This window comes from Tiliqua scincoides, chromosome 2 (genome assembly GCF_035046505.1).
Source record: "Tiliqua scincoides isolate rTilSci1 chromosome 2, rTilSci1.hap2, whole genome shotgun sequence".
Classification (NCBI taxonomy): Eukaryota; Metazoa; Chordata; class Lepidosauria; order Squamata; family Scincidae; genus Tiliqua; species Tiliqua scincoides.
Window position 1 is genome coordinate 82,180,511 of NC_089822.1, and position 72,089 is coordinate 82,252,599.

General features: G+C 44.5%; 1 protein-coding gene and 1 pseudogene across 1 annotated transcript; both read left to right on the top strand.

Moving 5' to 3' along the window:
• The first annotated feature begins 8,887 nt into the window (after positions 1-8,887).
• LOC136643099 (5S ribosomal RNA) lies at positions 8,888-9,005 on the top strand (annotated as a pseudogene).
• Positions 9,006-11,740: 2,735 nt separating this feature from the next.
• Positions 11,741-44,296, top strand: DMRTA1 (DMRT like family A1). Its single transcript, XM_066612598.1, has 5 exons — positions 11,741-12,094; positions 12,205-12,418; positions 12,562-12,716; positions 39,890-40,349; positions 43,437-44,296. Exons 1-5 carry the CDS (start codon positions 11,741-11,743, stop codon positions 44,294-44,296), a joined length of 2,043 nt encoding a protein of 680 aa, XP_066468695.1.
• Positions 44,297-72,089: the final 27,793 nt, after the last annotated feature.

Genomic DNA, 72,089 nt, shown 5'->3' on the forward strand with positions numbered 1-72,089 from the left:
GTCCATGAGATCAGTATATGCCCAAGTATATACAGTATTTTTTCCTTCCCTGTGTTTGTACAAGGGAGGTTTTGGCAGAGCCTTTCTTTCAGGTGCTTCAGCTGATGGCTGCTGCCATCTCTCCCCTGCCTTGGAGTTTGCCCTGGACTGAACAGATGAGATACATAAGCAGGAGAGAGCTCTGCCCAAGCTTCTCACTGCTGACATTCTTGGCAAGGGGCTTCAAGCGCTTGGAACATAGTGACTGAGGGTCATCATCGTGTGGAGGGGAGGGGGTCTTGGTCAGAGGCTATGTCGGGGGGGTCAGCCATGAAGCTTCAGAGGGTTCCCAGTTGGGCTTCCTGTCTCTACTGGACATATGCACAAAGTTGTTTCCTGAGTAGTATGTGAATACCACTGAAGAAGCAGATGGTTAAGGTAGTGGTTACAGGTTAAGGCAGTGGTTCTCAAAGTTATTAGCACCAGGACCCACTTTTTAGAATGACAATCTGTTGGGACCCACCGGAAGTGATGTCATTAACCTGGAAGTGATGTCATGACTGGAAGTGACATCATAAAGCAGGAAAAGTTTTAACAGCCCCCATATGACAAAATCAATCAATCAAATCAAGTACATACATAAATTAAAAGTTTACAATAAGTTTAAAAATTTATTTAAAATAAAGAACCCTCCTGACCCTACCAAGCAGTTGCTGATGTGTTTAAAAAAAATCTCCAGACATCTCAAACATTGCAGTCCTATCCACACTGACCCAGAAGTAAGCCCCAATGACTATCATTGTTACAAATATATAAGGCATGCGCTGCTTAACAACCTTCTGCTTAACATCAGACCGCTTATAGGTTGGTGGCCAAAGCACAACAAAGAGGCTCTTAATGAGGCAGTCAGGATTCCCATAGTCTTCAGCAGAGTATCTCCTTATCCAACAAAAAGGTTCTTAATGCAAAAAAGAGGCCATCTATCTCCATTAGATAGATGCAGCCACTGAGTGTCTGTGCAGGGAGTGTCTGTTTACACAGCAAAGGTACTAGAGCTGAATGTTCATTTAATGACCTAATCACACAACAATGGGGATCAGAGAACGTATCCCTGTCGTTAAGTGGCACACCCCTGTATATAGTAGCCTGTTAAAAGTACAGATCTGTAGCATTCCCCAAATGCAGTCACATACTATGGTAGCATCAAGTCTAATATATTATAAATAAAACCTGAAATGAATGGGGACCCACCTGAAATTGGATTGTGACCCACCTAGTGGGTCCCAACCCACAGTTTAAGACACACTGGGTTAAGATATACAAGGGTGAGACCAAAAAGTAACAACACCGTGATTCATGATTACCAGAATCAACCACGTATGAACAATCTCAAACAGGTGTTGCCAGTCTCACTGCTAAAGGCAAATGTCCCTCCCTTTATACACTGTCTACCATCAATTAGTTTTTTGATCAACAAGCTAGAGATCTCACTTTGCACATAATTATCATTCTTAAACACTCTTTAAATGAGAATAATGGCTTAAGCATCACCACCATCTGTCCAAAGTTAAGCAACTGAAGATCTAATTGCTGAAGGAGACATATTCCCCCTTCCCTATAGAAAAAGAAGTGCATTTGCCTGGACGTACAGACCAATCACAGCAGAATGATCAAGGAGGATTATTTTAAAAAGATTTGCTGTATACTTATTAGCCTAAGTGGCTGAAAGCACACAGAGTGGTGGTGGCAGCAAATGTTGTAACACCTGCGATGCCCGTGGATTCTGTTAGACTAACCGTTTGCCAAATATTTGACAGGTCTAGACAACAATTGCTTTTAAGGGATATGATGAAAAATGTTTGTTCTGGTAATTAAGGTGTTTTAAATTAATTGATACTCTCATATTGTGCACCCAAATCTGCTGGAAGGGACAGATTTCCAAGTCATGTAACAGGATATCAAAGCTATTTGTATTGTGTGGCCTCTTTAGCAAATCTCTGCTAACAGTCAGTGACTTGAGACACGGATATGCTGATCCTGTATTCACAAACATGAAACACAAAGCAGGTTCACTATTTGTTAGGCATGGTTATTAATGTATACCTGTAAGTATTCTCCATTCCTTGGAATAGGTAGTATAGAAAGTGGTAGAGAGAAGGGCATCTGCAAGAGGGATCTGAAGGCCTTAGGAGTGGACCTCAACAAGTGGGAAACCCTGGCCTCTGAGCGTCCTGCTTGGAGGCAGGCTGTGCAGCATGGCCTTTCCCAGTTTGAAGAGACACTTGGCCAACAGTCCGAGGCTAAGAGGCAAAGAAGGAAGGCCCATAACCAGGGAGACAGACCAGGGACAGACTGCACTTGCTCCCAGTGAGGAAGGGATTGTCACTCCTGAATCAGCCTTTTCAGCCACACTAGACGCTGTTCTAGAACCACCTTTCATAGCGCGATACCAGAGTCTTTCGAGACTGAAGGTTGCCAACAACAGAGAGAATGGAATATTAATAAAGCCCCAGACAATCTCCACAATTGGTGTTTACTTCTCTGTTTTGATAGACTTACGGCCCAATTGTTTTGAGGATTGGCCAGCATGTGGAAGGGTGAACCACAGCGGAACAGAGTTCTGCTGCTATAATATGGCTTCTGGTAGCACTCACAGTGTGCTATCACCAGCCATTTTGTGCACTCTGGTAACAGTGTGGGAGGCCCACCACCGGACAGAGAAAGGTGAGGCCAATGGTGGCAGGAAGGTAAACAGGGTGGGGAGTGAGAGGAATGGGTCAGTTCCTAGGTGGGAAGAGGGTGGTCTGGGGACAGGATCAGTGGCACTCATATCCCAGCCCCTTTCAACTCCTTTTTTGCCACCGCTACATGCCTTGGACTTATGCCTGTGAAATGCGCAAACATAGATCCGAGGAGTCCCATGGAAGCAGTGGAGGCTTTCTCTGGTGTAAGTGAACCAAAGTATCCTGGAGGCTTTTCCTGAAGTGAACAAAAGTTCACTCACCCTGAGACCTTTCCAACTTCCCCCACCCGATAGATGCAGCACACATGCCACTGACGCAGCTACATCTGCGGGAGGGATTTAGGTAGGATTGGGCTGCCTCCATGAGAGTAACGTCCTGGATTCAAAACAATTAGAGTGGCCTTGGGTGTTATGTCAGGTCAAGGGGCAGGAAACCCAAGTGACTCACGCTTCCTGTTCTCAAAAGGACTTTGGAAAGTTAAATTTTTGCGTCTCCCACTGTCATCACATAGGCAAACTCCTAATATAGGGACATTGCATTGAGTAGGAAGCACCAGTCACCCATGCTTCCTCTTTCCTCCTGCATTATATAACATCATCTGGAAAGAGGAAGGGGGGCATTCTTGACTAGGGAAGCCTGTCCTATTTTAGACGCAGGGTTGGACAACAGTTAGAAGTCCGTTGAAAGGCATTCCGACCCCAGTCCAGCTCTGTCTCTTTCAGAGAACGGTTGGTTGTTTTGAGCTCCAGAGAGCTCAGCTTTTGTAGGAAGTCCTTCAGTTTGTTTTACGTTTTTCTAGTCTTTTTTCTGTTTTCCTTTGTCTGTCTTCCTCCCCCATCGCTTCTCTCCCTCCTTAGTCATGGTGTGGACCCCTCAGGGTGGAAGGGGGTGCTCGACCACTTCACTAGCACAGCATTGCTGTAGATGGGAAGTCTCTTTGCTGTGCTAGGTTATGGGAAGGCCTGCAAGTCCTTGGGGCAAAGACAAAGAGGACTGCAGGGAGAGCGAGGGCCTGGAGGCTTGCCGCCGTGAGCAAAGACAAGGCGGCAGCGACAAGTTGCTGATGAGTGGATGCCTTCGGGCTGCTGCCACCAGGTACCTTCCAGCAAACCCCATGCGGTTGAGGCTCAGGATAGATTGAATTGTGCCATCAACTGCTCTCTCTCTCATACGGGAGAGCATAGTGTTCATAGTGCCCTCTCTCATGAAGTAGCATTCAAACCCATTCTCTCATAGTTTTGTCTCTCAGCTATTGGTATGAAAATACTAAAAGAAACAAGCCTTGCATCCTGAGAGCCAGGATGGTATGTTGGTTCTGGCGTCAGGCTTAGACCTGGAAGATCCAAGCTCAGAACCCTGCTCAGCCATGAATCTTCCTAGGTGACCTTGGGCCAATCACTATCTCTTTGCCTCACCTACCTCACAGTGTTGTTATGAGGACAAAAGGAGGAAAGAAACCGTGTACTTCACCCTGAGGTCCTTGGAGGAAGGGCAGTATAGAAATGTGAAAAATAAAGAACTGATACACAAATTCTGCTGATAATACACAACTAATATACACAACTAATAAGTAACTAATACACAAATTCAATCCCAGGTTGAAACAGTCACATTTGCAGAAGCTTTTGCTCATGTTTAAATTGTAGTTTTGTGACTTCCGTACTTTCAGATAGAGTTCTATGACTGTAAATGTGTAGATTTAAAAAAAAAAAATTGTGAATACCATGAATCCTCCATTTAACAGACTAATGCGGGGGGGAAGGGAGCAGGAGCGTCCACAAAGGCGTGCAATTCCATGTCAACATTCACATGAAAAGTTCCCAGATTGGAACTGCAGAATTTAAACTTCTCAACCAGAAGTATTCAGGTTTGCATTTGATGCACTGAAGAGCTTGCTGTATGGATTTTTTTTTTTTAATTATCAATCATTCTGCTGTGCTTGTGAATCTCTTCCCGTGTAGAGATGTTACATACAGAGAAAACATTGCAGATCCAAGGTTTTATACATAATTTTTTTTTTTTTAAATCTAGAAAACGTGCACAATCTATGCTTAGCGAGATGCTGAGCCTTGTCCTGCATTCCCATATATCTTGTCTTTCCAAGCCTCGCCACCTGTGCCACAAAAGAAGAGTTCTTTGGAAGTGTGTTTTTCATTTCCTAATCCTGAAAGTCTTTATTCTCAGCACGAGATTATTGCAACAACTTAACAAAGCAGCTTTCCTCCTCTCTATTTTTCCTTCCTTCTTTCTTCTTTTTTAACCTATGTCCTTTTAAGTCTATTCAAGCCTTAGGGAAACATTTAGCACTTAAAGCAAAAGGTTTACAAGTTCAGTCGAGTAGAAAATCTAACACTGAATGTGTGCCCAAATGATATTGCTGCACAACTGGGACTGGTGAACAGCACAAAGACGAAGGAAGAATATGAGCGTTCAGGAACCAAAGGTTGTGTTTGAATTCAGTTTCCCAACACAAGCCTTGAAGTTTTCTCCCAAGATTCCTAGGTTTCAAATGCTTATATTGTATGAGTGTTACTTGGACAATAATGTAAATAGCAGCCCTTAATTATGCTTTTGGCTTCTGGGCTGTTTAAAGGTGTACTATTAATCCTGAAATTGTACAAAGAATGTATTCGGCTGACCATAATTGCACGGTTTCAAGAAAGCATTTGCCATCAATGCTAATTTGGGACCTGATATTGTGAGGTGCCAGATGCTTCCTGAGAAGGGATAATTTCTTTTCATTCAATGGCAGACAAAGGAATTTAGCTTCTCACAGGAGTGCACAATACCTTTCAGAATTGGACTCCCTGTATAATTTGAAATGGGGGTGCAGTATATGGTTATGACTGCTGTCCATTGGTTGTTTTAGACCAGTGGTTCCCAACCTTTAGGAGCCCAGGGACCACTGAAACAAAAATTGGAAACGTCATGGACCATATGCAACCCTCTACCCCCAAAAATACAATTAAGTTTGTAATAAGATTAATTAATCAATGACTTAACCCCACCCTTGCACACAAAAAATAAATATGTAATAACGAGAGAAGAGTAATTAATGATTAATGTGATTGATCTGCTTCCCAAGTACTGAGAAGCATGCTACAATGCAACCAGCATGCAGGGAAGGAGAATGTTATTAAGTTAGTGCTCCTCAGTCTTTGGCATATAGACCAGGCAGTCCTCCTTTCTCTGGGTCCAGATCCTCCTCGCGGCATCACTTTCCATGAACACAAGAAGGACAGCTGCTGCTGTTATGATGTGACATCAGTGTAAAAGGCACTTTTCAGAACAACAGAAGCAAAAAAAGCAGGTCCCTGTGATAAGTGGAAATGAAGCCTTCAAGCTCTCAATCCTGCTGAAGCAGTATATTTAATGACTTGTAACCCTAAGCGACTTCCTTGAAGTCCTGAGTGTGGGAGAAACAACTTCTGTAAGCCAAAAGAAAGGTTTCACACCTCCAAGGTGCTCACCACCCCAGCTACAATTCAATGGCCATCTTTCCAGTTACTAAACCCTCAACTGGGTGACAGGACAAAACGGCGGCGGCTCTGCACCCCTGCTACCGCAGACTGGGTAGCACCGACCCAGGTCAATCAGCAGAAGAGGTGTGTCGTGGGCAGGGAGGAAGTGGATCCCGGCAGCAGCCTCTTGCACCAGAATCCTATCCGCTCTTTACTTGCCTTTCCCATCTCCTTTCTATCCTCAGACTTATGCCAACCACCTAGCTGGCACAGGTTCGAGGAGACCATAGATAGAGGGAGAAAATGGCAATAACTAAGTACAAACATATAACACTGCTTTCTGCTCTTCTTGGTTTTGTCAAAAGAAAAAACCCAAAATCTGTATAAAAAAAAAAAAAGTTTTATTTGGTTTTTATTTATTATTTTATGAGGAGTGGTTGCATGGGTAATGACTATGGCTGCATCTGCTGACACTATACCACCTATATCACCTACCTAGTATACTTTTAAAGAAATTATGTTTTATAATTATACAGGTTGAGTCTCGGCATGTGCAAGGGTTCTGTTCCCAGAATGCCCACGGATGCCAAGAATCAAGTTAAAGGAAATCCATTTAAAAAACAATGTCCCTTTGCTTAGCAGTTTAAAAATAGCTTTGCTTACCACTGTAATGCAGAAGAGCAGCAGGCAGGCAATCAATCAATCAATCAATCTCTCTCTCTCTCTCTCTCTCTCTCTCCAGGCGCTTAGAAAGGGTTCAATCCAAGGCAGCGAGCCCTCCTTCACCCAGGAACTCTGGGAAAGAATGCAAAAAGAATGCTCCAGGGGAAGGAAGTGGTCACTTGCCTCAGAGTGAAACTAAGCTGTTCTAAGCACCTGGAGAGAGATTGTCTGTTTGCTGCCCTCTCCTGCATTACAATGGTAAGCAAGGCTATTGTTGAAAGGATGTTTTTCCTTTAATTGAAAGGGCAGTTCTCATCACATTTAGATAAAACCACAAATCTAGGTGAAAAAACTGTGGATAATTAAGTTATACCTATAATGAAAATTTTGAATAAAAACACATTGCATCACTTGCTGCACTTCTACCTTTGGAAAGCACTGAAATCCGCAAAAAAAAAATCCGTTTTCTCCTACCTCTACCCATAGGTAATCAGGACGCCTAGCAGGGTGTAATAAAGAATATCTTTACAGACCTCTTGCTGGCTATTCAATTGACCTCCCCCACCATAGCATGCAGTATGCACCCTGTGGGCGTGGCTGCATGGTATAGCATGGCAGGAGATATGATTGAGATTTATTATTACTTGAAACAAATAGTGAGTCTTCTAATGGTCAGATGTCTTCATTGTAAGTGTTTGAGCATACGAACCAGGAAACCCGTGTGTCTCTAAAAAGTTGCACTTTTGTGTCCAGATAAGAATGACTGTAACCTAATTGTTTTTTTTTTTTTAATGTCTGGGAAATTGTCTGTTTTTGTTTTATGGCCCAAATCTGTGGTTATGACAGTGGAACTTGTGTTCTGCTGTCATAAGAGCAGCAGTACTGCCACAAATGATGTGCCATTGCCAGGAGCTTTGGAGCCACTGACATGAGGTTCCGTAGTTCCATGCATCCACCTCCACAGGTGGTTACTTACTTACCAACCTAAGTAAGTTGGTGGAGGAGCACTTCATGGGCAGGGAGGTGGAGGGAGGGGGTGGACCTCACTGATTTGCATTGGCATCATGTTTCCAATTTTTCAGCCTGCCCCACCCCTTCTTCTCCTCTGACTTATGCCTACTACATAGCTGAAGTAGGTCCAAAGAGACCATAGGCTATCAGAAAGCCTACCTAGGGGTTTTTTACATACCTCTCATTGGTCTTCAGGTTACCCCCCCCCCATAGCATGCAGTGTGCACTCCATTGGGTTGGGCTGTTAGGCAACAGTCAACATTGCCCACCTCTTTCTCACACGGCTCTTTGCACTTGCAGGAAACTCACAGATTTTCCTCACTTCTCCTTCTAGATTGCAATCATGGCCTAGGGGCTGACTTGCTAATGCAAGATTTTTCCTTTTTTTTTCAGAGCCCAATTTCATTCGTTCATATAGTGCTGTATTTCAGCAGTGAAGGGTGAGCTCTCCTGAGTTCGTGCCAAAGGTGCCTGTATGAGTCTGTCATGGTGGAGAATTAGGAAAATGTGATCTTTGTAGGTAAGGAGGATCCATTGGCTCTTAATTGACAGATGCCCCATGTAGGAATCTGCTCCACTGGATGTCACAAAGGAGAGTTGGTGACCAGGCTGCATGACCTGGGCATGCCTGCTGGTACACTTGATAGCCCCATATCCTCCCCTTCTGGTCAGCCCAGATCTGATTCTCTTGAGGATGAGTGTGTAGCCCCATCCTCGTGAGATGGTGCTATAAATTAGCTGGAAGCCCCTTGGCTATCCTTTGAGGGAGGCACGCGTGTTTTGGAGGGCACTTCCCCCTGTGTTTGGGCTCTCCTGTGTACAGAACATGCCCGAGAGAAAAACAGCATAAGTATTCCTGTATAAATAGTGAAGTGGCATTGAGAGCACAGATGGGAGAACACCGGGGGACAGGTCTTTGGGTGACTTTGGAAATTGAATGTAGAGGGATGAAAAATGTCTTTCCTTGAGTGAGAGGTTGGAGTACAAAACAGAGAAGGAGGAAAATAGCTTTGTTGCAGGCTTATAACAGCATTCAGCGTGTTACCCTGCACATGCCTGATCTCATCTGATCTTGGAAGCTAAGCAGGGTCAGGCCTGGTTAGTACTTGGATGGGAGACCGCTTGGGAATACCCGGTGCTGTAGGCTTATACCATAGTCTTTCGAGACTGAAGGTTGCCAACCATACTGCTTTGATGGCTTTTCTTATAAGATCCTGGGAATTGTAGTTTGTGGAAGGCTCTAAGAAGTTTATGCAATGATGGTGACTGATCCTTCAGGTCCAATGTTGGCTGATGAAACCCAGGCCAGCAGCATGACAGCAGCAAGTGGCCTGATGGCATGCCTCAGTTCCCAGAGGCCTAGAGAAAGGCCACACTTTTAGGGCGCAATCCTAACCCACTTTCCAGCACCGACATAAGGGCAATGCAGCTCCTAGGTAAGGAAACAAACATTCCCTTCTCTTGAGGAGGCCTCCATGAGTGCCCCTCAACTGCAGGATGCAGCACACGTCCCACTGGCACAGTTATGCTAGTGCTGAAAAGTTGGTTAGAATTTGGGCCTCTATTGTCAGAGCAATCACCACCCCCCTCCAAAATCAGGTCAAAAATGTGAAAGAAACAAATTTCATGGGTGCTCCACCTTGCTTACACAACATATTTGATCCTGTGAACAAAAGCCACACCTGGGAATTTCCTGACTTGGAATAAACAAAGTTGTTAGCAACATAAAAGAATGTTCTCAAACCAGAGATAGCCTCAACAACTCCATGGCCAAATTCAATCAAGGAGTACACTTGCTTGATGAGTACGACTGCTGATGAAGCAGTCGGGGCTTGGGATAAGTCATCAAGGCCCATTAAGCTACAAAAGAAGGTTATATGAAAGATCATTAATGGCCCAGTTCTAACCCCCTCCTCCCAGTGGAACTAGCATTCTTGTGGTGGAGTGTGCTTTAGTCTATCAATAAAGGCCTTGTGATAGCATATGGAGCTGTGCGCTTCTACAGTGCAGGCAGTGTTGCTAGAGCAGCCCTGTCACCAGTGGTGGGACTCAAGAATGCCCGCCAATGAAGTTAGATCAGCAGAGAAGGTGGAACAGGGCATGGGGAAGGTGGAATGGGATGAAGAGAGGGTGGAATGATGGGAAGGCTGAGGATGTGACAGTGGGAGCAGGTGGCACCTGGCAACTTGCACTGGATGCTACCGCTTCCAATAGTAGCCAGCATGCCCCCTTTCCTCAGACTTTCTGAGGAGACCTATTGCCTCCCAATCTGTCCCCCCCCCATGCAGAAAGCAGTGCAAGTTTTTCCTTTGTTAGTTAAATGTTAATTGTAGGCATTCAGCTGTATGGTAGAATTGATCTCCTCCCCACCCTTTACAGGTAGCCCCAAAAACCTAATAATAGGGTACACCTCTTCTCAAGAGCAGGAATTGATTCACTTTCCTAACTTCTCCTTTGTGAAATATCCTCTTGGAGACCCAGGACTCTGGTGCTGGTGCTGACTCAAGCAGGATTTGGGGGAATTTGCAAGCAGTGCACTGCAGACTGGCTGCTGGACGGGTTCTGCTGGTGGTGGATCAAGTTTAGATGTGCGGCAGGATGGGGAAGATCTTGGTGGGTCTGACATACCTACTGATGCTTTCATTCTGGGTCTGACATGCCCCTCTGGTGCTTTAGATATATGTATGCCAGCTATAGAGCTGGTGTAGATCTGAGGAGTCCTATGGTGGGCCAGGCAGTGGCCAGGGAGGTAAGTAAAATTTTTATACCTACCTATACTATCTATCCCCTTTTCTTCTTACAGTGACAGTTTATGGGCCTGTGGATCACAAAAAGACTACAAGACCCCTAGACATGCATGTTTGAGGCATGTGTAAATTTGCTATGCATCTCCAGAGCATGGGTGTTAACAGGTGGAGAATGCCCCACCAGTCATGCATTATTGGATACATGTAGTCCAGAATTGAATAAGCACACATGTAACATGTAACACTCCAAAGAACTGCTACTAATCACATATCTTCATTCGTTTTTGTCCTCACATACCATGCGTCTCCAGATCACGTGTGTTCATAGTATCTTAAAGGAGAAAAAAAAGACATAAAAGCTGTCACTAGACTCTTCTTTCTTTTGTTCTTTTCTCCTTTGATCATCTGCCGGCCTTGTTGCCATTGTGATTGTTCATTTCACCCACTCCCAAGGGCCAGTGTGCCAATCCCAGGACTGGTAACCACTTGCTTACCTTTTCCTTTTCACCCTTCTTCCCCTCCTTTTCTCTCCCTTGTTTTCAGCCTCCAAGCCTATATGCTCCAAGCCAGTATGCTCTTTTTTTCTCCCTGGTAAGGATTTCCTCATACCTGCCTTGACCTCTGTAGAGAGCAACCACTAAGGTTTAGGGCTGAGCCATATGAACAGCTCACAGACAATGAATAGCTTTTTGATTTTGATTCTCCTTCTCTCTTTTTGTAACATTATCATCACAGTAAAAGATTGTTTGCGGCACCTTCATCCACCCCTCCCTCTTCCTTCTGAACCATTGAGCTGTGTCACTGGCCACAGCACACGGTCCCCTCTACGTGCATGTTAATGTGTGTCTGAAAATCAGCACCCGGTAACAGTCTGTAGCAGTGCCCAGAAGATATAATGGTGGGCTTGCAGTTAAGGGTTATTGTGGCTTTTCTGGGTCCTAGTTCTGGTCACACAAAAAGGGCTTATGATTTCACCAATTAGCTGTAGCTTCTTCCTTTGGTCTTTCGCTACATTTCTTTTCTTATTTCAACAGCATTGGTTTGGGACCAGATTGGAAGAAATAGGGAGCAGACTCAACAGCAAGGAGCCTGCTGTAGTGACAGCAGCAACCTTATACTCCAGCACAGAACCCACATGGGGGAGAAGCCCTATAAGTGCCAGGAGTGTGGAAAGAGCTTTAGTGGCAGCAGAGACCTTATACTCCATCACAAAACCCACACGGGTTATGTTAATCTTAAGTGCCATGAGATAACCCACACATGGGAGAAACCCTATAAGTGCCAGGAGTGTGGAAAGTGCTTCACTCAGTATGTTAATCTTAAGTGCCATGAGAGAACCCACACAGGGGAGAAACCCTATAAGTGCCAGAAGTGTGGAAAGAACTTCCGTCGGAATGGTAGACTTAAGATCCATGAGAGAACCCACACAGGGGAGAAACCCTATAAGTGCCAGGAGTGTGGAAAGAGCTTCAGTGTTAGCAACAGCCTTGTATGCTTTCACAGAATCCATAAAGGGGAGAAGCTCTATAAATGCTAGGTGTGTGGAGTTTCAGTTGGAGTGGGGAGCTTGAGGTCCATAAGAGAAACCATATAGGATAGAAACCCTATAAGTGCCACGAGTGTGGAAAGAGCTTTAGGGGCAGCAGAAAACTTATACTCCATCACAGAACCCACACGGGGGAGAAGCTCTATAAGTGCCAAGAGTGTGGAAAGTGCTTCACTCAGAATGGTAATCTTAACTACCATGAGAGAACCCACACAGGGGAGAAACCCTATATGTGCCAGGAGTGTGGAATGAACTTCAATTGGAATAGTAATCTTAAGATCCATGAGAGAACCCACATGGGAGAAACCCTATAAGTGCCAGAAGTGTGGAAAGAACTTCAGTTGCAGTTCTTTCTGAACTTAAGATCCATGAGAGAACACACACAGGGTAGAAGCCCTGTAAGTGCCAAGAGTGTGGAAAGAGCTTCAGTGACAGCAGCAACCTTATGTGCCATTACATCACTTACACAGAGGAGAAACCCTACAAATGCCAGAAGTGTGGAATAAGCTTCAGTGCAAGTGATCAGTTTAGGATCCATGAGAGAGCCCACACAGAGGAAAAACCTGTAAGTGACAGGAGTGTAGAAAGTGATTCGGTCAGAGTGATAATTTTATGAGCCTTCATAGAACTCACTCAGAAGAGATACATTATATACCTTGGGAGTGTTGAAAGTGTTTTTGTGCTCAGGCAACAAAAGTTGAATCCCTTGTTTGCCTCAAATAATACGTTTGAAAAATTCCTGATATTTAACTGTTTGTTTGAAACGTAGACAAAGTGAACATAAGAACATAAGAACAGCCCCACTGGATCAGGCCATAGGCCCATCTAGTCCAGCTTCCTGTATCTCACAGCAGCCCACCAAATGCCCCAGGGAGCACACCAGATAACAAGAAACCTCATCCTGGTGCCCTCCCTTGCATCAAGTGCCTTGCTTGTTGTTTTTCTAAAAAATAAAACTTGTTAAAATTGCCCTGTTATCATTTCTTAGAGTCCTGCTCTTACTTTCCCTGATTGGAAGGTCTCCTGCAGGCCAAAGGGGTTCCACTTGGGAGCCTAACATGACTCTTGGCTCCTCACTGAGATCTTTGATGGGGGGGGGAGGGTCTTCTTTGTCCAGTTTTCTAACTGAATGAGAAAGACTTAGGCTCTCTGCTTATTCCTCCTAGGTTGAAGCCTCTTGGCTCTTGTATCTCAATCAGTGTCCAAGTTGTGTTCCAGCATTCATCATTATGATACAGTGAGCCCTCAATTTAACAGACCTCAATGTCACAGACTTCAGAAGTCTATTTCACAGACATCAGAAGTGGACATGTTCTGCTGGAAGGAATCATAACTTGTGAACTAATGCATTAGCCTCATTCAGTGAAGGCCCCAACACATCAGAACAGGTTGGGAAGGAAGAGCCAAAGTAGGAGCAATTTCTTTGAACTTGTGTATTCGAAGTGGAATTTTAAGGAACATTTTGTTCCCATTTGAAATTACCTACATCAGGATAGTTGCTTTTGATCTCTTCAGCCACATTGTGTGAACCACGTGCAAGTCACATGATATGGATCATTTCTGGATAAAGAAGTTTAAGGGCCCAATCCTATTCAGTGTGCACTGGCTCACTGTGTAATGCATGTTGGCAGCCCTCCATGGAGTGCCAGATCTAGCCCAGTGCTGGGCTAGCGCTGCTGGAGCACCAGAGCTCCACCGCTTGGCTACTACTCAGACTGCCGGGCAGTGGAGAGGTAGATAGGTGCATGGGGGGAGGGTGGGGAGAGGGTAGGAGAAGGCGTACTGGGGAAGGGAGCGGGACGGCATGGAGGCGGGACCAGTGGAGCTTTGCCCCACCAGATTCTGAGCCTCTGGGTTGGGCGTCCCGCCCTACATGGAGGCTCTTTATTCTACGGCAACCTTTGGGGACTAAAGTTCCCTTCTTCTGAGGAGAAGTGGTGGCTGCCTGGAGTGTACTGGATGAAGTGGCAGCCATTTTTGGTCAGCTCAGGATTGGGCTACCTGTCCCTTGGTTGCCTTAGGATGCAATCCTAACCCCTTATGTCAGTGCTTTCCAGCACTAAGGGCAATGCAGCTCTGAGGTAAGGGAAAAAACATTCCCTTACTTTGAGGAGGACTCCGTGAGTGACACCCAGCTGCAGGATGCAGCACATGTCCCATTGGTACTGCTATGCCAGTGCTGAAAAGCACTGACATAAGGGGTTAGGATTGCGCCCTTAGTCATGTATGGAGTGGTGTCTTACAAAGAGGAGGATGTTTCCCCCTTTTTACACCATCCGACCAGATTAGTTTCATAGAATCACCAAAGTGACACAATAGTGGAATTGTTTATTTTTTGTGGAGTTTCATAGGTCAGAATAAATACTTCTCTCTAGGCTTGTTGCATTCCAGAGTGCTAATAATATTACCTATAGCTTCCTTTTCTATCACTTTTTCATCTACTGAAACTCATATCATATTGTTGTCAACAATAGATATTATTATTATTATTTATTAACTATTTTTATACCACTTTTCAACTAAAAGTTCACAAAGTGGTTTACAGAGAAAAATCCAATAACGAATGGCTCCCTGTCCCAAAAGGGCTCACAATGTAAAAAGATGAAAAAGAACACCAGCAGACAGTCACTAGAAAAGACACTGCTGAGGTGAGGTGGACTAGTTACTCTCCCCCTGCTAAAAAGAGAAGCACCCACTTGAAAAAGTGCCTCTTACCCAGTTAGCAGGGGTAGCATTATCTTTCCTAACACATCTTTGTAGCAAGCAGAGATGCAGTTTTTCCTTAGAGTTGATTCATTTGGAATCGGGTGAGTAGTGTACTTCTCCAAGAAACATCTGAGGCTACCACTATTTAATTTCTTTAAGGGAATATTTGAAGTAACCATTATTATACAGAGATCCTTACACAATTCTGACTAGATATCTGATGAACCTGCAGGTGAAGAAGAAGCTCTCTCAAAAAGGAGACATTGCCTGTTTTCAGTGAAGGCAAATCTTGCTAAACTCTTATGTTTACCTGTATCACAGTGTTGCTGAATATTAAAGCACTTTTGGGCTGACACCTTAAGGTCGCACAATTTATAAAGTAAAATGTTACACTACTGAAAATCTGCTGTTCAGGCTGCCTGCCTGCTCATCCTGCTATATGCTTGCATGCTTATTTGTTGGTCTTGTTCAGTTGTTAAGCCATGTCCGACTCTTTGTGACCCCATGGACCACAGCACGCCAGGCCCCCTTGTCTACCGCTAACTTCTGGAGTTCATCCAAGTTCATGTTCATTGCCTCCGTGACACTATCTAACCATCTCATCCTCTGCAGTCCCCTTCTCCTTTTTCCTTCAGTTTTCCCCAGCATCAGGGTCTTTTCTGAAGAGTCCTCCCTTGACCAAAGTATTTAAGCTTCAGTTTCAGCATCTGTCCTTCCAATGAACAGTCAAGGTTGATTTCCTTTAAGATTGACTGATTTGATCTCTCTGTAGTCCAGAGGACTCTCAAAAGTCTTCTGCAACACCATAATTCAAAAGCACCTATTCTTTGATGCTCAGTCCTCCTTATGGGCCAGCTCTCACAGCCGTATATTACTACTGGGTAAACCATAGCTTTGACTATACAAACTTTGTTGACAAAGTGATGTCTCGGCTTTTCATTAAGTCGTCAAGGCTTACCATAGCTTTCCTCTCAAGAAGCAAAGGTCCTATAAAAGGGAAAAAAAAAAACATTTTTGCTTGGTGCCAGTGGTAAGAATGTAAGGGCCCAATCCTGTCCAACTTTCCAGTGCCCATGCAGCCACACTGCAGCCTTGAGGTAAAGGAACAAACATTCCCTTACCTTGAGGAGGCCTCTGACTGCTCCATTGGCATGGCTGCATCATCACCTTACTGGATAGGATTGGGCCCAAAATGAAGTTAATAGGTAGAAGTGTTTTTTTGTTGGTTTTTTTTTTTTTGTTAAAAACATTAGAAACACAAAATGCTGCCATTTTGTGTTTAAAATATCTAAATAAAAGCACGTAACACCACATTTTGGTGTTTAAGATATTTTCCAGAAATTAAAATAGATTACTTTTTCAGTCAGAAATAATACTGTTACTGCATCTGCTGACACTCTGTTACCTACCTAGTACACTTTTAAAGTGTTTAAAATTAATAAAAAATGAGAACTTGGAATAAAAAACACATAACACCGCTTTCTGCCTTTCAAATCACAAGATCTGCAAAAAAATAAAACAATTTTCAACACCCCTATTAGTAGTCATGGGGGGGGGTGTTTTCTGTTTCTGCAGTTTTCATATCGGTGGGGGGGGGGCCTGGAACATATCCCTCACAGATACAGGGGGATGCCTGTATATCCAGAGGAAGAAGACAAGATTATATAACACCAGTTGGTGGGTGCAAGATGGTGGTGCTACCTGGTCTGCCAGACCACTCTTGATTACTTTAAGGCAAGGCTTTTCAAACTGGGGCATCGCGACGCCCCAGCCTATGAGCCCTGGCCTCTGCCCCCTTAAGGGGCGGAGGCAGCCTGGAGGCAGGGAGGAGGCAGCGGCGCAATCCCCAGGATCGCACCACCCAGGGGGGCTGCAGGGGCTTGGGTGCACTTACCCTAGCCTCCTGCAGCCTCCCCAAGCTGCGGGGAGCCCGGCACGACCTGCAGCAGGGCTCCCCGCAGCAATGAAAGTAAATGCGGAGCGATCACGCTCCACTTCCGCTTTAGTGCAACCAAGCCCCTGCAGCCCCCCTGGGCGGCGTGATCCAGGGGATCGCGCCACTGCCTTCCCCCTGCCCACACTGCTTCCCCCCCACCCACCCACGCAAGTACTTAGTGGCTCTCAAACTCTCCCAGAGAGTTTGAGAACCACTGCTTTAAGGGTTTGGGAAAGTGAACACACATAGAATACATATCCCCAAATAATTAACCCCAATCCCAGAAACACAGCTGGTGAAGATCCCCCAGCTTGCCATGCCCTGATCATTCCCTCAGAACATTCCCTCAGAGTCCAATAAGTAGTGTGGGCCATTCTATGTGACTTTGTGACTCCTGGAGTGAGGCAGAGATGCCCTTTGTCTTTACTTCATTTTCAGCTGTCCAAAGCATCACACAGCACTGTGCAGCAAGGCTTGACAGGCTGCTTTCAGGAAGGTAGCTACCATTGTGATGTGACCCTTCTTTCATCCTCGCATCCACCAAATAATGACACCAGATAACAGCTTGGATTTCATTGGGCCCCTTTATTCATTTTAATGAATTGCAGCAGGGCATCTGCAAGGAAAATTGTGTGGGTATTTGAGGGAAACAGTCCTAGCTGTCTACCTCCCCCGGGGCCTTATTGGGCGTACCATCTGATTTGAGGCCAAACTTAGTGCCAAGTCTAAGCAAGCATGTCATAGCTAACCCATGAAAGGTTGAGGCAGCTGGGCTGGTCAGACCCAAAGGACAAGCCTTATGAATCCTGCACCATGTCCAGCCAGGGAGGGTTGCCAGCCAGCCTTGTCAAGCCAGTCACACAAGACAAGAACCAGGAGGCATCCACTAAAATTGATGGGCAGGGGAAGTAGAACAGACAAAAGGAAATATTTCTTAACCTAGTATGTAATTAATATACAATCATTATGTGGAACTTCTTGCCACAGGGCATTGTGATGGCACCTGGTCTAGATGCCTTTAAAAGGGGATTGGACAGATTTATGGAGGAAAAGTCCATCACAGGTTACAAGTCATGATGACTGTATGCAACAATTGGGTTTCAGAGACAGCCTATCTCCTGTTACCTTACACATGCTTGATCTCATCTGATCTTGGAAGCTAAGCAGGGTCAGACCTGGTTAGTACTTGGATGGGAGACCGCCTGGGAATACCGGGTGCTGTAGGCTTATACCATAGTCTTTCGAGACTGAAGGTTGCCAACCAACCTATCTCCAAATGCCAAATGCAAGGCAGGAGCAACAGGGTATAGTTACCTTGTTGTCTTTGTGTTCCCAGAGGCATCTGGTGGGCCACTGAAATACAGGAGGCTGGACTAGATCCAGTAGGGTTCTTCTTATGTTCTTATCCTTAGAATAAGCATGTTAAGACAGTTAGCTGAGAGTTGGTGATAGGCCCAAGGCCACCAAGTGAGCTTCAGGGTTGAGTGGGAATTTGAATTCAGGTCTCCCTTTCTTGTTGGACAACACTGGTTTATCTTGCTTGGTTGTCTCACCTGGCTCAAGTGTAAGCAGAAGCCATCCTTCAGACCTCTGCTAGGCACCTTGACAGCTCCCATTTTCCTTATGCCTGACTTGAATGTGCAAGTCTGCTCAAAGGGAACAGGGTAGGCTGGAAAAGCAATCTATCCACCTATAGTCCTTCTTGTTCAGTTTAGAATAGCAATAAGCAAGGTTTGGAGCATTTCCTGAGGATTAACAATAACTGGCAGGGGGTTAATCCCCAGAAAATGTCCTACACTGAGGTCATTATTACTTAACAGTTTGTATTTTATTTTTTAAAACAAGCTCTCATAGACAAGGAATCTTTCAAGACTTGTCCAGGCTAATCCTATGGAGCTTTATTCCAAAGGAAATGCTACTGAGTTCAGTGAAACTTATCCCTAAACATAACAGCACAAGCGTATGCATGTTTACTCAGAAGTAAGTCAAACTATCTTCAGCTGGGCTTGTCCCCAGTTAAGTGTGTATAGAACTGCAGCCTAAACCTTTGACAATTGACTGCTTGCACATTGGACAGTCCTTCCCAGAGCCTTACTTTCTGTGCATTTGATTAGCACATTGTTCTGTTCTGTTGCAAAACCAAATCACAATGTTTCTGAAATTGTCACCTTATCTCATGCTTCTTTTAAAGGTTGCTATGGTCCACGGGTGTATCTCCTGCACTGAGCGTGGAACTGAAGTGTCATATTTAAGAATGGCTGAAGAATGCAACATGAAATGCATTTGCCTGACACATTTCACTATAATCTCTGGACACGGAGGAAAGTAAATGAAAAGAAAGATTAGAAGGGATCTCAAAGACATGTTGATTTTATATAATACTACAGTGAAAACACTAAGGTCAGAAAGCCTTAACTTTTTTTTTTTGAAAAGTGAGGTTCAACAGGAAAAGTAACACATTATGGTCTTTGTGCATCAGGCTGATCTGCTAGAACTGAAATGAAATATACCCCTTTGAGCCCATGAAACAGTTTGGGTGATTTGTTTGCTTCAATGTGAACTCAGATCTGAATTTGCAGGGTGGAGTGTCTGCAACTGGCTCTGAAAGGCAGCTTTAGTTCCTTTCAGTGCCATAGTTCAGTAGTTCCCAAACTGTGGGTTGGGGCCCACCAGTGGGTTGCAACCCAATTTTGGGTGGGTCACGAAACTGATAAGCTGACAAGGACAATGTATTGAGCTTTATGGAAACTGAAATGTAGCCGCACATGCATGTTTACTCATGATCAGGTGAATATGCCTTGGTCCACTTTGAAGGACAGGCCAAAAAGAATACAACTCCACCAGAATGGTACCTATCCAATGAACATGGAGCTCAACAAATGCTACAGAAGGTGGTCCTCCCACCTTAGTAAAAAGGATAAAAACTGAGTGGCTGGTAAAGTGAAACAGTGTCATTTTAAAAGTGGATCCTGGTGCTAAAATGTTTGCCATAGCTGATTTGCTCAAGATAACACCTGAATGAGAAACAGGAGAAGCCCTACATAAAACATAGAAGGATTAATGCCACTGTGATGAATTCATGAAAATACCTGTCTATACATCACATATACTGTGGAGGAGCCATAGCTTGGTGGCAGAGCACATGCGTTGCACTAGAGTGAGGGGAAGGTCAGTCCTCTGGCATCTCCAGCTCTGGAGGATCAGGTAGTGATTGATGAGAAACACCCATGCTGGAGGACCACTGCCAGGCACTGCTCAGTTAAATAGACCATGGTTGGCATCAGAATAAGGCAGACTGTACATTTACCTGTCCAGGTATCTTTCATTTTACACTGGTTTGATTTACACATTTTTGCAAATTAATACCAAACCTTAATTTACACATGCTAATTTTTGAAATAACTTCCCCACAGTCCTGCATGTTTGGCCGCTTTGTGTGTCTTTCCTTTTGATTTTTAATTTATCTGTTTTTGAAATATGCTCTGGTTTTTTGAGAACATAACCCCTATGGTGCCTGTATTTTATTGTTACAAATCTATGAAATGCCTGGATTTTGAGATGGTGGCTGGGATTCTGCTGCTAGAACAGGCACCACTATAGGTCCTTGTGATGCAAATCTGTCACTTGCACAGCTGTTGTCATGTGCCAGATACCCCAACCTCTCCTAAATAACCAAAGAGTATGCTGATATTGTGTCTGCAGTTTCCTGTCTGGAAAATGCTGCAGTTTATAATTAATGTTTGCTCAGACGTTTCCCAAATAATCAGTACCATACTTAAAAATTAAAATTACAATCTTGTTCTTCTGTGAACATGATCTACCAGTGACCAGCTTTCTAGAACAAGAAATGAGGAAGAGAAATGGAATTTAACATCTTTTCACTTATCTAATGCTTATCTTGTACAAAGTGACTGACAAGGCGATCTTAGTCACACCTATCTGGAAATAAGAGCCATCGACATCAGCGAGACTTATTCTTACATAGGCTTTTATAAGGCACGTAGGAATTTACTTCAAAGCCAAGAGGGCCAATGCATGGCAAGGTACAGCTTATGTGGAAGACTCATCACAGCATACACACTGTCCTGCTGCCTCATTGCACATCATTGGTGTTCCTGGGGGGAGACAAGGGGGGCAAATGCCCCAGAGCGCCACACCTCTGGGGGTAGTGCCATTTTCCTTGCCCTCCTGCTGCCTTCCCCACCCCTGTCCAGGGGCCTTTGGAGAGCCGGGGAGGTCGTGTGTAGTCTCCCTGGCCCTCTGAAAGCTCCTGGATGGCGGGGGGCAGCACTTGGAGGGGGGCAGCGCCCTGTGGTTCTGGCTCTGGGCAGCATAGGGGCTAGAATTGTCAGTGTTGTATATCAATAAAGGAAGGCTAAAATTTAATTCTAAGTGAAAAACCCAGATCTATAATTTGTAACTAAGGTAATAAGCATCCAGTGGCTCTCAAATGTTTTAGCATCAGGACCCACTTTTTAACAATGTTCTCTATCAGGACACACCTAGGTGATCTAGAACTTTTATCTATTATTAAATTTTTATTTATTAATACTTTATCAAGAGTACTTTATTTTACTTTTATTTATTAATTTAAAAGTATTTATTTATTTGCCAAAAAAAGATTACCCTTAAGGCTTGAGGGGCTTAGTTATGTGACCCAGACTTCACCTGCCCCCACTATCTGTCATTGATGGACTTAGAAGAAAAAAAAACACACACACCAGGAAAAAGACGCTCAAACATTTATCTCCCTGTATTTACACAAGCTTGAAAACTGCAGGATAGTTAGTAGCTATATGATTTTTGAATAGCCTAAGGCAGTGGTATTCAAACTGGGGCATCGCGACGCGCCAGCCTGTGGGTCCTGGCCTCTGTCCCCTTAAGGGGCAGGGGCAGGCAGGAGACAGGGGAAGGCGGCAGCATGATCTGCAGGATTGCGCTGCTCAGGGGGGCTGCAGGGGCTTGGGTGCACTTGCCCAAGCCTCCTGCAGCCTCCTGGGGGGTGCAGGGAGCCCTGCGCAACCTTCGGCAGCGCTCCTCAGGTCAGGGAAAGGGAGAGTGGGGCAAACTGCTCTGCCTCTGCAAAAGTGGAAGTGGAGTGCGATTGCCCCACTCTCCCTTTCCCTGACCTGGGGAGCCCTGCAGGTGCTCTTGCGGGGCTCCCCGCACACAGGGACAGCTGCTGCAGGGACTGAAGGGTGCATCCCAGTCCCTGCAGCCCCCTGAGCGACATGATCCTGGGGATCGTGTTGCTGCCTTCCCCCTGCCCCTGCTGCCTCCCCCCGCCCCGCAAAGACTTACTGCGGGTTTCAAACTCCCGGAGAGTTTGGAAACCACAGGCCTAAGGGCTTGAGACAATTCAGGCGCAATCCTAACCCCTTATGTCAGTGTTTTCCAGCACTGGCATAGCGGTGCTAATGGGACGTGTGCTGCATCCTGCAGTTGGGTGTCACTCACGGAGGCCTCCTCAAAGTAAGGGAATGTTTGTTCCCTTCCCTCAGAGCTGCACTGCCCTTATGTCAGTGCTGGAAAGCACTGACGTAAGAGGTTAGGATTGCGCCCTTTGTTATCTGACTTTTCCATCACCCATGTTTTCATTGGAGGTTCTGTGGAACCCACCAGAAATTTGGTCATGACCCACCAAGTGGGTTCCAGCCCAAGTGGGTCCCGATCCATACAGACACTGCCCTAGTCTGTATACCAATGTTATAACCAGTATTTGGAATAGTGAGTATTACATTTTCTTTTTCTTCTTTTTAAAAAGGTGTGTTTCTTATGATGGATGGCAGCTTTGTAATAATGGTCTTGCCATTCAGCAATGCGAGCAGATATGTCATGCTTTATAGCCTAACATAATAATGGATAGACACAGCACAGAGCTAACATTCAAATATGATTTTTTAACATTTAAATATAATAGAAGAGGAAAGAGATGGGCGGGATCAGTTTCCTACTACGGCAGAGAAAAATACACAAGTGCATACATCAAGACACATCCTTGAACACAAGGATGTTCAGTCATTCTCCGACTTAGGTAAGCCTCAACTTACATAATTTCACGTTCACGTAAAGTCTGGCCTGTGCAAGAGGAGCCATCTGCACTGACTGTTCGAAGCTCTGTAAATCTTGCCTCTCTCTTTGCTGTGTAAGCTAGGACCATTACCAGCAGGCCCCCACATTTCCTCTTTCATTTAAAGAGTCTGCCCAAGGGACAAAATTGCTATGGTTCAAGGATCGAAAGTTCAGAACGACCCCACCTTACAGAGCAAAGCAAGTGGTGAGATTTACAGAGTGGTGAATGTGGGGAGGGGTTCTTGCACAACCCCATTCCCACTTACATAAAACACAACTCGTGTGAGAGTGTTGGAAATGCAACTCTTATGTAAGTCGGGGAGTGCGTGTTTGAAATGTAAAGCTGGAATTGGTTCCAACTGAGAAGTTCCATTTGAGGGGGGTGGTTTTATTTTCCGGAACTCACTGCTCAGTGCCCCAGATCAAATCTAATAAAACTGGTCCTTTGTGTTTCTGAAAATAGCAGTATCAATTCCTAAAGATGGCAATCAAAAATGGAAAATCACTTAAATGTGACACTTGAAAAACTGGCCATAAGAAAAAGCCATACAAATCGTGATGACATATTAAAAGTAGCATATTTGTATCTGAATGTATCAGAAAAAGATCTCATCTCAGAATATTCTGAAGTAACTGTATTTCGTGACCCAGCCAGAGGAACGATCAAATAACAGGGGCAATAGAAATGCTAGGGGAGCTTCACAAGTTTATTTTGTTAGGAAGAGACCAAATATTCCATCCTACTGGTATGGTTGTACTCCTATGTGTTTCAGGAGTGCTTATCAAACTTTCAGATAATTTCAAAGTGCAGGTTGTGCTGTTTTTCTGTATTAAATTGACTTGGACGACATGGCAGGGCTTGTTTTCAGCCGTGTTAGTTAGACTTTTATTCAGCCGTGAATGATAGTGGAGGGTTGACCATCTGGAAAAATAAACTACTCAACAGGCATGTAATTTGTCTTTTGTCTGGCTTCTGGCAGTGGATTTTTCTGTGGATTAGCACTGAGCAAATACAGAAAGGGAGCTTTCCTTGAAGCAGCCTCCCGTCTTTGAGTAGCATTTCATAATGTTGCAAATTAACCAAAAGTGTAATGCTGTTAAAAGATTTTGTCAACAGGTCTATGCAATGTGTTATGCCAAGTCTCATGCTTAAAAAATGCAGAAGTTATTCACCTTTTTGAGAAAAAACACATCTTTGTTGGAAAAAGGAGTAACTGTTAGCAGCCCAATGACATCAAAGATATTAATCCATGTGGCTGGGGAGAAACAAGCAAGGGAGCATGCTTTTGGTCATTTTACCTGTCAGTTACCTCCAGTGTGCAGGAAATCATGATTCAGTGAATATGAATCCAATTCAGTGAATATGAGCCTGATCCTATTCAACTTTCCAGTGCCAATGCATCCATCATGCAGCCCCAAGGTAAGCAAACAAATGTTCCCTTATCTTGAGGAGGCCTCAAGGTATTCTGCCCCATCACTGCAGAATACTGCGGATACCTCATTAGCATGGCTGCATCAGAGCTGGACAGGATTTTATTTTCAGGCCACATTTTTTTCATTCTTCATATTTTATTCATTAGTTTATTTCACTATGAAAACCATTTTGTGAATTTTTTGGTTGAAAAGCAATATACTAATAATATATAATACGAATACGAATAATATACTGTATGTATATATGTTTTGGTGCATAATACACCAGATATTACAGTAACAGAAAAAAATATAAAGTGACCATTATCGACATAGCAATACCTGGCAAGAAAAAGAGCATGAAAAAATCAGTAAATATCCAGAATTAAAAATTGAAATGCAAAGATTTTGGCGCAAACCAACAGTGGTTCTCCCAGTTGTGATTGCTACACTGGATGCAGTCCCCAAAATGCTTGAACTACATTTAAAACATCTGAACGTTGACAAAATTACTATTGGTCAAATTCAAAAAGCTACCCTGCTTGGTTCAGCACACAATATTTGTAAATACATTGCGACATCCTAGGCCCCTGGGTGGGGACCGACTAGTAATTAATACCAAGTCCAGCTAAAGTATGGGTAGCTGCGATATGCAAATAATAATAATAATAATAATAATAATAATAATAATAATAATAATAATAATATTAAGAAGAAGAAGAAGAAGAAGAAGAAGAAGAAGACTTGAATAATTTCATCTTGGTTTCTCCTGAAGGTGCAGAAAAAATGCTGGGCGTTGGCTGGATGAAGCTGAACAAACTACTCCTTCTACATCCTCGATTGATAAAGGAAGGGGGGATGGAAGGGCAAGTGTGGAGGAGAGGAGTAGTGGGCTAGAACCAGTGCCCAAGTTCACTACTCCCCCTTACCTTCACACTTCCTCTTTCCACTTTATCGCCCTCTTCCTTTTCCAATCTAAGAGCTGGGAGGAACAGAGGCTGGTGCAACCTTTGGCATGCTGTCTCAGGCACTGGAGGCCTTGGGCTGGTCCTACTTCTGGATCAGAACCATTTTGTGAGCTCAGGCAAAGCTCAGAGAAAAATTTCTTCCTTAGTTTTGCAACATCTTGACATGTAAAGACCTGATTTTTGTTGCTTGTATGCCACTGAGGGGTGCAGTATCTGCCATAAGAATTATGTGAGGCTGCCAAGACACACACTCCAATATTTGTTCTAATGTTTGTATCTCTAGCAGAACATTCAAAAGCTTCAGCTTACCCTGGGGCAAAACCAAGCAAATTCTGCTGCCAAGGAATCATTGTCATTGTATGTTCAGATGTCTTTTGTTTTGGTCCTGTATTGTTCCAATTATGAATACAAAATGTGATACCTTCCCAGCAACTAATAACCTAGGATGAAAAAAGTGTAACTCTAGCATTTTAATTCTGCTGGCATTGATTGTGAGGTTGGAGTAGTGTTACATTCTCTCACTGCTGGCTATAAAGACTATAATGAAATGGTATTTTCAACAGCTTACTTATTAAAACAGAAGCATTTTGCTTGATCTTATTTCTGAATAACTCTTCGGTGTGGTACTTACATCTTTCCTCTTGTTTATTAAAAGAACCTAGTTGAGCTCCTATTCCTTCTCATTCTGTATGCAGTCCTGCTGTTTATGGTTCGACATATGGCTTGACAGTACATGCCTCAAATACTGTAACCCAAAAGTTTAAGATTGATGGCATTCTTCTCTTAGGTAGATATTTGCCTCTCGTTCATTTATCTGAGAATTTGTATTCCATCTTTCCAGTTTTAAAAAGAAAAGCTCAAGGTAACTAAAACCAAATATATTTCAGTCTTCAGGATGAAAACTGATGGTACAAGAAAGGTCAATCAACAATTCAAAGGAAAAAACAAATTGACCAGAAAAACAAAATAAGAAAACACACTGAGAAAGCCCACAGTGACTAAGCAGCTGATTGATTACAGAACTCTGTTGGCTGCCATTTTACAACAGATTCTTCCACTGTCACAAAACCCTGCCACTGATTTTTGTCTTTTAATGTGACAGACTCACCTGGAAGCCTCAGCATTTGGCAGCCTGTTTTAGTCAAACAGTGTTGACTTAGGGTGCAATCCTCACCAACTTTCCAGAACTGACCTAGCCACAATGCAGCCCCAAGGTAAGGTAACAAACATGCCCATACATTGAAGAGACCCCCTTGACTGCCTCCCCACTGCAGGATGCAGTGCATGCCACATTGGCACAGGGCCCAGTCCTAAGCTTGGAGCGCTGGTTCATCGCTGGCGCGCACTGTCGCAAGCAAGCCATAAGGCACATTTGCGAGCCCTAGCACTGGTGCTATGCCAGCGGTAGCCCCGCACTAGTCAGCGCTGGGCTACTGCTGAGTGAGCGCCGGAGCTCCATTTGTGAAGCCATTTGTGGTCTTTCTGCAGAGCTTAGACAACAATTAATTATATACCTGTGGGTTTGGAGATCGAAACAAAGAGATAGATTTAATATAGTTCTAATAGTAAGGTCAAATCTTATTGAACTAAACAGTATAAAAGTAGATCTTATTATAGATGTCTGTAGTAGAGATAAGTGGAAGTTTTTAAATTTTGTGTTAAGTGTTGTGTTAAGTTTTGTAGTTTTGTATTATATTTTGTAGCTTAGTAGTTTTAGTTTGTGTTTGTCTTTTATTATTATTTATTTAGTTTGTGTTGTATTTGTCTTTTTCTGCTCTAAAAAAAAAAAATCTCACACAATTATCATGTGATCACGTGCCACCATGACAGTGCTGTGGATGAAGGACACTGAGGTACTGGTACTTTTGGGAACTCCTGACCTACAAGAAGAGTGGGCCATGTCATGTTGCAGAGGGCAGAAACAGGCATGCACTGCTTAACAACTGATTGCTTAATGACAGACTGCATATTGACAGTGGTCAAAGCACAATAAAGATGCTCTTAATGGGGCAATTGTGTCTCCCATAGCCTGCAGCAGAGTGTCTGTTTACACAACAGAGAAGCTCTTAATGCAAAGAAGAGGCTATCGCCAGTAGCCTGTGCAGCCAGCTAGTTTCTGGCAGGGAGTGTCTGTTTACATAACAAAGGCAATAGATTGGACTGAATGTTCACTTAATGACCTAATTGCATAACAACGGGGATCAGAGAACATATCCCCGTCGTTAAGTGGCGCATACCTGTATATGAAATGAATATATAAATTCAGACGATTGGCCCATCTCAGTCAGGATGGTCTCTCATTAGTATTGACAGATAGCAACTCGAGGATGTTGGAGGGGGGGGGCCTTTCCCAACTCCCCTTAAGATTTCAGGACTTATACATATAAAGCACATTCTATGCTACAGTGCTTATACATACAGAACTTATACATACAAAGCACATTCTCTGCTACAGTGCTGCAGCCCCTTCATAAGGACGTGCTACAGAGTAACAGTGGCTCTTGTCCTCCAATCATGATTACCTCAATGCTGTCTTTTATAATATTTAAGTATGGAATTGGGTTTTAGTTATGTGATTCCCTAAGTCTCTAAGGTTTTCTGAAAGTAAGCTTTAAAGCAGGGGTGTCCAAACATTTTGGCAGAAGAGCCACATCATCTCTCTGACAGTATGTTGGGGGCCACGACAAAAAGAATTAATTTACATTTAAAATTTGAATAAATTTACATAAATCAATTTATTAGAGATGGAACTTATATGAATGAATGATGTTCTTGCAGTAGCTCAAGGCCTATAAAAGGCCTTGCACAAAGCAAGGCAGCCTTTCTTTTGCTGCCACTGCTGCATCACAGATGTGGAACAGCAAGTAGTGGAGGGAGCCCTCTTCCCACAGCTCAGGTGAGAGGTCAAACAGTCATCCTCACGCTGACAGCATTTGCATCAGGCCAGCATGGGCTCCAGCAAGTCTCTGGAGGGTTAGAGGCTCATTGGAGACTTGGGTCTCCCCACGAGCTGGATTGGGAGCCCATGAGGGCCTCAAGTGGCCCCTGGGCCAGGGTTTGGGCACCCCTGCTTTAAAGCAACAGTAACATATTCTACACCATGGTAAACTGTACATCGGAAGTTTATTCGTCTAGTAATAACAAAGTAATGGTGACTTTCTATGGTGGGAAGCCTAGTTTTGATTATTCTAATATTAGCTTGGATGATGATGTCTCTGGAAAATACTATACAGGTTGTGCCTTGTTATCCACTGGGGTTCCGTTCCAGAAACCCTAGCAGATAAAAAAATCAGTGGATACCAAATCAGTGGAAAAATAGCTTTAAAGACCCTTTTCTGGGTTTCTTGCTCCTCTATTGTCGCCCCAGAATACATTTGTATAGACTCTACACCACATTCAACCACTAGATGGGGTGAGTAATGGAATCTAATGGAATGGAATTAAAATTACAAGTGTGTGCCCTTTTGCGATGTACTGGCTTATGCCGGGATTGCATATCTGATTACCACATGTGGTCACTTGCTCGTCAGCGGCGCACACCCCCACCCTCCAAATGCAAAGTGAACATGAAACCGGATGTCACGCAAGAGGCGCGATTTCCCTCAGTCTGAGCCTTGCAGAGGCAGTGCTCAGACATGTGCTTCCTCTTGGAGGCTCAGTCAACCCTCTGGAGGGGAGGGAAGTGGAGCATCCCCTTCCCTGTGGAGGGTCCGCATTGCGTCGAGCACTGCTTGACGATGGGGATCATGACATTAAGCGTTGCACGACTGTATTTAACAGCGCGAAGATAGGATTTTGGTGCTTTTTCCCCCTTGTCATAAGGCATTTAAAGGTAGACTTAGGTATCAGTGGTGAGTCAAATGAGTGGATACCGAGGTGTAGATCATGCTGACCAGCCTGGAATGCAGAGTGAAGAGAAGCCGACATACTGTTCCTTCTGTGAGCTATCTGGAAATGCCCTCAAAGAACTGCATTCATAGAAATTTGGGTTGTGTCTTCAAAAAGAAACCTGGGAGTTGTACATGAGATAATCAAGGGGTAAAGGAGAGTTTTGGCAATCATTCCATCTCTATCCAGCTTATTTCTGTAAAAGCTAGCAAATGCCCCTAAGAAGACTAGGTAATTGGTTGTCATTGAGTTGATATCTCAGAACAGGGGTATCTTTTCACCTGTTCATCAGTAACACCCTTATTAACGCTCCTTCTTTCATTCTTACCTTTTCCCCTCACACACACTTTTGTCTTATTCAGTCAGTGTCAAGACTAGGAAGCAAGGACTTAAAAGCCTGGGGTTTTCTCATCAGCAGGCTGCCTTACCCTGTCATTAGCCTTTGCTTCAAAATTAACCACATTCTCAACAGCTGACCCATACTCCCCATAGGTCATTCATGAGTGTGTGTGTGTTGTTTTTCCCCTGGGGTCTCTGGGCAGGTGTGAGACCTTTATGGCTTATTATCACACTTCAGTCACAGCAGGCTTTCCAAAGAGTGTAGGCAAGAGAGAAAGGGAGGGTATGTTGAGTGGAAGTTTAATTAACATAAAAATGAGATTGAGGCCCTGAACTGGCAAAATATGCTTCTCAAAGCAACAATCACATTGCTTTTGGGTTACTTCAAGGGAAAACTAATGGTTTTCTGTTTATTATGTGGTGTTTTCCACTCTTGACTTTTCCCCCCTCAGAAACAAAAAATGAGATAGGGACTTGGAATGTAATCCTATCCAAGTAACAGACATTTTGTCCCGCCAATATTTTTTCTTAAAAATGTATTTCTATTGAACTTTGTTTAAAACTGAAAACAAACTTGAACAAGATTTATCACCTAACTGACCAAGCACATGATTCATGAACCATATCAGCTACTGAAGCTCATTAGAACCTTGTATGCAGATGCTAATTTGCTAAGTTGGAGCCAAAGTTTTGAACTAAGACAGACTTTCTTCAGGCTCTGTCTTCCTTTGGTATGCGCAATGTTGTTCCCCGTAAACATCTGAAGTATGATGTGACAGTGGCGTAGCTAGCGGGGGCGGGGGGCGGTCCACCCCGGATACCACCCTTGGGGAGGGTGTAACAGCACAAATGCCCCAACATCGCTAACATCACGGAGGCTAGGAGTAACTCCATCATGCCATATACCGTTGGATGAGGAAATTCCAGCGGAATGCAATGCAAAAAACCAGATTGAAATATATCAATTTCATCAAAAGTTATGGCCCAAAAACCTGAAACAAAAAAATGCATTGAACCCTATGGAAAATGAAACTGAACCATATTGCACGTTTACTCGTGAGTAGGTGAACTTGCCATAGTTCTTCAGAAAGGGCAGGCTGAGAGGAATCTAATGCCACCAGAATAGTTCCTATCCAATGAAAGCAGCCCCCAAAAAAACCCAAGAAGGAAGTCCCTCCCTACAAGCAGATGAATGTACTGAGCCTTATGGGAAGCAAAAGTAAGCCACACGGTCGCATTTACTCAAGAGTAAGCAAACGTGCCTTAGTTCCTGGTCAAGTCAGGCAAAGGGGAATGCAAGACTGGCTGCATGGTCCTCATCTAATGAAAGCTGAGCTCAACAAATACTCCAGAAGGCAGCACCCCCCCCCCAAAGAATAAACCAGAGGCTTGAGCTGGTAAGATGGGCACTGGGGAGGGCTGAAAATCTCACTGCTTTATCTGTGGGGGGGGGTGTTATTGCAGGCAGCAACCCCCCCAAAATAATAAAACAGAGGCTTGAGCTGGGCTAGCTCCGGTGGGAGCCCGGCAGTAAGCCCCACAAACGTGCCTTATGGCACGTTTGCAACTGAGGTCTGACCTCAGGATCAGGCTCTCAGTCACCTTGGTTCCTGTGTATCTCTCATACTGTGATCTTTGTTCATTTTGTGGATTGAAGGTAATTTTGACTACAGGTCCAACCTTGTTATACACTGATTTTTTATACATGGATTTGACTCAACACGAATGGCCACTGGAGAAGGAATGTGCTAATCCCTGGAGAAGGGGAAAAATGCATCCCTTTAAAATCACAGTTTAAATAACTGAACCGTCCTTTAACAATAGCCTCCTTAATGAGAGAGAGTGAAGTATGTTTTAACCTTGTGGCTCAGTCTATTGCATATAAACCAGAAACATGCCCTATTGAACCAGAAAGATAGCAGAGTTAAACTGGTTTAGAATTCATTCTGGCTCCCCAGAGAGAGAGAGAGAGAGAGAGAGAGAGAGAGAGAGAGAGAGAGAGAGAGATCTAAGGGACTTCTCAATACCCACACCAACTACAGGATTCTTTATGGTTAGCATTAAAATGCTTTAGAGCCCAATCCTGAGCTCTATTACTGCAAGTGCTGCTGCCATGTTTGGGACACCCAGGAAGTAGGGAGCACCAGTGCTGCACCTCAGTGTTGGGAGGTGAGTGTTTTTGGGGTGCAGGAAGTGACAGGGAGTGGGCGGAACAGTGCAGAGGGAGGGGAGGACAGAGCCCAGGAAGGGGCAGGGGCAGGGAAGTGCAGCCAAATCATAACCCCCTCCCAGGCTGGGTGGCGACATTGAAACATGGATGCAGAGCCAAGGACACCAATTGCCTCTGGCTGATATGTTCCAGGGGAAAGGAATTAAATGTTCTCTTCACCTGGCAGAACCCAGCAGTAGCCTCATTGCCCACAGGATCTGGTGGTTGCCATTTTGGCATCACTGGAACCCTGGGCAATGCCAGGTTCAAGATTGGGTTGTTAAAAACCAATATACAGGTTGAGTCTTGGTATTTGCAAGGGTTCAGTTCCCAGAACTCATGTGGATGGCAAAAATCACATTAAAGCAAATCCATTTAAAAAACAAGGTCTCTTTGCTCAGCAATATAAAAACACAGAAACCTTAGGCAGATAATCCATCAATCAGTCTCTCTCCAGTCTCTTAGAAAGGCTTCACTCTGAGCCAGCAACCCCTCCCTTCACCCAGAGCGCTGCACTGGGCAAGAATGCCAAGTGATTATTGTTCTTTCCTGATTTCACTGTGCTCAGGGGGATGGGAGGGGTCGCTGTTCTACGTTCTAGTGTTCAAGTGTTCTAGTCACTAGTGTTCTAGTGGTCGCTGTTCTAGTGAAGCTGTTCTACGTGCCTGGAGAGAGAATGAATGATGGATTGTCAGCTGGCTGCCCTCTGCCGCATTAATGAGACTATTGTTGAATGACTCTTTTCCTTTAATTTAAAGGGCCCTTCTCATCTCGTTCAGATAAAACTGCAGGTAAAAAAATCCGTGGATAATTAGGTTATACCTGTATGTGCTTTACTAGTGTAGGAATGGCCCCTCTGAATTTTATGGAACTTACTCCCACAAAAGTATACACAGGATTGCAACCTAAAACTCTTATTTATATGAAAGTTGTGGTAAATTAAAATTAGGGCATATTATAGCCTTTTGTAAATCTGTGAAAGCCTTTAGTGACTTTTAAATCTGCACTCCAACAAGAATATCTTCTTCTTGATCCGATTTCTTTCAGTCATCAGACTGAGAATCTAGGTGTAAGTATGACATTGAAAGGAATCTAAACCATGAGTACTACACAGCTGCTGAAATTGTTCTAAGAGAATTGTGCAAGCATCCATGGTGGTCTGCTGAGAAAGGAAGTGGAATCTGTCAAGCTCCCTTTCTGGTCCTTCAAGCTTTCCCATCAGGCATCTGAATGCATGAGTGAAAAGTTACAAAGAAGCTGAGAGTGGCTGGAACACTCAGTCAATGGAAATAAACCAGGTATTTACACAAAGTATGTGTTATGTTGCCTGTTGGTCTGTCATGCTGGGAGAACTTTATGGAAGGAGGGAAATGGAATCTTGCCAGACCTGAAATGCTATGGAACAGAAATAAGGACAATGGGCTTTGTAGCATAATTGACCACAACAAGAGAAGCAATACTTTTTTTATCTCCCTCTAAGAAGTGTCTTTGGTTGTCCAACTAGGGTCGATGTCATACTCTGTCATTGTCATACTATGTGAATCATAAAGGAAGGATACTGAAAGTGTTTTTTAAAAATAAATAAACAATTTTTTTTTTAAAGTTTAAATTATAGATAAGGGATTAAGGGCACAGTCCTAACCAGGTCTACTCAGAAGTAAGTCCTATTTTGTTCAATGGGGCTTACTCTCAGGAAAGTGTGGTTAGGATTGCAGCCTGAATTATTGCGGTTTTTCCAGGAAGCAGCGGTTATTAACTCAGGTACTTTGTACTAAAACAGAAGCTACAGCCATCACTGTTGACAGATGTGTGCAGCCTTCTTGGCTATGGTGTCAAGCTGGAACTTGGAGGCAGGAGAGGACAATTGTCTCACCATCGTTTGCCTGCTTACAGCTATGGCTGAATGCTGTTCTGCACAGCACATGGAATGGTTCTGTCCTACCCACTCCCTCCCTGTTGTTGATGAGACACGCCAAGGATAAGCTTGGCCTTGCTTTTATCATCCCCTTGTATGACATGGACCTGTGTTGCCTGTTCTCTATATAAGAGGCTTGTGCTGTTAGCTGACAGGGCTGGGTTATGTGAGTGTCCATATGTGATTTCATTTATTTATTGCCCAGGTTCCTCCTTTTCCAGTCCTGGCAAAAGGCTTCTCACCCACATAATTCTTTGAACTTTTCTCTCAGGAATGTCTGTGTGTCAGTGGTGTAGGTGGAAGGAGTGCTTACTCAGGGCACACCTTCCAGGGCTGCCCCAATGCCCCCTCTAAACGCAACCAGAGCTGCACTCTGGTTGTGTCTGGAGAGTGTTCTGAGGCCTGGGGAGGCTGCATGCGGCTTTCCTGGGCTTCAGAAGGCCTTCTAAAGGCATCACTTCCAGTTTCCCCCCAAAAACTAGAAGTGACGTTTTAAGGCCTCCTGAAGGCCTCAGAACACCCTTCAGTCACATTCGGAGGGGGTGCAGGAGTGAGCAAGGGGGGTAGGGTTGTGGCGGGCGGTGGTCTTGTGACCGCTGTGACGCAGCTGCTCACAGTTGCAACTCAGTTACGCAGTTACGCAACTGCTTTGTGTTCCTTATGCAAGTCTCCTCCTAAGGAGTATTTTAGTGATTCTGTGGTATTGCTCTTCTTCCTTCCACTTGTATTGTGCTGGCAAAAGAATGATTATTACAATGTTCATAAATATAATAAGATTTGAAAACCTGTGCAGAAGAATTCCTGAAGACTTGTAGTTGCTGAGGTCTTGTTGTCTGTACCACTAAAGCGGATGTGTTCAGGGGTGTGAGTGTGCTCTCTTTCTCTCTCTTTCTGTGTACGAGTGTGTGGTGGGAGGCAGTGACAGCATACAGATGTTTGTTCATCGTCGTGTATGGCTCAGTCCATACTTCATTGCTGGGGAGTGTCACTGGCATGCAACTCTGATTGTTGCATGCTAGTGCTAGTGCTATAGTTGCTGGAGGAGTGGATGGTGGTGTTGCTATGTTTTCTGAAGTTCGTACTATTATTTTATTCTCAATTTTTGTTCTTGATTATGTTACACTGAAGTTAACCCGTGATAAGTGGCCCCTAGGAACCACAGGATTGCCCTCACAGAATAAAAGTACAGGCATGCCCCCATATCCGCAGGGATTCCGTTCTGGAATCCCCCACTGATAGCTGAATCTGTGGATACAAGGGAACGCCCCCCATCTCCAGAGGCAAGGGGAACTGAGCTCCCCTTGCCTCTGGAGGGTCTTCTAAGCCCAGTAGAAGTCACACGTGTCCACCCATGGCCTTTGCCAAGGAACCCCGGAGGCCTTCCCCAGCCTTCCTAATGCCTTTTGAACGTCACTTCTGTTTTTGGCCAAAAAGTAGTGTGTTTCTGCCTCTAATCATCATTCTGAGCACAGCCTCTGAGGGGTTCAGAACACCCTCCAGAGGTGAGGGGAGCGGAGCTTTTCTCGCCTTCGGAGGGAGTGCAGATGGGGGGGCAGGAGCCCAGGGGCCCCCACAGACCTGATCTGCAGATAAGTAAGACGCCGGATATGGGATTCACATATATGGGGGCCCCCCAGCACTGTACAATGGGCAGCCCAATCTTAACCTGCACTGGCGCAGCCAGGACACATTTCCTGCACTGTATTCAGTGCAGGTTAGGAGGCAGCGGGAGGTCTCCTTGGGGTAAAGGGATATATTTCCCCTTACTCTTTGTTGAGCCTTAGCCGGCCTCAGGGAGTTCTTGGATCTTCACCAGCTAAATAGCTGGCACAAATCCAGGAAGCCTGGTGTGATGCTGGGAGGCTTAAGATATGGCAGAGGAAGTCTCTGCCAATCCTGCCCCTCCTGGGCCTAATCCACCCCACCTCTGTCCAGAAACACCACCTCCCTACCACCCTCCCATGTCCCTGCACTGCTTGGCATCTTTCCTCCTTATGCCAATGGCAAGGGCTCCGGATGCTGTGCCAGGGGGCTGGCACAGGTCTTCCTGCTAGCACTGATTCCACTCAAGTCAGTGTAAAAGTGCTTTATATGGCAGAGGAGGTCTCTGCCGATCCTGCTTTATAGCACTTTTAGGACAGTTAGTGCCAGCACAGGGATGGCTCCACCTGAGCAATGACTGCTTCGCTGGCACAGCACCTGATTTGGATTGTGCTGAGAAAGTGCAAAGTGAAATTTGAATCAAAGTTTCTTTATGTTAGGGAATGGTAGTGCAATTCTGTCTGGTGCATCAGAGTAATTTTCAGCTACAGAAAACTGAGCACTTTGTCCTCAGTGCACCATTTAGTAGCATTGAAATAAAGACGACTTGAGTGCATACTGTATGCTGTTTGGGGGCTATTGTACAATTATGAACAGGATTACGTCATTCAGTTATAGGCCACCAGTCAATGCCTGAACTCAGAAAGCCCTTCAAGTGTACTCAGAGTTGCAACATACAACAGAGCTTTTATGTTTGTATTTGAATAGGAGCTCCTCCTGTCACATTTACAAACTAGCACGTTTGAAAACTCTTGAATTTTCAAGGCCATTTGTCAAGCAGTATGCTGGTTTCCTGTCCAGAACCAGAAATTTCACTGCACAGAATTCTCATTGCATTACTCTTTGGCTTGAAGTTTATTTGATCCCAGAAAGAAAAATCTTCTACAAAATGAATCCTCTTTAGGATGATTGGGGGGGGGGGGGTAGGTAGAATGCCCTGGAAAGTTATTGCACAAGTTCCACGGAACTGAAGCCCCACAGAGCTGGGCAACAGTGTGATAAAGCTCTTTTAAAGCTCACATCTAGTTCACTGGGCTTGCACAGAAGAATTGCCTGCTAACCAAACTCCCTAATGATGATGATGATTTTAAAGCCAAGCACTTTAAAGCCAACGCCCAATACATTAAGGAGAGATGCAGCAACTTACAAAATATTATTCATGACTTACATGTGCTACATTTATGTTGATAGGGGTTTATTTTACTTTAGTAATTTCAATAAATTTTTTTAGAACTAAATATAATAACTATGAAATGTGTTAAAATAATTCATTTCCTGGGACATGCTCACGTGAATAGTTAGGCTTTATTGAGTTTTTAAACAAAATTTTGCTTCTTTGCTTTTTAAATCCAATCCTTGACTTTGAAGTCATTGATCAAGAAATGCCACCTTTTATCATATATAATAACTCTGCCAGAAGCCTGGCAATACCTCATCAAAACAATCTTGTGCTCACAAAAGATTGAGTCTGAAAGAGGACACAAAACCCAAAGCTGGGTGCTGAAAGCAACCAATAAGCAAACGTCTTCACCCTTAATCAAAGCTCTCCTTATGAATAGCTAACTTTTTTCCCCAGTTGCCAGGTTCTTTAATTAGAACATAGTTAATGACATTGTAAGTACCTCTGGTAACAGGAGCACTGACAATTGCTGAAGATGATGTACCATTTTCAATAACAGATGTGAAACAGCCTAGTTTTGCATGCAGAAGGAAGCCCAGTTATGAAAATCCCCCCCCCCATAACTTCAATTCCAGAAGCCTAGGAACAGAAGTCTACTCACTTCAGTTTTGCAATCTACTTTTCTTTACTAGAATCCCCATGATTGCATTTTAAATTTACATAGCAAAAGTGAACACTCAGGATCTCTTAAGAGTGAAGGTATAACCAAACATATGTGTTAAGTCACCCTAAGGAGGTACATTTGTCAAATAACATAAGAAATGGCTGGCTGGAACGGACCAAGGGCCACCTAGTCCTGTCCTGCTTTCTTTGCAAGAATTCTGTCCACCCCAACTTACAAGACAGATATAGTATGCCACCCTGATGAAATGGCACCATATCGACAACAGCGAACACCTACTTTAAATGGGCAATTAATTGGACAGATAGGAAGCAAGACAAATACTAAACTTTGAAACCAGGTTTTATGTTCATTTCAACCCCAACATTTTTGGTAAGACAAATGTACAAGCTGCATAGAGTGTTTAATACTCAGTGATATTTTGATGCTTCACCCTTGCCCCAATAGTCCAGCAGGAACCTGGTTAGTTATTTCACAAAACCAGTGTCATTCAAATATGATGTTTTTGTGCGTTAAATTCCATCTGACTTTAATAATCACTGCAAGTTTCCTTTCTTTTCCTTTGCAACACCTTGAATAGTTTGTAATGGAAATAAGCAAGATCCAGCAAGGAGATAGGGTGTGGTGTCTACAGTGGCTTCAGCCACTTGAGACAAAAAGTTCCTCAGAGTTAAAAGCAGCACCTGCAGGAAGGAAAAGTGTGTGGGTAGTAGAAGGAGGAAAGTGAGCAAAACTAAAGTGATGGATTAATAGATTAAGGAACTACTGGACTGGCTGATGGACTACTGGACCTGCTGACTGACACATGGACAGATGGGTGAATGGAATTCTGAGAACTGCTGGAACAGAGACTCTGGAAACACTGGAGATTGGTGTGTGGCTGCAATGCCCAAGATCTGTTGAGGACAAAGGTATTGCTGTGGTGGCTGGAGAAGCTGCTGGCAGGAGATGGGAGGAAGGATGACCTCTGCAGGTTGAGCTGCTCTGGTGGTGGGGTGCAGTAGTGCAGAACTAGGGCCTTTGCTGGGGAATGAAGGGGAGCTAATTAGCTTAAAGTGGGCATAAGTTCTCTTGGTGAAGCTTGGACTGGGAATCTGGCAAAACACAGTTACAGAGAATAAAATTGTTTCACATGTAATGCTTAGCTGCTGATTTAAAATAAAGCTGATTTTAACACATATGTAGAATCTGCATTGGCTGGAGTGTACAACTGGTTGTCTTTCAAATTCTTTACAAACAAACAGAATTCATAAGTGACCCAAGAAGAAGAGAAGTTCAAATGAACTTTTTACAACTCAGGGTGCAATCCAGCAGTGAGAGGCAAGGCTGCATCCTAGCCCTGTTCCTGGGCAGCGCAGAGCAGCTCCAGACTGCTCCATTCTGCTTGGATCTGTGGCACCTCTTTAGATGGTGCAGATCCAAGCAGACGCATAGGGACCACTGTGGCTCTCCCTGAGTTAAAGGGAGTTTTTTCCTCCTTGCCTCAGGCTGAGCTTCAGCCAGCCTGAAACTTGCTGCTGGATACAGCGCAGGACTGCTCCCCTGCCTGTTCCAGCACAAGATAGAATTGCACCACCCATCTGTGTATGTTTATTCAGAATTAAGCTTCATTTGATTAATGGGCCTTATGCTCTTCAAAGTGGGTTCTGGATTGCTGCCTTCAGTTAACAGAAGTCTCCCTGACTGAAGGGGAAGGCTGACACAGCACCTAAAAAGTGTAGAGTCCATGGGGAGCTCCCTGGCCATTTTACCTCTGTTCCCTGGAAACAAATCATCACTCCTACTCTGATGGAGGCTGGCTGCTTGGTCACCCCCAGTGCCCTGATTGTTGTATAAAGCTGGTCTTTAAACCTTTTCTAGACTGATCTTCTCCAGGATACCAGTATTAGAATCTCACCATCTCTTCAAACCGTCATTTACTTGTAACAAAATGCTTTAAAGAAGCAGATCAGATCCTACTCCAATGCACATGCTGCTGCCCTGCAGCACCTGCATTTGGGGTGGTGGGCTGCCAACATAGTCTAGGTTAAGATGAGGTTTGAGGTGGGCAGATGCAAGGTTATGGAGCATCCTTGGAGTAGCCCACAGGGTCCCACCTACCAGTCTCCCAGCACTCCTTCACAAGATAGGAACAAGGAAACCTGAAGGAACAGTAATGTTTTTTAATGCTAATTCTAAGCTGTATGGAGGAGTTTTTTTGTTTTTTTTTACAGTAGGAAAAAAATAGGGATCAATTTAAAGGGTCCCTGCGATTTTTGCAAATAATGCTGAATTAGGTGGATGCTGAATTAGCATAAAATCGTTTCACATGTAATGCTTAGCTGCTGATTTAAAATGCTGAATTAGCATCCACCTGATAATAATGCTGAATTAGCTTCGTTTTAAGAATTTCTCAGATAATCTTAGACACCTTCACAGTGAAAGGAGACCAAACACACCCTTGAGGCTGCAATCCTATCCACACTCACCTAGGAGTATGCCCCACTGGCTCTAACAGTACTTACTTCTGAGTAGACATGCATGAGGTTGGGCTATAAGATTGGAGTCCTATGCACACTTTCCTGGGAGTAAGTGTACTCAACACAGTGGAACTTACTTCTGAGTAGACTTTCCTGGGAGCACGTCTGGCTCCCTTGGGCTGGGCTGTTAGTGCTCACTGCTTGGGACAGGGGGAGCGCGTGGGGGTCTTGCTCCTCGCAGGGGGCGTGGTACTGTGGAAGCCGCGCCCCTGCGGCGAGGCAGCACCTGGGAAGCTTGGAGAGGATCCCCGGACAGTTGCGCCCGCGCGCCCTGGAGTCATGGACGCGGGCGGCTCGCCCTCCTTCCTCCGCTCGCCCAGCCTCTTCATGCGCGCCGCGGCGGCCAGCTGCTTCTCGCAGGCGGCGGCTCTGGAGCGCGGCGGCTGCTGCCCGCGGAGCCCGAAGTGCGCGCGCTGCCGCAACCACGGCGTGGTGTCGGCGCTGAAGGGCCACAAGCGCTACTGCCGCTGGAAGGACTGCCTGTGCGCCAAGTGCGCGCTCATCGCCGAGCGGCAGCGCGTCATGGCCGCCCAGGTGGCGCTGCGCAGGCAGCAGGCTCAGGAGGAGAGCGAGGGCCGCGGCCGGCAGCAGCCCTCCGCCGCTCGGGGGGGCGCGGAGCCGGCGGCGGCCTCGGGGGCCTCGTGCGAGACCCACGGCGCGGAGTTCCAGCTCGGGAGGAGAGGTGGGAAGCTTGGAGGCGTGGGGGGAAAGGGGGGGCTGGACTACCCTGTGGTAGCAGCCGCAGAGGCTGGAGGAGGAGGAGGCGGTACAGAACTCGTGCCTGTCTACTCAGGAGTAAGCCCCATTATAGTCAGTGGGGCTTACTCCCAGGAAAGTGTGGATAGGGTTGTAGCCTTAGAGTGCAATCCTATGCCTGTCTATTATAATCAATGAGGCTTACTCCCAAGAAAGTGTGGATAGGATTGTAGCTAAAGTCCCCTAAAGTTGCTACTCCTTTTGAGTCCCTGTTCTGTCTTGAGTGGCATCCAGCATCTTTTTGCAACGAGGGCAGAGCAAACTAAGGGCCCAATCCTATCCACGCTTTCCGGGGAGTAAGTCCCATGGACCATAATTGGAGCTACTTCTGAGTAGACATGCATAGGATTGGGCTCTAAGGACCCAATGCTATCCAACTTTCCAGCACTGATGCAACTATAATGCAGCCCAGAGATAAGGGAACAAACACTCCCTTACCTTGAGGGGGGCCTCTGTGATTGTCCTCCCACCACAGAACGCCACCCATTGGCATGGCAGCGACAGTGCTGGAAAGTTGGATAGGATTGGGCCCCATAAGCAGTGCCCTGAGAATGCCTAGAACACTGTACTCCCAGGGCATATGTAGAATGCTCAGGGCAATGTCCAGACATCCCAAGTATAACTCATGTGCCTTCCTCCTGTGTCAAAAGCAATATGCAGTGGGGGTACAGTTCATGTGCATGATTGTATGGGAAATGGTTCTGAAGAGCCAGAAATCTCAGTCAGAACATTTTTGTTCATGTTCCAAATATGAGAAGGCAAAATAAGACAGTTCTGTACTTCCTGCATAGTTGTGCTTGACAATATTGTTGAAAATTTAAGAAGGAATTGGGAATAGTTGTGTTGAGCTGAGAGATTTGTTCTGTTGCAGATTATACCCCCCCCCCCCCACACACACACACGCACACAAATAAGAGTGGAGAGCTGTGATGAATCCTGGAATTGAAAGCAGAATCCAGCAAAGTGTGTGTGTGTGTGTGTGTGTGTGTGTGTGTTGTGGGATCAGTTCATCAAAGTGGAGGCTGTATTAGAATAATGCTGGAACCATCTTGGGTGCCTCTTGCGACATTTAATTAAATATTAGTATGCCTGGCTTTTTTAGCCCTTTTGTCTCAAATGCAGCTACACAAGCAGGAGCAAGTGTCTGTGGCACTCCCAAATATGTATGGAGTATCCTGATAGTTGGGATAGTACATTGAAGCTGTTGAGTTCTTAGAAAGGGCTAGGGTAGTTTTACTGTTACCTAAAGAAAGTGAGTAGCTAGCTTGTGAGTAGCTAACAAGGTGTTCCTTGTTACTGAAATGACGTCAAATAATGATAAAGAACCGCATGACATGAACTGCAGCTGCTGGAACCTGTCAGTGTTAAAAATGTTGAAGTTAAACCTACCTCATTCAAACCAAGCATACAGCATATTATTTCTGTTTATTCTACTGGTTAAGGGAATGGGACATGTGGACTGCTCTGCATATAGGCAGCTATGGTGACTAAAACTACCTGGTGACAAACCACCAGGACATTGACTTGCAGAAGCCCCTTAATAATGAACAGAAACATGACTTTCTCTTACCGGTATTACTTATTGTTATGGGCTTTATGGAAGTCAGCTTCCTGATACCTTGTGCTGAATGGAAGTTACAGAGGCAGAAATGGAGGTGGGCTGGTGATATTTTTTTCTTATGGGGAATGAAGGCTTCCTATCCGTCTGATACTTGACTTGATTATTACTTTTTGGGTTGTATAGATTTGTCACTCATATTGTGGTGAGTTCAGTGGGACATACTCCCTACTAATTGTCCATAGGATAGTTGCATAAGGGTTCAATCTTGAACCCTTCCAGCGCCAGTGCTGGGTGCTGTAAACGTGCCATAAAGCATATTTATGGCACTGGGAGAGTGGGGACAGCTGGGCCCCGTGCCAGTCAGGCGCCAGGCCCAGTACCGGCAGGAGGATGATACACCACCGCCAGGGGGTATGTGAAATCAGCAGGCAGCAGTGTAGCCTCTGGGAGGCGGGGTGGAACAAGGATGTGGTGGGGGGAGGAAGCGGGGCAGGAGGGAGATGGTACTGGCGGACCTCTACTCCACCGTATTCTGAACTCTGCGTCGAACTGTAAAGCCCAACACAGAGTCTTTCAAGTCTATGTTGGCAAAATAGTTGGCGCAGACTTGAGAAGCCCCATTGCGGGGCTTGGGGCTTTCCCCTGGGGAAGGGGATGAAAGTCACCTTCCTCCACCCAAGGAGACTCCCAGCACCCGCTGGATACAGCAATAGCCACTTTGGCGCCAGGAAGCATAGGATTGGTCTGCCCAGCAGCAGACCAATATTACACATATTAACTTAGGAGTAAGTCCCACTGGATACAGCAAGACTTTTGAGTCAATATGCCTGGGATTCTGCCGCAAGAGTTGCTTCCTGTATTATGAATTTCCTATGTAGGTAGAGCTTCCATATAGGGTATTGCTTATTTCCACTTCTGTATGTCATATGTGGTGAGCACACACGTCCATTCACTATTTGTATGTGAGAAAAGCTCTGACTGGGATGTATCTTTAGCAAAAAAGATAACATATACTAATGTATGATGTTGCATGTTTTGGACTGACAGTATAGTGTTTCTGATATGGTAATTTTAACCATATAGTTTGAATATTCATTGCATGAAACGGACACCACTGAGTATGTTCTTAGAATACCCAAGAATGAAAGGACTGAACATATCCAACATATGAGTTGGGGGATGGGGAGGAAGAGATATTAGTATATATTGACTCTCTTGCTAATTCTGCTATATTGTACACATCTTGAATGAAGGGGGGTGTGTGTGTGTGTGTGTGTGTGTGTGTGTGTGTGTGTGTGTGTGTGTGTGTGTTGAGGTAAATACTGGATGTGATTTATATACTAATGAGTGTTTGATATCATATCTAATTTTCTTTTTTAGAGGAGAAGATTCGGAAATATGACTTCCGTTTCAGTGAATCCAGCAGTTCGATAGCTTATTTACATACGTCTTCCCTGAATTCCTCTCCTGAGGCCACTGAGGGTAGTGGAAGGCACAGAGGGAAGCCATCTGGTATACACGTTTCAGGGAAAGAGAAACCCATTCACTCTTCTGGTCCCGACGAGCCAGTAGAAGGCACTGACAGTTCAGCATCTCTGTCTTCTTCAGACATGGAATCAGGGAATGAAAGTGAGTGTCCAAGAGACTCTGTTGTCTCTAATATTAATGTTCCTCCCCCTCCAACTGCTGCTGCTTCAAGACGCAGAGACCCACTTGATATTCTTACCAAGGTCTTCCCCAACCACAAGCAGAGTAGGTTAGAGAGGATTTTGCAGTTCTGCAGAGGAGATGTAGTCCAAGCCATTGAGCAGATATTGAATGTGAATGAAGACAGACAAGAACTCCAAGAACTTGCCATCCCTGCCTTGCCAGAATGCAGTGCCTTCCGCCGTTCTTCTGATTTCAGCCTAATAGGAGTAGATGTCAGAGCACATGGCAATAAATCAGCATTTTCCCCTCTTCAGACCAGTCCAGCTCCCTTTGGAAGTGAGGTAAATATTTATGGTCTAAGCCCCAGACTGGGGATGAGGCCTCTGAGAGTGGCTTACACACCTCCAGGAAGAACCTTACCTGGATTTATGTCACCCTACTTTAGATCTGGGCTGATTCCTGCTTTGCCTTTTCACCCAGCTACAGACTATGCCTTTTCAGGAGTGATCAAAGAGTCATCCTTTTTCTCCAATAAAGAGCTGGTTGCCAATAGCAAGATTTATGCCAGGCTTAGTGAAGAGAACAAATAGCATCTTGACCGCATCTTCATTTTTGTAGTACTTGTTCAAGTGACTCCATTTTCAGATTCCAAGTCTCGGAAGTACCATCCTAATTAAGAACAGTTTCTCACTTTTGTTTTTTCCCCAAAAATCTGTTTAAATGAGAGTCTGCATTTTGATGTAGAACAATTTGATAACTAAGAAAAGTAATATAAAGTTTAAAAAAAAAAACTAATTTCACACTATCAGAAGTGAAGAGCTCATTAAAATTGATACTGATTTTGAAGATAAGTTACATGTTTAATTTTATATTTTTGAAAAACAATGGCAGTTAAAATGTTGTGGGTAGAAATCCAAGTTGAAAATGTTCATTACGTGGCCGAAATGCAAAAAATCATAACTTTCAAACTTTTTTCAAGGTATTTTGATATATATGTTTGTTTTTACATATCTGTTGATGAGGAACCGGTTAATAAACTTATTAAAAAGTTCAGATTTTAAAACTATGGGCTTATGTTAAGAGCAACACAAGCAGACTTCTGTTCTCACATGAAGACATTATTGCACTCTTCTTCCTAATGCAGTCCCCTGAAAATCTGTCCTTAGAAATTAGGTGACCCCACCCCAGTCAGAGTAAGATGGGAGCAGGGGATAGCAACAGAGCTGAATTTGAAATCTGAGGTGCTCTTTCTGGAAAGCTAGCCTTTCTGGTTGTGCTAGGTCTGTTTAGATACAACCCACAGTATCTGGAACAAATGCATGCTGTGAATGTTTGCTGTTCTCACAAAATAGGTAAGTGTGGTGCATAAGCAACTTTTGAAAGTTAGGCTGACTATTGTGGGTCCCACAGACCAATCCTGAGCTGCCTGGCATGTGGTGCTGCAGTGGTGCTAAAAATGATTGCCGCCGCATCCAGCACACTCCAGGTGGCTCCTTGGTAGAAGGGGACATTCATCGCCTTTCCCTGGATAAAGCGAGTAGCCCCTCAATGGGGCTACTCAATTTTACAGCCACCCAAAGGTTGCTGTAGAATCAGGAGCCTCCATGTCGGGCAGCCAGCCTGACACGGAGGCTCTGGATCTGCTGGAGCAAATCTCCAGCCTCCCCCTGAATGCCTCCTCCATGCCTCCCCCCTCCCTGGAACACCTTCTCCCCGTCTTCCTCCCATGCCTCCACCTACCTCTCCAATGGTCTGTGCAACTGCAAAGCTCCGGTGCTCACCTGGCGCTAGCCCAGTGGCCACTACTGGGCTAGCACTGATGGGGCACCAGTGCTAGGCCCCATAAACATGCCTTATGGCACATTTGCGCCGGTGGTAAGCTGGTGTGCTGAGCTCAGGATTGGGCTCCCAGTCATGGATTATCAAAAGCATGTGTTGAAAGGTATCTATTTGTAGTACAAAGAATGGTCTGAAGGCACATAAGAGAGCTTTTCTTTTGAAGCTAAACATGTCTGGCCCTGTAAATTGCCTGGATTGGAACTACATGTGTAGTCCACTTACACTTCCTTAAAGGAAAATGGAAATAACAGCCCAATCCTGAGCTTCCCGGTGCCCGCTGGAGCAGTGCCATCAAAGTGGCTACTGCTGTATCCAGCAGGCACTGGGAAGCAGCTGGAGGTCTCCTTGGGGGAAGAGGACTTTCGACTCCTCCCCTGGGTAGATCTCGAAGCCCTGCAGTGGGACTTACTGGCGCAGAATTGAAAGACTCCATGTTGGGCCTTTTGGCCTGTCACAGAGTTCAGGCTACGGTGGAGCAGAGCTCCACCACTCCCCTCTAGTCCTGGTTCCCACCTCCCCTCGTCCTTATTCCACCCTCTCTCCACTCCCCAGAGGCTGCACCTCCACCCAGTGCTTGCACTTATCCCCCTGCCTTCCATGCTCTCATGTCCTCTTCCTGCCAGCACTGGACCTGGTGCCTGACAGGCAGGGGCCCAGCACCAGCATTCCCTGCTCTCCGAGTGCTGTATGGCACCCAGTGCTGGCATTAGAACTCGGCGCTGGTGCTGGGCCAGTTTAGGATTGGGCCCTTAAGTGTAATAATCAAACTAGAAGTTGCATTAGCCTTAAAGGCTTGGTATAAAGATTGAGAAGACATATGAAGTGCTATGAGAACCTCTGTAGAAATGCTATGGTTCAAAATTTGGAATTTGATTAGCATTTGTTGTCGATGATTGCTAGGTGACTGGTCAGTCCCACATATGAGTTTATCCATTGGATATCAACAAGAATTTGTCAGCATTCTTTTGTGCTTGCCAACAGTTTCAGCTTTATGGACAATGAGTGGCACTGGTAATTATCTTTTGTAAAAACTATGAGACTTTGCTGAGAAGTAAATAAAATGTATGCATATCAGAAACACAGCAAGAAGCCATAGTACTTGTATAATGACAGAAGAAGGCTCTTCGGTCATTTCCCATGGAGGGGCATTGATGTGCTTACTCATTCAGGGTTAGTATACTACTTGCTGCTAACTTTCTGAGCCAGTGGTAAATCATTCAGATCTATAGTCACTCTTGGCTCCAATATGTTGTGTGTGTCTCAAAAGTTTGCAAAAGGCAGTCAATAACTTACTTCTGTTCTGCTTGATGATAAACATAATGCTAAATACCCAGGTGGTAATCTTGAGTTTTTGGGGGTTTGTATAGAATATTACACTCCATATGTATGAAAGCATTTTTGGCTGGATGATGTTGATTGTAAAAGCAAATGTTCATTTTCCAATAAAAGAATATGCTAACAATGTGATATTTGAATCAGGCTATTGCCTGTGGCAGAGGAGCTCCCACATGGCTATCTTGAAAGAAGTAGGGCCTCAGCCTGGAATGCAAAACTTGCCTATCTTGTGTGTGGCACGCATCCTGAGGACGTTTCTCACTTCTAATGCACCTTATCTACATGGAGAATGTGGTTTTAGATCCATAAATGTTTTTTTTGAATGCTGGTCCAATTTAAAAGTGTAGGTAACAATTTGTGGGTTTATTCTTTTTGCTGCATTTAATAAACTTTTGTGCATGAATAGTTATTCGTTTAGATTGCAATCTTAGGCACACTTTCCTGAGAGTAATCCCCACTGAATAGTATGGGACTTACTTCTGAGTAGACAATCAAAGGATTGTGCTTTTAGTAAGGTTAGCATCATTTGTGCTTTAATTTTTTACATTTTTGTTCCACCTTAAGGATTCTTAAGGAGCTCAGGGTGGGAGCTCACTGTCAGGTAGGTGAAACTGAGAGATAGTGACTTGTCTGAAGTCACCCAGGAAGCTTCATGGCTGAGCAGGGATTTGAACCTGGATCTTACGGGTCTAAGTCAAACTCCCAAACAACTATAAGCTGGTCTCTTTGGGGTGTGTTATATATTAGCGCAGACTAAACTACAGTGGTAGGCTCTGCTTCTATCTATGCACATTCAATAAATGTCAGAACAGGGTGTTTTGAAATTCCTCCTTCATTGTTCCTGTGGAAAGAGCCATGTGCATGTGGGTACTCATAGACTCAGTCGTGACCTTCAGTGACCTTGCATATTTTGGAGAGGGGACAATGCTTGTGATGCAAGTCTACCCCTTATGCTCATTTAAAGAGTGTCCACCTGAAAAGATAAAATATAAAAGTGGAACACCTGGTCTTTCTTTTACTGAAGAAGGAAGTACAGGAAATTATCACCATCTTGTGGCCGCCCTTGCTCATTACACTTAAATTTCAAAAATGAGAATTTTTTATAGATGTTGTAAATGAAACCATTAAGAGAGGGGATAAAATGTTATCCCCACTGACAGAGTTTGCAATAATTTAGGTCACTCTAATAACTTTGGCCACTCTGAGGCCACTAACATAGTTTGTAATAATTATTTCAGGATTTTATTCCTACAAGAGCAGCATGCATTCATGCATGCGTTTTTAGTCTAGTTAAATGTTACCTGTAAAAAGTTGGGCAGTGGGCAGGCCAATCCTATGCTTCCTGGCACCTGCTGGAGCAGTGGTGCCAAAGTGGCTACCACTGTATCCAGCAGGTGCAAGGAAGCCACTGGGAGTTTTTTGGGGGGAAGAGAACTTTTGTCCCCTTCCCCTGAGGAAAGCCCTGGCAATGGGTCTCCTTGCATCTGCACTGGCTATTTTGCCAGCCCAAATTTGAGAGCCTCAGTGTCGGGCCTTCTGGCCTGACATGGTGTTCAGGATCCAGTGGCACAGGGCTCTGCTGGTTTGACCCCCCCCCCTTGCCCCAGTTTCTCTCCTCCCTGCATTCATTCCACACTCTCACCATCCCCAAGAGACCAGACTGCTGCCTGGCACTTTCACTTACCCTCGGTGGTGGCACATCCTCCTCCTGCTGGCGCTGGGCCCTACATCTGATTAGAGCCAGCCCAGCATCAGCAGTCACTACTCTGCAGGTACCATAAAGGTGCTTTACAGCATGTTTACAACACCCAATGCCAGTGCTAGGTAAGTATAGGAATGTACCTTATTTAGTTCAAAGCTTCTTGAATAAGGAAATCAAACCTGATTTTCTCAAAATTAACTTAATTTCATATTTACTGTTGCATTTCTTTAATCTTAAAGAAGTTGACATCAATCACTTCAGGCCATCAAAAGCAATCTGTGAATACACATACATCATAAGCATGTTTGAACAATAAATTATCCTGACTAAAAAGCATCAAGAGGTTAATTGAACAGAAAATTCCCAGAGAGTTGGATGCAAACAAGAAAGCTCTTATAAAACACATTATCCTTCTACTGCCTCTTGGGTTAAATTTATGGTGTATAAACAGTACCATGGCCAGCGCCTATCGGCATGAACTGCAGCACAGTTCCAAAGTTGCTTAAATAAGACACTATCTTTTCAGGCTGTGTGTGCTGTACAGTAGGCCATCCTTTACAGATGAAGCTCAGAATTTTGCAGAAGATGAGTAAAATATGATCCTGATACACAAGCTAGCATCATCGTGTGTGCTGGATTTCTGTTTTTGTTTTCAAAGTAAAAAAAAGGGAGACTTTGCTGTCTACAGTTCCAAAATAGGTCCCTTTTCTCTGGAGCGAGATCACAGCCTGCTCTCTAATTGGTAAAGTGGTTGGAGCCTTCATTTTCCAAACAGGTACAACAGCTTGCATCAAACTGAAGCAGGGAAATACAACTGCCTGCGTCATTTATCCTTCATCCCAGGCTGCCTGCCTGCACAGTGAAATTCTTCCAGAAGGTGTGAAGCCCGAGCTGAAGCCAAGACAAGCTGCCAGTCAGCTTGTGCTGCCAACTTCTCCTTCCCTGGGGAGAAAGAGTGATGCACACAGTTGCTGTTTTGAAGAGCTGGAATTTGTCTTGCCAGGCCTTTGATTTGCAGGTCATGCTGTGGATGACCTGTACTTTATTGTTCTTCCCATGCTGCTCAGTTTGCTTTTGGAATTTGTTAAGTTTCCTTTTGTAAATTGCTCCATCCTGCAATACCACCATTCCATCTAGCAATGTGGAGAATTTTTCCTAGGTACCTTGAGGCTTGCTCTGGGATGTACCAAAGTGAGTCATGGCAAGAAGGCAAAGAGTCCTGAGGAGAGGAAGAAAGCACATTCACAAAAAGAAATGCAAATTTCACATGCTGATGAGTGAGGTCTGACACATGAGCACCATTCATAATTTTTGCTAGAGCATAAATAGTATCAAATAATTGTTCTGAGAACAAATAATGGATACTCTTTACAGCCCAGCCTTTTGCAGGATTGGGCTATTGAGCAGAGCCTCTTAAACAGCAGAAGTAACTTTATACATTATACATTATAATATTATAAACAGCAGAAGTAACATTATACAATAATGGCTGTGGAGAGCATGCTGTGCTCTGTTGCCAACCATGTTGCAAGTGCTGCTTCAACAATCAGCAGCCCTGCAGCTCTTGCCAATGGATTCTGCTGTGCCCACCGGACCAGGTAAGGTAGTGGTGTAGGCAGGGGGGTGGGAGGCCACAGGTGAAACTGGTGGGGAAGGGCAAGGGACAAGGAGCAGGGAGGCAATGGATGTGGCAGCAGTGGTGTGCGCTGCATCCTATCCCCTCTGTTTGGAATCTCCCTGCCCCTTCTCCTCAGACTTGTGCCAGCTATAATGCAGGTCCACGGAGACCCATGGACAAGTGGGAGGTTTACAGAGGGGCAAGAGGAAATAATTTTCTCTCCCAAGCTGCCCAATCTGCCTCCCTCCAATGGATGCAGCGTGCACTCCATCAGCGAGGGGCGTGGGGAGAAAGGATAGGTTTGGGCTGTGAATCTATTCAATGCAACATCAGGAATTCCAGTTTTGTGATTTCCTTGTTCTGTCTTTCACTTGAATATTTTTGTTTACATTTTATCTATGTATGAACATTTAAGGGTTAGAGATGGACTTTCCACACAGACAGACATGGTTTCCCACTGATTTATATAGTTGCTGAATGCAGTATGGGTACCCAGTTCAGGGTAAAGCTTTGAGCTTCAGTAAGCTGTAACAATATATAATACAATGTGCACATTATATGTATGTATGTATATATGCTTAGCATACACTCATCACTTTAGAGCAGTGCTTCTCAATCTTTTTACTGCCGTGATTCATTTTGTTGGCCACGGTGGCACTGCCCTGCCCTGGAATGCCTTGCATGTTCTGGGTAGCGTCAGTGCATGACCCATCAAAAATCGACTTGTGACCCACAGTTGTGAACTGCTGCTTTAGAACTGTCAAACGACTTCATTCAACTTACCTGGTAATCCTTGCACTAGTCCTATAATGTAGGTCAATATTATTATCCCCATTTTGCAGTTGGGGTGCTGAGTGGCTAACCTACCACCACAGATGAATTGATTATGCATGACTTGAAAATGGACACTCTGATTTACAGCAAAAGTCACTTAACCACAACATCAGCTTCCTCGACAAACAGCCAAGAGCCCGAGGATTCATCATTACATTTCCAAGATAAAATAGAAGCTGAAATCCATCAGAGTTTTAAAATGAAGTGCAACATAATTTACTAAAATGAATTTTTCTATGTATCTAACACAGGGCATTAAAAATGGTTTCTCCTATGGCATACAATATACATATTGCACCAAATCTTTGGTGCAAACACTGCATGTTTTTGAAGGAATTTATTGTCAGGGCTGTAAGCAAACAAAATGACATTATCAGACATGGAAATAGACTAAATATCTGGTAAGGAGACATATATTACTTAGAACTACAAGCTCTAATTGGTGAGTTAATCATCTAAAGCTTTTGTTGATTGATTGATGCGGGCTAATTTTAATAATTGGACATGGGTTAAGGGCACACTGGTTTATTTTTTGAGGCTATTTTTCTTCTGGAGAGTTTACTACAATAATGAGATAGAAAACATGAAAGATGGCTTATGATGATAACTTTTTATTAAACTAGAATTTTCCCAAGTAGGCCACAGTTTTTGGTAATAAAAAGGCAGAAGATGGATCAAATGATGCTTCAGATGCTGTTTGACAACCCACCCATGTCACCACATAGGAAAGTTTTTCCTCAGAATAATCAGTTTGATGTTGTTCCTGTGCTGGGTATTGTACAACCAGAGGTTGGGGAAGACACAGAGAGTCCTGGAAACCCCAGGAGTGAGTTTTCCATTCATAGCAATAGCAATTAGGCACTGCTTATTGATCGTTGATTTGATTCAAATATCTGGATCACCAGAATAGGGCTGGAGTTTACATTTGTCATTTGTTTACACATCGTTACCATGTGTCTCAAAATATCAGAAGTTTTTCCGTTTTTAGCATGGCATTGTTCTATGCCTGTCTTAAACACATTGGTCCTACTCCATCTCTACTTACAGGCATCTAGTCACACAGAGCAACTGTTCACTCTGGGTAATGGTGTGCATTTGCAATAGAAGACTTACCCAGTCAGTTCAGTGGAGACCAGATGAACATGGTGCAAGTAGGGATGAACATCTGGTGAAACATACCTTCTCATAAACTGATCTTCATTTCTGGATTTGTAGGGAGTTATGTTTATTTCAATGGGGTTTACTTCCCATCAGATGGGTTTTGGACTGTGAAGTAGAATGGCTTCAATTTTTAATGTACAGTATTTCTTGATAGGAATTTATCTCCTCCCATGCATTGTTGGCATCCTTCAGTCTCGGAAGACTATGGTGTCACGCTCTGAATGGTGATTCTGGAACAGAGTGTCCTCTCCAGTGCGCGAAGCCTGGGTAAAGTAGGTATGGAGGATAGGCTGTTACCCCTGCAGCAAATCCCCCCTCTCCACGTCGCTGAAATGGTCCAATGGAAAGGCAGAGGCCAATACGGTTGGTTCCAGCGGCGTCGCAGGAGTTGCCAGAACATGAGTGTGTTCAGCCATGAACTGTCTCAGGGACTCCGGCTCCGGATTTTGCCTTGAGGTTGACTCCTGAAGCTTTTTCCATAACTGGATGTAGCCACAAGGCAGTGGAGGTTTGGGATCAGAGTTTTCCTTCTCTCAGATGAGCTGCCTTCCCAGGCTGACGAGTCCCATCTACCCGGTGGCTGTTTAGTCGCCTCTTACGACAAGTACAGCCAAACTGAGGGCCTATTCTTATCCCCAGCCCCCAGGGGAATAGGAGTCATGTTTTGTGGTAACTGCAGTGGGTAAATTGTGGTAACTGCAGTGGGTTCCCTCTCCTCCCCCACACACAGTGCCCTAGACTGGCGCAATGCCAAGTCATGGTGCGGGGTGAATGGCAGCCACTAGGAGGCACTCTGGCAATCTCTTATTCTTTAAAAAATCAGTATATTTAAAAAGAAAAAAAGGCTGCTACTCTGCTATGCTACAAAATAAGCACCGCCTTGTATTGAAAAACAGGGTATGGGAGTGGGGGAAGCATTCACCTGAACAGAGGCATAAACAATGAAAACAAATGGGATACCAAAAGAAAAAAAAATATCTTGTGTACTGTTACTGAAGCCTCATTGCTGGGATGAGAACCAGCAAGAGAACACTATTGCCTTCATGCCCTGTCTGTGCAATACCCAAGCATCTTACTGGCCACTGTTGAAAACAGGATACTGGACTGAGTGTAGTCTTGCTTTGATGTTCTGATGTTCTGATGATGTTCTTATGTAAATCCAGAGACTGGATATGGGAACCCCTCTCTTTCCTCTGCAGTCTCCTAGGTATCCAGGGGGAAGAAAGCTTCAAATGCAATTATAAATTGATGGGTGATAAGAATGCTTACCACTTCCACAATTAAACCGTTAGCTCTGTCATCTTTATTTTCCCTGTGGTCTTGAACTAAAGGGAATACTCCAAAGTTCCTAGAGCAGTCACTGCTAAAACCACAGAAACCTGAAAATGATTTCCAATGGGGCATTCGCTTGGGTTCTAAATTATTGCTTAAATGTTGATTATTTTAATTGCTCATTAGCAGGCTTATCTGCTAAACAAACTAAATGATTGTCTTTGGGGCTGGTATCCTGGGTCTCCCAATTAAAACTAATCAGAGTGATGGACCCCCACTGAGGCAGAACAAAAAGGAGTTGAGATGTACCATCTACAAATGAAATGTTATCATGAAACCTCACTGGTTGTTCTCATTGCAGCGGGACATCAGCATTTAAAATGCTTATAGTGTGTGTGTCTTCTGTCAAGAAAGAACCTGGGCACTGAAATATTATATGCCGATAGGAACATTCTTCAGAAGGCGATATTTTGAATTCTAATTCTCTGCTGTTGTTTTATGGGACTAGAAACACCAGTACAGGGCATGATACACCAAGATTTAAACTATTAACTCATTGAAAACAGGTGCTTAATTGTTGAAATGAACAAGAGTCCAAAGTGCTTGGTGTACATGCCTATCACGCCAAAAGTCATGAGCGATGTAATGTAGTTTTGTACACGTTTAAAACTGTTACTAAGAAAATTGAATTCAGTGGTGACATCCTTTGTTTAGATGTTTGCTTGGGGACAGACATTGCCCATTGTTGGTTGTTTATAGGCTAGTCCAGTGGTTCTCACTCTTTTCAGCCCACTTCTGAGAATGACAATCTGTCTGGGACCCACTGGAAGTGATGTCATCAACCTGGAAATGATGTCATGGCAGGAAGTGACATCATCAAGCAGGAAGTGACATCACTGTGATATCAAAGCCAGAAGTGATTTCATCAGACAGGAAGTGACATCACTGTTCTTACCTAGGAACTCAAACTGTAAATGACAAGAGAAAATATTCCAGCTCAGAAACTTCTTCCAATTCTCCACCCCCCCCCCCGCTACCATTGTACCATACCAGAAGTAAGCCCTTCTTACTGCCCATTGTGTTAGGTTGGGAGCATCATTTAATGTAGCTTTGTGATATTCTCCAAAAGGAAAGGTTCTTAAATCTTATTACTCACTCCCTGGAACTAGCCTGGGTCATGGTGCTTTGGAGACAAGGATGCCAGCAGGTGAAACCGTGTTTGGGCGGGCATAGGGCAATCTGGAAGTCAGGGCTCCTGAGTTCGCAAAATTAATGACATGATTCTGTGCTCTGAAAAGGTCTGGTGTTTATATTTAAAAAGCAGTTATCCATTTCTACTGAATATCTTAATGCTTCCAGGAATAAATATGAAAGTTTAACAACCTGCATCTGTAAAACCACCACCAAGAAGTAGGAAGTTTTAAACATATGCCAGAACTGTCAGCTGGCAACAATAAAGCAAAATTGGTGAAAGACCATGGCAGAGCTGTGATTCTCTGAAGACTGAACCAGAGATACAAGCAAGGAGTGAGCCTTGTGGGCTTTGAAATCACTCAGCTGCCAGGACAGCCACCACCATTCCCATCATCAGTAATGCACCCCATTTCACAAATTACCCTGAAGATTCCAAATGTTTCTCTGCCACACACACTGACTTCACTTTCAGTTAATTTCACATACAAACCTAAAGATAACCAAAATCATGAACTGGAAGGTGCATGGGAGGTCATCTAGTCCACCCCCACCTGTAGCTTCTCAGACATATGCTCAGTGCTTACTTTCAGCCCATTTCACACACAACCCTGATGATCATCAAAATCATAGAATGACCTAAAAGGTCATCTACTCCAACCCCCTGTCTCTAGCTTCTCAGACATCTGTTCAGTGCAGAAGAGATGACCAAGACACTTGGAGAGATGTATCATATCTGTTTGACTACTTTTAATGGTGTGCATCAGAGAAGTGTGGGGCGGGGCCATGGAGCATCCCCCTCACAGCTGGGAAGATAGGGATGCCCTACTGTTCTCCTCCCAGCTGCTAAAAGGAGCCAAACAGTGGGTAGCTATATTGGGAGCACTCGCTTGTCCTGGCCTCTCCACACTCCCTCTCGCCTGGCTGAGCACGTGGCAGCAGAGTGTGGGCACTGAAGCCGCCACCCATGGTCCCCACTCGGGGTGCTTTTCCACTTCGCCTCTCGCCTGCCTAAGGTTAAAGGGAGCCAAAAGGGATGCCCTCAAGAATGAGGGAGCACTCACCTGAAAATCTCCAAGCATGCTCTCCTCTCCTCTCCTCTCCCCTCCTTTGAATGGGGCTGGGCAGCAGCACACTCACAGAGGAAAAGTGGCATGCTGCCTGCCCTGCGCACGTGCAAGCCGCTCTTTCTGTTTGAAAGAAAGAAGCCTGTGCCTGGAAGCCTAAAATAGCTCCCCAAGGGTCTGTTTGCCCTTTTTTCAAAATGGCACTGCCTGGGTCTACTTGCCCTGTCTCAAAATGGCTCTGCCTGGGTCTACTTGCCCTTTTTCAAAATGGCGCCACCTGGGTCACTTTGCCCTTTTTCAAAATGGCGCCACCGACGTCATTTTGCCATTTTTCAAGATGGCGGCCGCCATCTTATCGCGACCCACCAGAAATTCAAACGCAAGCCACCAAGTGGGTCATGACCCACAGTTTGAGAACCTCTGGGCTAGTCACTTACAAGAGTGTAGGAAGAAACTGTTTCTGTCAAGTGGTGTCCTAGCGGAAGGGAGCCCATGTCCTTGCCAGCAGATATGAGATGGTGATGGGGACAGAGCCTCTAGGTTAGCACTGCAAAGGCTGCCTGGCCAGAAGCACTCTGTGAAGCCCCTGATGCAGTGTCCCATGCCTAACCTGGTAGTCAAGAGCCATGCACCTGCATAATGCTGACCCAGAGGTATGCCCTGTCTCTGGTGACAGCCTCTGATAAGGGTGCTTAATGGTGTGCTCAGTGGTGTGACTGCTTTCTTCAAGTTGCTCACCTTGTGAGCTGTGGTAAATGCCATATTAAGATTTGATAGACAGCAGCACATCCAAGACTTGGGAAGAAATGGCACTGCTCTACACAACACTGATAAGATTTTAGTGCAGTGTTCAGTTTTATGCAGTGTTGTTTTGAAGGCATTTAGAAGAATGCAGGCAAGAGGAGAGGGACACAGTAGTTTGTCAAGGTCCGCTGGGAACAGGACAAGAAGTAGTAGCCCAGCTCACAGATCCCAACACATGAATGTGAAGATCTTCGTTGACAAGAATGTGATTAGCACTGTCAACTCCTGCAGGGCTAAACTCTTGTTTGGCACAAAGTGTGTGTCTGACTTTAGTCACATAGAGGATGGCCACAAATTTCCCATGCAGGCTTAAAGGTTTGCATCTGAAATCCACTGAATCCCATGCATAGGAACTGTGGCAACTCTGTATGTGCCCCCAGATGATGAGCAGCACTATCACAGCAGACAACAGTGACCATCATTTTAGTGGTGCAGGAGAATTCCAGCTGCAGTGGCTATGACTCCATGCAACTCATATCTTTTTAGATGGTGGATCCTTTTGGGACAAGGAACCACTTATTTGTTTTGCTATGTTCACTTTGTGAACATTTTGTAGTTGTTGAAAAGGAGTACAACAATACCTTGATTTCATCCACTTGACTCACATAACTTTGCTCTTTCAGCTGTTTTCAGTTTCAGACATTTATCCATTTATCCATTCATTTATCCATTTCAGACCTTATCCATGTGCTTTCCTCTTTCTTCCAATTTCATCCAACCTTCCATGACATTCATCAATATTCTTCATTTTCTTTTTCTTTTCTTTCTGTTTATATACGTTTTGCATGCATTGCATGTGTTATACAGGTAGTTATTTAGGTTTTGTCAACAGCTAAAATAAATTTGACATATAATCTAAGGCAGTGATTTTCAACCATTTTCATCTCACTGTTCACTGACAAGATATTAAAATTGTTGAGGCACACCATTGGTTTTTTGATAAGGCACACCATGCTGTTGGTCAGGGGCTCACATTCCCCAATGGCCCTACTAATAAATGACCCTCCCCAAACTCCTGTGGCACACCTGCAGACTACTTGTGACTCACCAGCGTGCCACAGCACAGTGGTTGAAAATGGCTGATCTAAGGCTTTCATGACCAGTACTAATAGTGTTGCAGTATAAATTGTTCAGGCTTATTGGCCATGGTATATGAAGATTTTCATTTCTTAATGTTTAAATAAATAAATGTTTGTAAATGAATTTGCAAGCCAAATAAGGCTATACTTTGACATTCATCCATTTCTGACTTTTGTCCATGCTCTGATCCCTAACCAGACTGAAGTGCAAGGATTGCTGTATGTAAATATTCTGAATAATATATTATCACGTATGTGTGGAGTGGAAGAGAATCTGGACCAGCGATTCTTGCTCAGACATTGAAAGCATCTTCTTTTGCATGACTGGATTGGGGTGAGTTTGTTTAGTCACCCATAGATTTATGGAAAACATTAGAAACAAACTTCCTAAATATGCTCAAGCTCCAAGAAACGAGTTCTGTGAAACTGGTGGGGATTTTTACTTGTTTTTCACAAATACTTGTTTTTCACAAAACAAATTTGTTTTTCACAAATACTTCCCTAAAAATTTCCGCTAAAAAGGAAGGGAGTAAAGCTGAGAGTCAGGAGTTCAAATGGGGGAAATTCAACATCCCATATTGTGAACCCCTTACATGACCCTCAGCAGCTCTTAGACCTTGTCCTGTGGGCACAACTGCTCAGATGGTCTGCACAAGTCCCATTAAAATAGATGGGAACACAGGAGCAGTTTTGTGTCACTCTTATTCATTTCCATGGAGCTTACTCAGGAAAGCTTCCTGATGAATTATGTTCTGAATGGCACTTCAGCAATTGAATGAGCCGTCTAGGGCTGCAGTAAAACAAGACTGGTGGTTTTTTGATTTTTGTTTTTCAAAGGATACACTTATCAAAAGTGCTCTAGCCACAGAGCCTTCCTGCCCTAGCCCTGGATGTCTGACTGAATGACCGCCAGTTCACTGATTTGTCATGGAGATCTAGAAGAGATAACTAACCTGTTTTCTTTTCGAAGCTCCTACAATCCTTGAATCAATAAATCCAATTGTCACAGCTGGTGAATTATTGGCTTCTACCTTGAGAGTCACAACTCTGATATGGATACCTGTGCACTCAGAAGTGGCCAGAGAGCATCAAGTCATTTCACAGGTATTAGCTGGCTTTTGATTCCGAAATTTTTGATCGCTCCCAAACAGGATTAAATTAGAAACAGTGAACTAGATGTAAAACCCATGGTCCGTTACAAATCCTTTACGTCAGCTATCCATTTACTTTCTAAGGCACTCAAATGCAATTTAATTTGCAACATCTTTGGCCTCACCTTTCTGACAAAACTAATATTGCAGTTGCACTCCTGTGCTTTCCTCACAAATCTCTCATGGAGAAAATAGCCATTTGCCTATTCAGTTATCCTGGATAACTCATTGATTTTTTTTTTTAAAGGACAGAAAGTTGTCTGACTTTCTAAAGGTATATTGAATAGAAAATGCATTTTCAGAAGAAAAAACGGATATGGGAAACTGAAGCAATTGGGATACAAATTATCTTTATTATCTTCTTATCGTCTTATTTCTTATCTTTCTTATTTCTTATCTTCTTATTTTCTGTAACCAACCATGGGATGTTTACTGCATGTGCATATTTAATGTGTGGATAAGACAATTGAAAACCAGCTGGAAGGAGGAAAAATAGGTTTTGGATGGACATTTAGTTATGTGCAGCACAATCCTAACCTGCGCTGGAACAGGCAGGCCAGAGGGCCTGCGCTGTATCCAGCACAAGGTTTGAGTGCTTAGTGGCTCAGCCCGGGACAAGAAGACTTGCTTTCTCTTACCCCTGGGAGAGCCACTGCAGCCCCAATGGAGCTACTTGGATCTGCACCACCTCTGGAGGCTACCCGGAAACGGGGTAGCTGGTCCCACCTCCTGCTGCCTGTCTGCCCACTCACCCACAGTACCACCCACTGCCTGCCTCCCTCCTGGCCTCCTCCCCACCCTCCCCAGACTCCTGCATCAGCCAAGCTTGGCCGATGCAACTCATCCTTTAGCTGGAGACCATATTGGTGCAGGAAGGCCGGCGCAAGTCCATGTGCCGACCTAACCCCACTTATGTCAGTGTGAAAGTGCTTTTCGGCACATTCGTGACAACAATGGGCCAGTGCAAGGGACTTGCGCCAGCCTATCTGCCCCTTAGGATTGTACCCTAAATCTGTCCCTAGCAATTGCTTGTATTCATTCATTCATTCATTCATTCTACCTTTATTGGCATAAACAATCCAACTAGAAAACAAAATTAAAACATTCAGGGTAGCCACCAATCATTGATCAGGCAAAGAAATACAGCGGAATTTACGCCTTGACAGTGCCTTAAATATATGTTTTGCTACATTTGATGAGCGGCACTCATTTTTCCCGTCTAACAAGTACCGGACCAAGTCTGTATCTGAACCATGAAAGCTTTCCAGAAATGGATATAGAAATCGATGGCGTAAATCAATATAGTGGATACAGTACAGAAGTACATGGGTCAAGGACTCTTTTGAGGTCAGGTCGCAAGAACATGACTGGGAACTTTCCAATGATCGATTAAAGCAGAAATTTATTATTATTATTATTATTATTATTATTATTATTAGTAGTAGTAGTAGTAGTAGTAGTAGTAGTAGTAGTATTTATATACCGTTTTCAATGAAAAGTTCACAAAGCAGTTTACAGAGAAAAATCCAATAACGAATGACTGCCTGTCCCAAAAGGGCTCACAATCTAAAAGATGCAAAAGAGCACCAGCAGACAGCCACTAGAAAAGACACTGCTGGGGTGAGGAGGGCCAGTTACTCTCCCCCTGCTAAACAAAAGAGGAGCACTCACGTGAAAAGTGCCTCAGAATTTAACATTGACCTCTAATTTATTTTTTCATTCATTAGAATCTAGGGGCCTACCAGACATGCAGTTATTCCATGAGAAAATACATTGGTGGTCCCCCTGCCCTCCCGGTGCACCAGTGCAAATATTCACCATTGAGAATTTTGAAAACTTCTTGAACCAAACTGTAGAACATGAAGGCTTTTCCCTCTATTTTCTCCTTATTTTGCTGAATGTTCTGCCTGAAGAAAAGTTTTGGAGAACTCAAAAGCTTACAGGCTACTTTGCAATATTTTAGCTGATACAAATAAAGGTATTACTTTACTTTGAATTTTTGGAATAAATTGTTCTTAGTACTCAACTGGAATGAAAGGCAGGATTCCCACTTATCCTTTTAAACCCTACACTGTAGTCATGTTTGTTTTCTTTCTGATGACACTTACTGTAGGCATATTATTTTATTATTATTAAACACCTTACAAATAAATGCTCTACAAACCTTTTAAGCAAAGGATCTGTCATGTGCAAAAGTACATAAAGTCATACCATAAGCCAAGGCTTCTCAAACTGGGGCTTCGCAATGCTCCAACCTGAGGGCCCTGGACTCTGCCCCCTTAAGGGGCAGAGGCAGGGGGGAGACAGTGACATGGTCCCAAGGATCACATTGGGAAAGGGGCTGCAGGGACTGGAATGTCCCTGCTGCAGCCTCCCAGGGGTGTGTGACTGTCCGCAGGGCTCCCCATCTATTAGAAAGTGAAAGTGGAGCGATCACACTCCATTTCCGGTTTGCAATTGCAAACTGGTGGCGGAGTGTGGTTGCTGCACTTTCACTTTCTAATAGATGGGGAGCCCTGCGGATAGTCGCACAGGCCTCCCCACACACACACCCCCAGAGGCTTCAGCAGGGACCGGTAAGTACATGCCAGTCCCTCCAGCCCCCTTAGAGACACAATCCTGGGGATCGCATTGCTGCCTTTCCCCCCGCCCCCGCTGTCTTCTCCACTCCCCTGCAAACTCCCTGTGAGTTTGAGAATGGCAGCCATAAGGAATTGCTACAGACGACCTACATTAGAACTCATTGGCTGACACTGCAATCCTGTACACACTTATCAGGGAAGTAATTTCCATTGAAGCCAATGGGACTTCTGAATAAACAAGCATAAGATTACACTGTGAGTCAATGAACATATAAAGTTGCCTTATACCAAATCGGACCATTAATTTATGGAGGTCAGTGTTATCTACACTGGCTGGTGGTGACTTTCCAGGATTTGGGGTGGGCAGTGGCATAGCTAAGGGGGTGCAGGGGATAGTAGCTGCACCGGACATCAGGCTTTAGGGGGGCAACTAGCTAAGCTTGACACTAGTGGCCAAAATTGTGAAAAAATTGGTATGTATGAATAATACTATCATGTTATATATAATTGGAAAAGTAATTTAATGCAGAATGCAATGAAACAAACCTCGCTGGAATATCTGTATTCTATCAAAAGTTATGGCTAATTAACCAGAAAATGAAAACACAACTGCCTTATGGAACAGAAAGTGCATTTTCTTAACTCAAAACTGACCCATGAGACTGATTTTTCTGAGAGCCAATGAGATGTTGTTATGATACAGCATGGAACCAATAAGGTGTTAATATGAGTTCGCTCTCATTTCCATGAATCATAATACAGTTACCCTGCTAACTGTGTAAAGAGGCACTTTTTACGGTGGTGGTGCTCCTCTTATATTTAGCAGGGGGAGAATAACTGTCCCTCTTCAGCCCAGTATTTCTAACCAATAAAGGGCACAGTTTTGATTTACTTAAATTAAATTTTGTCATGGGGGGCTTCAAAATCTTCTTTGACCCCAGGTAGCAGGTAGATGCATTAACTATGCCACTGACTGGGGTGGTGGTGGCAGAGTAAGTGAGTGGTGAGCTTCTGGGGGGGGGAGGCAGGTTTTCCCCCAATTTTCACTTTTTTAAAAATGGGTGTGACGTCACTTCCGGTTGTGACATCACTTCCAAGGCATCATTTTGAGCTTGGCACCGAGCTACACAACCATTAGCTACACCACTGGGGTTGGGGGTATTTCCCAGCCTAGGGATTAAACCTTGGGATTTCTGTATATGAGGTGCAGGTGGGCCCTTAGTATCCACAGGGGTTCCATTCCCAGAACCCCATGCATGCTGAAATCTACAGATTTGGGGCACCTAAACCCTCCAAACCCAACTGGAGCAGTGTTCCACACTGGAGGACCTTCTTAGGGTTGGGAATACCTCCCTGGACCTCAGAAGGCTTTGTGAGGCCTCTGGAAGGTTGAAAATCATGACTTAAGGTTTTCAGCCAAAAATCAGAAGTTGCAATTTTGGGCTTCTGGAGGCCTCAGAAGGCATCCCCAGCCCTCAGAAGGTCATCTGGATTCACCTCCCGAGGGTATAGGCTGCACTCACCCATGGGTTTGGAACCCACAGATGATCAAATCTGTGGGTTCCGAATCCGCGGTTAACGCAGGCCACTTGTATCTGCATTACTACCGACCTACAGCCCATCCTCTCTTAAAGCAATGCTGCTTACGGGAGGCAAAGGCACACATACATCCATCAGGCATACTGCCTACAATGGTTTTTAGATTATTTATGATAATAGGATTCCAAATCTATTCATTGATATTTTGATTATTAATTATCTAAAACAGTTATTGGCTAGAATGCAAGCAAGGATGACTCTTATTTAATTTAGGCTGCATTAAGACGAAACATTTATTTATACTAATATTTCAAAATGTCAGTAGTGAAGTGTCTGCCTTGGAGGGATGTACCAAACAATTTAGTTCGACCAACTGTTTTTTCATTAATTAATAGATTTAAATATAAAGTAATGGGGGTAGACAGAATGCATGATTGATTCAGATCTTTACTTTGCAAGTGCAAGGGCCCCATCAGCTAATTGCAAGGCTTGCCAGCTGCAGCTAAAATCTCATTCTCATTTCTTCTGCCAAAAGCACTTGTCCAGAATATATATCTAATTAAATAATAGAGGATCTCTCTGGAAATTTTTAGAGCACGGAATTGCCAAGAACTGACTGCTTGGCCAGGATCCAACCCAGCAGATCATTTTAGATTGAAAACCAGGCTAAAAGTATAAAAATCAGAGATCACAAAAGGTCCAGCTGAAATTTTCCTTTGAGATACATATTGGACCTTCTTCACCTATGGCTTTTCAACAAGTGCAAAGAGATAAGAAGTGTTTACCAATAAATGCGTGAATGCAAAAAAATAAATGTGCTTGCAAACCTGAATCATACAGGCATACCCAATAGGGTTCCAGGGTTGTATAAAAGCCCAGTCATAAGCCTGGTGCATAAGTGGTGCCCAGGGCTCCACTGGCACTGAAATGGCTACCGCTGGATCCTATGGGTGCCAAGCTAGCACCAGGAGTCTCCTTGCTCCCTTACCCTTGGTAACACAACTATGGCGCCAATGGGACTCATCAGATCCATGCCCGCTTTTGAGAGGGCGCAGTTTCGAGGAGGCCCATTTTGGGTTGCCTACATCAGGAGGGAACACAGGATATGGTAGCAGAGTCTGCTGCCATCCCCTCTGTCCTTCTGGGCCTGATCCTCCTCTCCCCCTGCCCAGTTCCACCCTTACCCTGCACTTTCCCCACCCTCCCCACACCCTCAGAAGCCACACCGCCGCCTGGCCGTGTAACATACCCCTGGTGGTGGCGCTTTGTCCTCTTCTTGGTGTTGGGCCCAGTGCTTGGTGACTGGCACTGGCCGGGTGCTGGCGCTCCCTACTCAGAAGGTGCCATAAATGTGCTTTACGGCATGTTTACAACACACAGCTCCAGTGCTGGAGCTCAGTGCTGGAGCTAGGGCATCATAGGATTGGACTGTAAGGCTCCTTGTTAAGCACACAGTTGGTGGCTATCTCAACACTATCCAGGAACCACATTACTTGGATTTGGTTTAATTTGAATGGGAGAACTTTAGAGACGTGCTGTTTTTATACTTCTTGCTCCAGGAACAAATATGCAAGGAGATGCCTTGGGGCAAAGAGCTGCTTCTACAAGTCCTCAGTTCTGCTACCCCACATCAGATTCCAAGAAAGAGGCCCTGCATTCCAGGACTGCCTTCAATCCACTCACTGCTTCTCCCTGCCTCATATTCTCCTGCTCTGGGAAGAGAAGTAGAAGAAAAAAGAAAAATCAACATGGTAAAAAACTCCATTGGAGACTTGCCCTCCGTTAGGTCAGATCAGGTGAGTGACAGAGAAAGAGGCCTTTTCAAGGATTTATACAGAAGACAATCCCTTTAGCCTGTGTGTGCAAGAGAGAGAACTTCCCCAAGATGTAATGAGTAGGTACTGTATCTTATTCAGACACACAGGGAGATACCCTTTAACCATTAGCACCCACTGAGGAAACAGCCAACCATTCTGGAATATGGTCCATAATCTAACTGTGCAGTGGTCAGCCAGAAGTTGTAATTCTATAGCAATTGGACTTCTGCTTTATTGAAGAAGTATTGGAAATGCCTGATGACTTCTACCAATAGGTGGTAGTGTTAGGGACAAATTATACAGGGAGCTGCTGTAGAGCAATGGCTGAGTGGTTGGACTGCTCACGAGGAGGAGCCATTTAAAAATCTCACCTCTGCCGTCAACTCACTAGGGCTGCAATCCTATCCATACTTTCCTGGAAGTAAGTCTCATTGAACGCAATGGAACTTACTTCTGAGCAGATGTGCATAGGATTGGGTTGTTTGCGGCCTAATAGTGCAAGCTTATGTTTGCCTAATAGTGCCTAATAGTGCAAGCTTATGTTTGTCTAATCAGAAGTAAGTCCCATCAAGAGTGGAGCTTACTCTCAGGAAAGGGTGCATAGGATTGCAGCTTTAGGCAAGCTGCTCCATCGCAGCTTTAGCTCCCCAGCTGCAATTGGGAGATGCTAATAATGACATATCTTACATAGTGGATGTAGGAAGTGCATCAAGAGAATACACAAGAAGCACCTGACACACTCTGAAAGCACTATACAAATGCTAAGTAATATTGGTGGTGGTGGGTGGTATTAGACAAGATTTCAGTGTACAGCACTTAAGTCATTTTCTCCTTCTAACTGCTCTTTGGATCCAGCCCAATACATTTTAAGGAGAACTCATGGACATTTCTTGAATGGGGGAAGACAAGTTTTTTGTTTTTTTTAAATAAATCTTGTTTTGAACACCTAGTGCTGGTTCAAGTTTTTTAAATTGATTTTTCTTTTCTAACTTGTGGCTTTGGTAAAAAGGTCATCAACTTTTTTTTTTAACCTAACATAATGTTCGGTTAAGAAGAGAAGAAACTAGGATTTTACTCAAGGCTTCATGTGAAACTTCACTGAGCTCTCGCCAGCCCTGCCCCCCCCATTCACTTGTATCCCCTTGGTTGTGGCCCTGCTCACCGAAGGAATACATGGAAGGATGTTGCTTGTTTATAAAGAACACAATTCAGTCAAGATAAGCAATTTCAAGAATCAGCAATTTCAATGAGAGCATTAAGCATGTGCTTAGATTTCTCCCACTGGAATCTGAGTGATTTAACAGGGATTTTGACAGGATTGTTGCCATAAACTGTGTACCATCTTTCTGGTTAGCTTTGTGTCCAGGGTGGATCACAAATACAAATGACTGGGCAGGGGTTCTCAAAGTGTGTGTTGTGGCACACTCCCATGGGTGGCACAGGATGTCCCCAGTGGCCCCTTCTACTTGTTCCCCCAGGTGGTGCCATCTTGAATCTTGCAAAATCTCATGATATTTGGGTGTCACCATCTTGGACACCATCTTGCAAGATTTCACAAGATCCAAGATGGAGATGCCCGGATGACCAGGGAAGAAGAGGCTGAATGGGGGGCATTGACCCTGGTAAGTTTGGGAACCACTGGACTAAGGCACAAGGTTCATCACAGTTCCCATTCAAAGTTAGACATGATGTTTGGATGATGTTGCAAGACAAGGATGTTATTTCCATGATTCATTTGGATATGCGAATATCTGGATTGGGGCAACTGGGTTTAATCCTACTGCCTTCTTTGGAGGCTTATATCATGAAAGATGATCTAAAAATGATTCCCTTAAGAGTAAGACTTAAAAGTAAGACTTCCCTTAATGTAAGACTTTGCTTACATTATTGCATTCAGTTTTACAATAGTTTATGAGCCTAATCCTGCCTCTCTAATGCTTTTTGCTTTAAAAAACAAAACGATGCGCCATAACTTCATGTTCACAGAGGAGAATTAATGGATGCAAAGAGAGGCTTCACTACAACCAAGTTTCTGCTGCTGAGATTTGTGTTATAGCTTGCTTTTTCCACAGAGAGGCATTCCTGGATCTTTGTTTTGTCATGTCAGCCATCTGCGTACAAAAGAGGAGAGAAAATAAAAATCCATTTGAAATTAATTTTTCCTTTGAAAATATGGCACTTAGTGGCCTCTGATGAATTATATATGAATGCAGAGCTTTAAAAAAATCCAAAATCCTCTTCATGGGAATCACTTCTTAAAATAGAATGACTTTTCTGATCATTATCTTAAAGTTAAAACCAGTTATTTCCTTTAAAAAAAGGCAAAAACACAACTTGCTAGTAAAGTCAGTTACATTAGCGGAATGGCCAATAAGTGTTCTTGATATAGTTCAAGTTAACTACAAAGCAATCAGAACTGGGTTGGGACTGGGATTGGAAGGAATCCCTGGTCCTGGCAAGAATAAAATTACATACTTACTGGAGGATGACAGAGCTGGAAAAGGAAAAAGTGCAATTGGCTGATCTGAAAACTTCATGTGAATGTATTTGTGCAAAAATAATAAGCACATTTTTTAAAGAGGGACCATAGTTGAATACTGGCCTCCACAACCAGTGATCAACAATGGGAAGAAAAATTGTAGGGGGAAAGAATTGGGAATATAGAGGGGACTTCCAGTCCCTGAAGCAGGAAGTGCCCTAGCCTACCACTGGCGTCTCTTCCACATTTCCTCTTCCACTCCATCCCTCACTTCCTCCTCCATTTAAGAGAAGAGGAAGAAGTGAGTGAGCTGAGGAAGGTGGGCACACTTACTAAGCTGGTACCTAAGGTGACCTCATAAGTTGGCATCATGGATGGACCAACCTGTGGATATAGAAAAGAGGAAATCAGGAAAGTGAAGCCTCGCCATAGTACTATGGTTAAATAAGAACAGCCTGTACTAGATCAAACCAAAAGTCCATCTAATTTTTCTTCTAAAGTAGTGAGCCAGGTGCTGCAAGCGGATGATAATGATCCACTGTTGCTTGCCTCCAATATCCAATAGGCATATGCTATAGATATGCATATCCAATAGGCATATCCAATAGGCATATGCTCCCTCTGAGTGTGCGGACTGAATTTAGCAGCCATGGCTAGTAGGTATTGATAGACTGAGAGCTCAATCCAAAACACACTCTGAGCCAGTGCTGAGCCACTCTGAGCCAGGGCCTCCTCTGTGCTGGCTCCCGAGTGTCGTAAATGTGCCATAAAGCATGTTTCTGCAAATTCAGGAGTTGGCTAGGCCAGTGTGAAGACCCACAAGTCCAAAAGGGTCAGTTCTGGACCCTGCGCTAGCCTGATGAGGTACATTTGTGCTGGGTGGTGCAGGGAGAGGGAGAGGATGGCAGGAGGGTGGAATGTGAGGTGAGTTGGACCTGGGAGGGGGGATGGCTGTTTGGGATTAACTCCTTGGCACAGGATGTGGTGATGGCATCCAGCCTAGATGCCTTTAAAAGGGAATTGGACAGATTTCTGGAGGCAAACTCCATCACAGGTTACAAGCCATGATGGGTGTGTACAGTCTGAGATTAGCTGGTCGCTCATCATGAGGGCTGGGTAGGAATTTTTTCTCTCTCATCCGAATTGGCTGTGGATGGCAGTTTTTTCACCTACCCCGACTGGTGAGGGAGGGAAGGTATATTCAGTAGGTTTCGTGCATTAAAAATTGGTCACTGTGTTTAATAAAGTAGCATGAGTTAAACCCAATTGCAATCTGTAATTCTTACCAGACTGTAAGTCTTACCAGACTGTAAGATCTGGTGAGGAGGTAGATGTGGTGTCAGCAGTGGCCCCTTTAAGGGTAAGGTCTGGGCATCCAGCAGAGTGTGCTGCACAGCTGCAGCCACTGGAAGGCAATAGGGCCCTCAGGAATATAAGGAGCATCTGAGGCAGGAAGGGTTTGTGGGGTTTAGAAGGAGTGCAGGTTGGAGGCAGGAGACTGCCTGACTTGACTTATTGACTTTGGACTTTGCCCTGGATACTCTGACTTTGTGACTAACGGACTGACTAATGGACTACTTGACCAGGCTGTGGAGAGCTGAGGAGTGCTGCTATACTGGGAAGGACTGCTGCCTTAGGAACTGGGTCCCTGCAGTTTAAACAGGCAAGCTACCCTGGTGGTGGAGTCTAGTAGTGCTGCTGTAGAGAACTGGGGCCAATGTTGGGGAACAAAAGGGGAGCTAATTAGCTCAGAGTGGGCATAAGTTCCCTAAGTGAGGCTTGGAGCGGGAATCTGATAGAACACAGTCTGGTGTCTTTGCTGGGGTGTGTGAGCTTATATAGGATACTAGATTATTACAACATTAAGGGGAATAATAAAAGCTTCTTCAAATATGTTAGAAGCAGGAAACCTGCCAGAGAAGCGGTTGGCCCTCTGGATGGTGAGGGAGGGAAAGGGGAGATAAAAGGAGACTTAGATATGGCAGAGAAATTAAATGAGTTCTTTGCATCTGTCTTCACGGCAGAAGACCTCGGGCAGATACCGCTGCCCGAACGGCCCCTCCTAACCGAGGAGTTAAGTCAGATAGAGGTTAAAAGAGAAGATGTTTCAGACCTCATTGATAAATTAAAGATCAATAAGTCACCGGGCCCTGATGGCATCCACCCAAGGGTTATTAAGGAATTGAAGAATGAAGTTGCAGATCTCTTGACTAAGGTATGCAACTTGTCCCTCAAAATGGCCACGGTGCCAGAAGATTGGAGGATAGCAAATGTCACACCTATTTTTAAAAAGGGAAAGAGGGGGGACCCGGGAAACTATAGGCCGGTCAGCCTAACATCCATACCGGGTAAGATGGTGGAATGCCTCATCAAAGATAGGATCTCAAAACACATAGACGAACAGGCCTTGCTGAGGGAGAGTCAGCATGGCTTCTGTAAGGGTAAGTCTTGCCTCACAAACCTTATAGAATTCTTTGAAAAGGTCAACAGGCATGTGGATGCGGGAGAACCCGTGGACATTATATATCTGGACTTTCAGAAGGCGTTTGACACGGTCCCTCACCAAAGGCTACTGAAAAAACTCCACAGTCAGGGAATTAGAGGACAGGTCCTCTCATGGATTGAGAACTGGTTGGAGGCCAGGAAGCAGAGAGTGGGTGTCAATGGGCAATTTTCACAATGGAGAGAGGTGAAAAGCGGTGTGCCCCAAGGATCTGTCCTGGGACCGGTGCTTTTCAACCTCTTCATAAATGACCTGGAGACAGGGTTGAGCAGTGAAGTGGCTAAGTTTGCAGACGACACCAAACTTTTCCGAGTGGTAAAGACCAGAAGTGATTGTGAGGAGCTCCAGAAGGATCTCTCCAGACTGGCAGAATGGGCAGCAAAATGGCAGATGCGCTTCAATGTCAGTAAGTGTAAAGTCATGCACATTGGGGCAAAAAATCAAAACTTTAGATATAGGCTGATGGGTTCTGAGCTGACTGTGACAGATCAGGAGAGAGATCTTGGGGTGGTGGTGGACAGGTCGATGAAAGTGTCGACCCAATGTGCGGTGGCAGTGAAGAAGGCCAATTCTATGCTTGGGATCATTAGGAAGGGTATTGAGAACAAAACGGTTAGTATTATAATGCCGTTGTACAAATCTATGGTAAGGCCACACCTGGAGTATTGTGTCCAGTTCTGGTCGCCGCATCTCAAAAAAGACATAGTGGAAATGGAAAAGGTGCAAAAGAGAGCGACTAAGATGATTACGGGGCTGGGGCACCTTCCTTATGAGGAAAGGCTACGGCGTTTGGGCCTCTTGAGCCTAGAAAAGAGACGCTTGAGGGGGGACATGATTGAGACATACAAAATTATGCAGGGGATGGACAGAGTGGATAGGGAGATGCTCTTTACACTCTCACATAATACCAGAACCAGGGGACATCCACTAAAATTGAGTGTTGGGCGGGTTAGGACAGACAAAAGAAAATATTTCTTTACTCAGCGCGTGGTCGGTCTGTGGAACTCCTTGCCACAGGATGTGGTGCTGGCGTCTAGCCTAGACGCCTTTAAAAGGGGATTGGATGAGTTTCTGGAGGAAAAATCCATTATGGGGTACAAGCCATGATGTGTATGTGCAACCTCCTGATTTTAGGAATGGGTTAAGTCAGAATGCCAGATGTAGGGGAGAGCACCAGGATGAGGTCTCTTGTTATCTGGTGTGCTCCCTGGGGCATTTGGTGGGCCGCTGTGAGATACAGGAAGCTGGACTAGATGGGCCTATGGCCTGATCCAGTGGGGCTGTTCTTATGTTCTTAGATGCAGGGAGGTGGCAGTGAGACACAGGTATTTTGTTGTCTCGTGTGTGCTCCCTGAGGCATTGGGTGGGCCATTGTGAGTTACAGGAAGCTGGACTAGATGAGACCTGGGTCTGATCTAGCAGGGCTCTTCTTATGTTCCTATGCAGCAACCTAGACCGCATCAAAACCCCTGTCTCTTTCCTGAGCAGCCTCATTGGAATGCTCAGATTTGCTCCAGCTAAATAACTGGCTCAGATCCAAGTGGCCCACAAGGCAGGCTGGGGCTCCACATGGGGTAAAGGGAAAAATATCCCCTTCCCCTGAAGTGACCTCCAGCCTGCAACTAACCTACATTAGATACAGTGCCATTGTGACCTGCGTGTTCCAGAGTAGGTTAGGATTGGACTGCCCTTTGTATAGTGTTTTTATGAGCACACATAAAAACAAAAGCATTTCACATGCTTTATCTTCATGTGGTCCTTTCAACAACTCTGCACAGTTAGTATCAATATCTTCGTATCGCAAAGGCAAAACTTAGGCCAAGAGAGAGTAGCTTGTCTAAGACCACCTACGGCCCAGTCCTAACTGGACTGTAACTAACCCAATTGGGTTCCAATCATGTGGGAAAGAATCACATGATCCATACCACCCACAGGTTTGCAATTTGCACACATATCTCAGAGCAATGTGGAACTGTGCCATCAAAAGATGACCCCATCTCATGGTGCATGTGTGGGAGAAGCAGGCCCATAGTCCAACTGAAATGAGGTCATTTGTTAGGTTAATGTCAGTGGGACAGCTGCAACTAATTGTCATGGTCTCTTGTGCGAAAGATGCCCAATAAACTAGAGTTGAGGCTAAATTGCCAGCACCTATATGATCCTGGGGGCTGGGGATAAGAATAGGCCCTCGGTTTGGCTGTATTTGTCGTAAGAGGCGACTAAACAGCCACCAGGTAGATGGGACTCGTCAGCCTGGGAAGGCAGCTCATCTGAGAGCAGGAAAACTCTGATCCCAAACCTCCACTGCCTTGTGGCTACATCCAGTTATGGAAAAGGCTTCAGGAGTCAACCAAAGGCTTCAGGAGGCAAAATCCGGAGCCGGAGTCCCTGAGGCAGTTCATGGCTGAAC

What these genes read in the sequence shown, in the direction of transcription:
- DMRTA1 (XM_066612598.1), top strand. Translation starts at nt 11,741, where the DNA reads ATGGGGGAGAAGCCCTATAAGTGCCAGGAGTGTGGAAAGAGCTTTAGT. An exon ending in TCAGTGTTAGCAACAGCCTT is followed by an intron (nt 12,095 to 12,204) that starts GTATGCTTTCAC and finishes CATATAGGATAG; the next exon opens with AAACCCTATAAGTGCCACGA. An exon ending in AATGAACTTCAATTGGAATA is followed by an intron (nt 12,419 to 12,561) that starts GTAATCTTAAGA and finishes GTAAGTGCCAAG; the next exon opens with AGTGTGGAAAGAGCTTCAGT.